The 72,089-nt window shown below is 42.2% G+C and overlaps 1 protein-coding gene and 1 long non-coding RNA gene across 3 annotated transcripts; one reads left to right on the top strand and one right to left on the bottom strand.

Moving 5' to 3' along the window:
• Window positions 1-9,507: 9,507 nt before the first annotated feature.
• Window positions 9,508-26,336, bottom strand: LOC115205732 (neuronal pentraxin-2). Of its 2 annotated transcripts, none has more exons than XM_029772015.1 (5): window positions 25,377-26,336; window positions 21,797-22,046; window positions 16,917-17,161; window positions 12,783-12,962; window positions 9,508-12,030 (listed from the first exon to the last, which is right to left on the bottom strand). In XM_029772015.1, exons 1-5 carry the CDS (start codon window positions 25,821-25,823, stop codon window positions 11,803-11,805), a joined length of 1,350 nt encoding a protein of 449 aa, XP_029627875.1. In that variant the 5' UTR covers window positions 25,824-26,336; the 3' UTR covers window positions 9,508-11,802. The 2 variants fall into 2 exon arrangements, with proteins under 2 accessions (XP_029627875.1, XP_029627866.1); XM_029772006.1 differs by having other exon boundaries at window positions 21,797-22,049.
• Window positions 26,337-31,870: 5,534 nt separating this feature from the next.
• Window positions 31,871-34,318, top strand: LOC115205742 (uncharacterized). The gene is made up of 2 exons (XR_003880669.1): window positions 31,871-33,061; window positions 33,955-34,318. It is a non-coding gene; the product is annotated as an uncharacterized LOC115205742 (long non-coding RNA).
• Window positions 34,319-72,089: the final 37,771 nt, after the last annotated feature.

Here is a 72,089-nt window from a genome sequence, read left to right on the forward strand (position 1 = left end):
GTCACCGATTGAAACGCTATTAGCGCGCACCACCGCTAACTAACTAGCCATTTCACATCGGTTACATCTCTAAAGCTGCCAGAAAGTGGAATGGGGTGTCTAGAAGCTAGAAGATAGAAGATGTTTTTCAGTCTCTTGGTTCCAGCTTTGATGCACCTGTACTGACCTCGCCTTGTGGGTTATAGCGGGGTGAACAGGCAGTGGCTCGGGTGGTTGCTGTCCTTGATGATCCTTTTGGCCTTTCTGTGACATCGGGTGGTGTAGGTGTCCTGGAGGGCAGGTAGTTTACACCCGGTGATGCGTTGAGCAGACCTCACTACCCTCTGGAGAGCCTTCCGGTTATGGGCGGAGCAGCTGCCATACCAGGCGATGATACAGCCCGACAGGATACTCTCGATAGTAACTAGGCAGGTCAGTTAAGAACAAATTCGTATTTACAATGACGGCCTACCAAAAGGCAAAAGGTCTCCTGCGGTAGATGGGGGCTGGGATAATATATATATATATATATATATATATATATATTTGATGGTCGAATGGTAAAGAACATCTAGCCGCTCGAGAGCACCATTACCTGCCAATATATAAATTATGTCTCCGTAATCTAGCATGGGTAGGATGGTCATCTGAATCAGGGTTAGTTTGGCAGCTGGGGTGAAAGAGGAGCAATTACGATAGAGGAAACCAAGTCTAGATTTAACTTTAGCCTGCAGCTTTGATATGTGCTGAGAGAAGGACAATGTACCGTCTAGCCATACTCCCAAGCTCTAAACCCTCAAGAGGTAGCAATCACACCTGTGGGGTGAGGGGAATTATTCTCACCAAACCACCTGACCTTTGTTTTGTAGGTGTTCAGAACAAGGTTAAGGGTAGAGAAAGCTTGTTGGACACTAAGAAAGCTTTGTTGTAGAGCATTTAACACAAAATCCTGGGAGTGGTCAGCTGAGTATAAGACTATATAATCTGCATATAAATGGAGGAGAGAGCTTCCTGCTGCCTGAACTATGCTGTTGATGTATATTGAGAAGAGCGTGGGGCCTAGGATTGAGTCTTGGGGTACTCCCTTGGTGACAGGCAGTGGCTGAGACAGCAGATTTTCTGACTTTAAACACTGCACTCTTTGAGAGAGGTAGTTAGCAAACCAGGCCAAAGAACATGCTTCACCGTAGGGATGGTGCCAGCTTTCCTCCAGACGTGATGCTTGGCATTCAGGCCAAAGAGTTCAATTTTGGTTTCATCAAACCAGGGAATCTTGTTTCTCATGGTCTGAAAGTCATTTTGGTGCCTTTTGGCAAACTCCAAGCAGGCTGTCATGTGCCTTTTACTGAGGAGTGGCTTCCGTCTGGCCACTCTACCATAAAGGCCTGATTGGTGGAGTGCTGCAGAGATGGTTGTCCTTCTGATAGATCTCCAGAGTTCCTCTCCACAGAGGTGCAGCTGTAGGTTGATCTTGGGCACATCACAGTACCTGTGTGTCTCTGGCTCTCTGCCATCTATCCGCTCACTACCGTGCATTAATATGATCTGTCTCACCTTGATGAAAACGCAAGTTGACATTTATTGGGATGGAATCTTGTCCTGGAGGCAGAGCTGACTGAGCGGTTTCTGCTAAATGGACCAGCCGCAAGTCAAAATTGGCTATATCGTAAAGAATTATTAAAACTAAAATTAGCTTTTTGGTCTTAATTTAAGGTTAGGATCAGGCATTAGGGTTAGTAGTGTATGCTAACCCTAATGAGCTGCCTCCAGCACATTAGTCATCTCAATAAATGCCAACCTGCGATGAAAACCTGCAGTGATGTCACATCACAAGGATCAAATGCTCTGTATTTTATCATGTATTATTCCCAGGTATCCCCAGTGATATCATACATGGTTTTTATGTATATGGTTATAATAGTAGTTGAGGCCTTTCTTTCCAACCAGAAATAATGTGGTCATCATGAGTAATTATCTTTCTGACCCAAACTAACCACGCCTACAGAATTAAATAAAACATTGTATTATACAGTACCAGTCAAAAGTTCAGACACATCTACTCATTCCAGGGTTTCTTTATTTTTACTATTTTCTACATTGTGGTTAAGAGAATGCCAAGAGTGTGCAAAGCTGTCATCAAGGCAAAGGGTGGCTACTTTGAAGAATCTCAAATATATTTAGATTTGTTTAACACTTTATTGGTTCTGTCATAATTACAGCCGTGTTGAAGAGACCAAACTGCAGCAGGTGAAATGTAGATACTCATCTTTTTAATATATAAGAGCAAAGTATCCACTGGAAAAACAGCAAAAAACAACTAACAGGCTAACATGATCAGGAGTCACAAGACTAACACAGAAACAGACATACTAGACAACACATACAGACTTCTGCCACGTCCTGACCAAAATACTACACCACTACTCCCTCTGCTGGTCAGGACGTGACAGTACCCCCCCCCCCCAAAAGGTGCAGACCCCGGGATGCACCTTAAAAGAAAACACAAAAATCCCCAATACCACAACAAAAAAGAATACCTCCTAAACAAAAAAAGGGAGGGAAGGGAGGGTGGCTGCCATCAACGACGGCACTGTGCTACACCCTCCCTCCCCAACCCACCTATCCTGGAGGTGGCTCTGGCCTCCAGGTTGTAGGCAGACTCATTGGGGTCCGGGTTGTAGACAGACCCAATTTGTTGTGGCTCGTGGGCAGGTTCCCTCATTTCCACGCTGTAGGCAGACTCATTTACAACACAGTTAGTAAATTTCAGTTCTGAGTCGTAGGTAGACTCCCTCGCTTCCGGGTCGCAGGCAGACCCCTTCGCTTCCGGGTCGCAGGCAGACTCACCCGGTTCCGGACTAGACACTGTTGCCGGATCCTCTAGACTGCACACTGGTGCCGGATCCTCTGGACTGCACACTGGTGCCGGATACTCTGGACTGCACACTGGTGCCGGATACTCTGGACTGCACACTGGTGCCGGATACTCTGGACTGCACACTGGTGCCGGGCTCTTGAGACTGGGCCGATGCACTGGAAGCCTGGTGCGTGGGGCTGGTAGAGGTGGTACCAGGCTGAAGACACGCACCCTAGGGCTAGTGCGAGGAGCGGGAACAGGCTGAATAGAACTAGGCCGACTCATGGGAAGCTTGGTCCGGGTTGCTGGTACTGGTCGTGCCATACTGGAGGTACTCACTTCCGGGATAGCACGAGAGGCGGGAACCGGAAAGACTGGGCCATGGAGGCGCACAGGTGGCCTTGACCGCACCGCCTGCACAACCCGTCCTGGCTGGATGGAACTAGCAGCCCTGCACGAGCGGGTTGCTGGTACAGGGCGAACTGGGCTGTGCAGGGGCCTGATGGTTGCCGTGCATAGAGCGGGAGTAGGGTAGCCTGGTCCTAGGAGGCGTACCGGCGACCAGATGCGCTGCGCAGGCATCCTCCTACCAGGCTGGATGCCCACTCTAGCACGGCATCTGCGAGGGGCTGGAATGGCGCGCACCAGACCGTGCGTGCGTATGGGTGAGATAGTGCGCGCCTCAGCAAAACACGGCACCCTCCACTCCATACGCTCCTCCACATAATCACGGGTAGCTGGCTTATGGCTCTTCCTTGGCCTAGACAAACTACCCGTGTGCCCCCCCAAAAAAAAATCTTGGGGGTGCCTCTCTGGCTTCCTCGCCATTCGTGTACCCCGGTAGCGTTCCCGGTCCTCACCAGCCTTTCTCCACGGGCCCTCTCCGGCCAGAATCTGGTCCCAAGTCCATTTCTCACGAGTGTCCATGTCGAAGTCTATTTCCTCAGAATAGTCCATATATTCAGCGTCCTGCTCCTTTTTCCGCTGCTTGGTCTTGTTGTGGTGGGTGGTTCTGTCATAATTACAGCCGTGTTGAAGAGACCAACCTGCAGCAGGTGAAATGTAGATACTCATCTTTTTAATATATAAGCGCAAAGTATCCACTGGGAAAAACAATAAACAAAAACAACATGCTAACATGCTACGTCCATACCAAAGACTAGCAGTGTTAGCACAACCACCCACAAACCCAAGTGACAAACATACTCCTAAATATATGACTCCCAATCAGGAACAACGATCCCCAGCTGTTCCTGATCAGGAGTCACAAGACTAACACAGAAACAGACATACTAGACAACACATACAGACTTCTTCTGCGACGTCCTGACCAAAATATTACACCACTACTTCCTCTGCTGGTCAGGACGTGACAGTTACTAAATTATTCTATATGTGTTATTTCATAGTTTGATATCTTCACTATTTTACAATGTAGAAAATAGTAAAAATAAAAAATAAACCTTAAATGAGTAGGTGTGTCCAAACTTTCGAATGGTACTGTATATTATAGAATCTCTATGACCATGTCTATCCATCCCCCACCCCTTCTATAAGCTTCATTCTGGTCTTTTGCTCCGGGAAAACTCAAATTTATGGCTTGATACTGAGTGAGATGGGTCCAGGGCTCTGACTGACCAGGGAGCTCAGGAAATTCACATTCATAAACAGTTGAGCAGGCTCTATAAATAAACACTTAAATGGCTTCACGGTCGGGGGCAGAGCTGTTTCCTGATGAAAGTCAGATGATCTGTAAATGTCACAGCAGAGAGAGGGCTTAACCGTCCTACGGCAAGTGTGTGTGTATGCCCTTGTGTGTATGCCCTTTGTGTGTGTGTGTGTGTGTGTAAAAGGTGTATCCCAAGCTGACCCCAGGTCAGTGTATTGGTAATCTCCTCCAGGCTCTGGGCAATAAGCACGGTGGGTGGGTGAGTAAAATGGGTGTACAGAACAGTCCAGTCCAGTATTTAGTGATATAGATCCAGTGATCTAGTTAATGCCCTTATCCGTAGCCTACCAGGCGGATGTATCATCCTCAGCCTCCCAGGGAGATGTATCATCCTCAGCCTACCAGGCAGATGTAGTATCCGCAGCCTACCAGATGGATGTAGTATCCTCAGCCTCCCAGGGGGATGTAGCATTCTCAGCCTACCAGGCGGATGTAGTATCCTCAGTCTACCAGGCGGATATAGTATCCTCAGCCTACCAGGGGGATGTAGTATCCTCAGCCTCCCAGGGGGATGTAGTATCCTCAGCCTCCCAGGGGGATGTAGCATCCTCAGCCTACCAGGGGGATGTAGTACCCGCAGCCTCCCAGGGGGATGTAGCATCCTCAGCCTACCAGGGGGATGTAGTACCCACAGCCTCCCAGGGGGATGTAGTATCCTCATCCTCCCAGGGGGATGCAGTATCCTCATCCTCCCAGGGGGTTGTAGTATCCTCAGCCTCCCAGGGGGATGTAGTATCCTCAGCCTACCAGGGGGATGCAGTATCCTCATCCTCCCAGGGGGATGTAGTATCCTCAGCCTCTGAGGGGGATGCAGTATCTTTAGCCTCCCAGGCAGATGTAGTATCCACAGCCTACCAGGCGTATGTAGTATCCTCAGCCTCCCAGGGGGATGTAGTATCCTCGGGCTACCAGGCAGATGTAGTATCCTCCTCGGCCTACTAGGCAGATGTAGGATCTTCAGCCTACCAGGCAGATGTAGTATCCTCAGCCTTCCAGGCAGATGTAGTATCCTCAGCCTCCCAGGAGGATGTAGTATCCTCAGCCTACCAGGCTAATGTACTATCCTCAGCCTACCTGGCAGATGTAGTATCCTCGGGCTCCAAGGCAGATGTACTGTAGATCCAATAGTTTCCACAGAGAGCTAGAGGATCACACCGCGCTTCTCCATCACTAATGTACTGTATTATACTGTATAGGCTTATATCTCCAGATTAACGTTTGTTGCCTTTGAGTTGATTGCCTCAGTGCTGTGACCCTTGGCTGTCAACATTACATCATAATGCAACAAAACATGTATTCAAATTTGTTGCAATGGCAGCGTAAAAAATAAATGTCACACATTTGAGTATTGCCTATAATATTGGTTGCGTGGTTGTGGTCAGACAACACAGGGATGTTTTTAGAGGTGCTATCTAAGATAAGATCGTACTTTATTTATCCCCCAAAGGGGACATTTGTTTCCCCCAGCAAATACAGAAACATATAAATACAAACTAGATATACAACAAAAGACACACAGACACTAAAATATGTTATTAAGATGTTCAGAAATATGTAAATGACATGTGAATTAGATTTGTGTGCAACAACATTTCAACCTTTTTCTCTTTCTCTGTAAGAAACCACTCATCCTGGCTGTAAAATCCTCCTCATATTGTCTGTCTTTGTTCCAGGTAATTATGATCAAAGTGGTGCAGTATCAAAATCCAATCAAATATCAAGAAATACTATTTCCGATATCATATGGACCAATGGTTAGTGATTAAAATGGCAGCGTTTTAAAATTGCTGAAATACAAATAAAATCTTCCAATGAGGCCACAACATGTTCATTGTTGGGCTGTGTCTGTATTGTTGGCTTGGGCTACAGCTGACACATTTATGAAGTGTTGATGAATGTGCATTGCCTCTAAACTTATCAAAGTAAGTGTCCAACATGTTCTCATTATAAATGTTCAAAATTATGACATTTAACTGTTGTAGTTGCTTATATGTAATCCAAGCTGACATGTTATTTATACAGTATGTCACTGTAACAATGTGGTATTACTGATTTTATTTCTAAATTGAGACATCTACACAAGTTAAATCTATCATTACACAATACTATATTTTGAATTACATTGTTGAGGCACATTCATTTGAGTGTTTTAAAGAGTAACATTGATGTATTTCTGGTTTCATGCCTTCTGCTTCACTTTTTTCTTTTGAACACACAAACTAACTAAATATGAACAGCTCAGATAAAAGAGGAGGAGGGGCTTAGAAAATAGGCTCATTTAAAAACAAAATGGCAGCCAGATGGAGAGAAGACAAGGGCAAAAATCTGAAGAGTTCTTTATGAATCCTCATTTCATGAGAGCTGTTGAGGCCAAATGGGATGTGTGGGTCTGCCTAATAGTCGGAGAGATCCAAGTAGCCTAAAAAACACACCCAAACCCAGCTGTATAGTCTGCAATGCAATGCCTTGGAGAGATCATGCTGCTGTTCAATGCCTTTATCCTACAGACTCTAATAATCACCAGGGCCAAAGGAGCTTCCCTGTGGTCTGAAACTAAGTTTTATCTCCCGGTCACGAAGCAAAGCCCTCGTCTAGTCTGCACTCTCTTCGTCTCCTGAGAGGACCGTCTGAGAGCTCTTTAATTCTTTAATTGAGCCCTTTAATTCTCCATTCTTCACTTAGCAGTGATGGGATGCGTTACCACCAATGATCAAATATGCCCGACACCGATTGGCTTTAATTACAGGGTTTAGACTTGGATGCATCCAGCTTCACACACTCCAACACAACCTTGGGCTCCGTTGAAAATGCATAGCGTGAACACCCAACATCATTGGTGTGTGTGTGACTCTGTGTCTGTGTGTGTTGTATGTGAATGTGTAGGAGCAGAATACAAAGCTTTAATAAACTATCTGCCAAATAATTGTGAGCCTCGGGTGCCAATGTCATCCGCAGAGCAATATACGTAGCCTACGCTCCATCCATTGTGCTAGGGATGTGGAGTGGGGCAACTGGCCTACTGGGTAATAACATTGAGTTAAACCCTTTCAAGTGATGCACTTTTAGCCTGAAGTAGGTATCATTACATCTGCATCTACGCTAGCACTTATTTAATTAAATTCCTTGCAATTCCTTCCTTTAATTCTGTACTATCGTGACTTGTGCTGAAACTCCCTAAGTCTATTCCTATGCGGGAAAGAGTCAGTAGCTGATGCATAGTGTTTAAACGCAATAATAGCAGTAGCACGTCCCCACTCTCTCAAAGATCCAGATGAATCATTTCACTGTTGGGTACAAAGATGTATATATCTCCCTCTACACTACTGAGATATATTAGCTACATGCCAATCTGAATTACATTTGCGTAGGTTTTTGTAGGTAGTGCTGTCACAAAACCCAGAATGCGTCACAAAACCCAGTTTTAAACTCACCAATAGAGTATGCCTCTAGCAACAGTTGGGAAAGAAGGAAGAAACCTGGAAAGAATCTTTTGAGATGGAAAAATAGCTCTTTCTCCACTGGCCGGCCAGTCATATAGTAGACAAGTAAAATGTCACCGTATATGACATATCGCTGCCTACAATAGTAAAACGTCATTATTTTGACACATTCTTATGAGACCATATTGGAAATCTAAGTTCAGAGTAGAATTAACCCCCTTAATTCTGAAGCAGAGTGTGCTCTCCCTCCATCTCCACAGCACTTGTCAAAAAGCTACAGTTTACTGAACCACTATTTCCATCCTCTTGTTTACAGTCAGTAATTGGGCTTGATTTACAATGCATTCACAATGTGACCCCCTGGGGTGCCGCGGCAACACATGAATTAAGCATTAGTGCCAACCGTGACAGCTCAAGCAGAGAACAGGGAGCGAGGAGAGCTCTCGAACGCAACACAACGTGCCCTACATTACCGCTGCTGCTTCCCATAATCCACTGAGGCCGATTTTTCATTTCCACCTGGAAGGCTGCCAGCCAGAGGATTTCTCCGCTGTTGATAACGAGAGAGAGAGAGAGAGAGAGAGAGAGAGAGAGAGAGAGAGAGAGAGAGAGAGAGAGAGAGAGAGAGAGAGAGAGAGAGAGAGAGAGAGAGAGAGAGAGAGAGAGAGAGAGAGAGAGAGAGAGAGAGAGAGAGAGAGAGAGAGAGAGAGAGAGAGAGAGAGGAGAGAGAGAGAGAGAGAGAGAGAGAGAGAGAGAGAGAGAGAGAGAGAGAGAGAGAGAGAGAGAGGAGAGAGAGAGAGAGAGAGAGAGAGAGAGAGAGAGAGAGAGAGAGAGAGAGAGAGAGAGAGAGAGAGAGAGAGAGAGAGAGAGAGAGAGAGAGAGAGAGAGAGAGAGAGAGAGAGAGAGAGAGAGAGAGAGAGAGAGAGAGAGAGAGAGAGAGAGAGAGAGAGAGAGAGAGAGAGAGAGAGAGAGAGAGAGAGAGAGAGAGAGAGAGAGAGAGAGAGAGAGAGAGAGAGAGAGAGAGAGAGAGAGAGAGAGAGAGAGAAAACAATATGACACCTCTCCTGACTTTGTGTCGGTAGTCGACAAATAAGACCGGTGTTACGAAGTATACAATCACATTCTGTCAGTTTACAAGCCTTATAAAACATGTGTTTGGTTATGATGAATCTGTATTGATAGAAGGGGAGGCAGTATGAGTAGCCACTGAGCCTAGGTAATCTGAACAGGAGAGAGGTACTGTTTTACTGGACGTTATCCTGTTTATCCTCACATGGGACTGTATATACTCCTACTACAGTGAAATAGCCGACACGTGAGTATACAGTATTTAGTATAGTTTGATTACAAGGATGGTTTTTAAATATGTTGCATTATCTTTAATGTCTTTCAATAGTACAAGGGAGGTCCATTCTCCCCTTTCTCCCTGCACCAGCCTCCACTGCACTCCGCAGCTGACCCATGACTCTATTCAACACTTGAACTCTTTCTGATGTCACGATTGTTCGTATTTGGATTTTGAATATTTTATTAGGTGCAAGAGGACATCCAACCACACTGCATGGAGACACAGAACATAAATGGTAGATGAAGATGAGGTTAAAGCAACAGCTGAATCCTTTCTTCTTTCTCATTTATCTTTTCACAATTCCAAGGTTGCATTGTAGGACAAAAATACAACTGATATTTGCTGAACTGAAAGATGGAATCCACAGTAGGGGAAAGCAGCGTTACTGGACATCCCACCACCGTTGTTATTGTTTTGTCACACGGCATTGTAAAAAAAAAAGGTAGTGCAATGATGTCCGAGGTGAAAAACAGGGTTTGTTGTTTGCAGTAACTTCTCTGTTGTTGTAATATCCCAAACGGACGTGGCTGTTTCACCATAAAGGATTCCAACTTTATGAGTTGAATCATCCGCAAATAAAAAGCACATTCGGTGCTGAAAAAAAAGGCCATTGAACATTTTGAAAGAAGGTGTCCTTTTTCCACTAACATTCTGAGTGAAATAGTGATTCAGTGCAGGTAAACAAATTAACTCATGAGCAGAAATGCTAATAAAATACAAGAAATTAAATCTTCTCTACAGAAATAAAACCTTCAGATACATTAATATAACACATAAAAGGACATTCATATGTAGAATAACTTTTAAATGTTCTAAAATGATAGGTGTGTACCCCTTTAAAACATTACTGCATTATACATTCTCAAAGGCCATCAGAAATGTTCTGAATCCTGCTGTTCTGTTTTTACAAACATATATCTTTCCAAGATGTCCCAAAGGAAAGGAAGAGACACACGTCCATTTGTTTCCTAACAACAGGTTAGTCCTTTGCACTCTCCATAACCAGATAAGGGTTGAATTGACAGGCATTGTGGTATTGTGTTGCAGCCAAACAAATGTGAACAGTGTTGAAGATGCAAACTTGACACACATGTATCCACTACACCACATTTAAAATCACTGCAGTTTAAATGGACTGGAATGAAGCACAACATGAATTCAGAACGTGGTTCTTTTTTCTTATCCCTAAGGAAATGAAAGACATTTTCTACAAACAGAAACATAGCAGGGTGTTCCAGTGCTTTTTGTCTTGTTCCAACCAGAAACATTCAGATCTCTTCTCATCTTTAGTTTCACAGTCTTCATTTTCATAGCGTCTCTCTGGCTTATAGCAAAATGCCTCTATATTATACAATGCAACGGGATAGTAAAATAGCTCACATTAATCTTGTCATTCATTTGACAAACATGATATTTACTAACACAGATTATGGATAAAATCCTTCCTTGAAGGCCATCCAGTCCGATCCCATTCCAACCCACGCTCCCCCAGTGTGGAGCACAGAGCGCTGAATTCCCGGCTTCCCGCCAGTCCTCGGCAGCTTTCCGACTTTGCTTTTAACCTGCCTGGGCTGGCTGCTGCACAAAGCTGCTTGGGATGGCAGCTGCTCAAGGGGAGGAGAGGTATTAGAGTAGATTTACAAGAATGTGAATGTCCTCGTCACTAATCTCTAGGGCCTTTTACACAACGAGAGCGTGCACACACGCACACACACACAAACTGCTATTACAGTAAAACACACCCACCTGTGCATGTACATATGCACACACATACAGTACGCATGCATTAACTTTTGCACTCAATGCTCTCAGTGACAGGTCAAAACACATGCACACGTTTAAAATGACTCCAAATGAAGTCAATGGTCTATTCCACTGTTGCCTTTATATTCTACACTCATCAATAGCCCTCTCTGGAACATGGGGGTTCTTTCTACTGCAAAGGAACACAAGCTCAAATAATGTGCCGTAGAAGTTTGCCATGCAACTCAGAAATGGCTGTCCACACAACACAATAAAAGCTTCTATGGGTTATATATTAGCTCACATTCACTGAATACAGTACAGTGCTCGATTATCAGTGTTTGAAATGCCTTAGAGAGGATCTGTGAAAAGGATATTTAGGTAAAGGAGTAAAAGACAGAATACAGAGCATAGAGTCCTCAGTCTCAAGTGGGTTCTCTGTAAAATCCTCTAGTTAGAATCACGTTGGAATGGGCATGAACTTGTGAGCCATGTACTTAAGCATGGAAAATCACACCAAAACACATTGGGAAAACAAGAAGTTGACCCATTTACTAGATCTAGGTCTGTAAACAAAGGCAATACCCGTTGAGCCCTTTTTCCTTCTTGAGGGGTGTTTCTGAAGCAGCACAGAGAGCACGGAACCAGAACCACCGCTCAAGCCTTCGGAACCCAGTGTCATAACAACGTTACACATCCAACTCCTTTACGGTTCGAACATACGGTCCTCGCAGATCTCCAATGCTGCCTTGGATGCTCCTCCCATTACTTCTACGTTGGTGTCAATCCAGGGAACAATGTTCCCGGGCATGTAGGAGGAGCAGTTGGCCATTCCCATGATGTCCACAGGCCGGAGGACCCGGTCCCACATGTTGAACTGGCTCAGCTCGCCAACGAAGGCCTGGGTGGCGTCGAAACGACCGCCCACCATGTCCTGTAGAGGGAGAGGGACTGTGTTTAAAATCCCATCAGTATACACAAACGTCATAGCATGGGTTATTCATCGTTTCTGCATTCAACAAGAATTCAAAGACATCAACAATTTTGCCAAAGCCGGAACAGAACGATAATTCAAATAAATTGTATAGTACGTCTGATAGATGAGACAGATCTATTGCTCTGCTATTGGTTTCCTCTGTGCGTCATTTCACTCTGCAATTGCAATTTTATCCATGAAAGACAGACTACATGCACTGTAGCTTTCCACATAGACTAGCACCACACGTGCTGAACAAAGTAGTCCAACCAATGTGACCCAACAGCTACGTAGTGTCACATTAATGGGTCCCTATGGGAACGATCTTAATAGCGTCAGTGTTCTGTACTACATCGCCGTAGAGATAGTAAGGTACTGTCATGGAGATATCTGTTGGAGTGTCACACTAATAATGCTCCCAAAGGTGCGCTGTCACTGGTTAAGGCAGGCAGAGAGGTGAGGTAATGGTAAAGGGGTGTTGATAGCGTGACAAGAGCCTTGCCTCCCCCTTCTCACCTGTTCATCTCTCCCTCTCCAGGGGGAACACACACCCTCCCCCTCTCCCTCTCCCTCTCCATCTCTGGTGGGAGTACATCAGAGCCTGGTTGATCCTCACCTGTTCATCTCTCCCTCTCCAGGGGGAACACACACCCTCCCCCTCTCCCTCTCCATCTCTGGTGGGAGTACATCAGAGCCTCGCTGAGCCTCACCTGTTCCTGTCCCAGGATGATCACCCCTCCAGGTTTAATTGGGTGCCAGGGGGCCAGGTTCTCCCCGGTGCCCAGTCTCTCCCCGTCCTGGTACGCCTCCCAGAAGCCGTCCCGCGTCGTCCAGGTGATGCAAATGTGGTGCCAGCGGCCGTCGCTCACCGACAGGGGCAACTGGGCCACCTGGGTAAGAAGGGTGAGATGGGCAGTACAACGTTAGATGGGATTCACTTTGAATTGTAAGCCGCTCTGGATAAGAGTGTCTGCTAAGTGACTCAAATGTAAATGTAGAATACTTATAGGGGCAAAGAGGGTAAGAGGGGCAAGGAGGGTAATTCATGATAGAGGGGCTATACTAACTGGTGCAAAAGGGGCAAGAGAATACCTGTGTTTATTCTGTTGAGCCTTTAGTCTTTGTGTGGTGAATCTTAATTTCCACTTAAGTCCAATTTTCACTTAGTCATGCATGGATGTCTATGGGAAACTTAGAAAAACATTCACTCAAGTGAAGGATAGGAGCTTATTGTAGACTTTACTATCAGGCAGAATATCCCAGGGCAGATAGGGCAATAGAGCTCAAGTTGAACCGTACAATCTGCCGTAAGAAGCAAGAGAGCACAAGTGCTATATATCACTGGGGCAGATGGCACAATGAAGCTTTGACTGAGTCACACAACACAGGGCCAAATGGAGCAAGACAACACCAGCACTTTACAAATAGTTTATAAAGAGTAAAGTGACATAGGGACAATATACTGTCGAAATTGCAGTCATATGGAATTGCACTTCGAAAACAAGACCAGAAAGAAATAGTACAGGTTACGAAAGGTTACAACATCAGCGCTTTGCCCAGACTTTACAATGACATCATGGTCCACAGAGGATTCAGCATAGGGGAGAATGGAAGTGGAAGTCATTAGCTTTATATAGAGGTTCTATATGAGCCATAGAGACCATAGAGACCATGAAATGCAGAGGCTACTGCCAACAATTTCCTGTCTGCTCTTAATCCCTCCCATGAGAAACTAGACAGTTGACCTCCAAAGGTGTTCCAGCATATCAAATTTACACTAAAGCCAATCAGCCAGAGCATTGATACTGTGGACCTAATTACTGCCCTCTAGTAATATCCCTGAGCCTTAGTCAACCTGAGGACGTTAGGTCTGATATCATACCCGGAGCCAGGAGGTTCTCCCTGACCGTGTGGCCTGGAAACAAACACAGGAACTGTTGTTTACATAGGACCCGGCCCGGCAGATTAAACAGTTGCAGAATGTCTTTTAGTCCACACCAATATTTCAATAAACATTCTCTAATCAAAGCTCTGACAAAGGCTGCGAGGCCCAAACATTTGCAAAAAATAAACAACAAGTGATGAGGGAGTTTATTTTCTATGAACGATTACTCAACATTTCCTAGAATGCACCTGCAAGCAATCCTTAAAGGTGTGAGGGCATTTCACGTTTTAGATCCGACACTGTCAGGTGCAGAAAGAAATTCAATAAAACCACCCCATCCGGGCATTGACTAAACCCAAACCAACCACTACATCAAAAGATATTTTAACTACACTCTTGTCCAATAGGCAGCCAACTGCTGCGAAAGTGTTGATAAAATAAGTTCCCTGTGGATATATTGTGGCATTAGGAAAGCTTTAAAGGACTGATTCAATATTATTTTACATAATCTATATTTTGGATGAAAATGTAATCTTATAGAAGGGTCCAGACCCTTTTTTTTTGTGATTTTACTCTGTGATTTTACTCTGTGATTTTACCTAGTGATTTTACCTAGTGATTTCACTTGGTGATTTCACTCGGTGATTTCACTCGGTGATTTTACTCGGTGATTTTACTCGGTGATTTTACCTAGTGTTTTACTTGGTGATTTTATTCGGTGATTTTACTCTGTGATTTTACTCTGTGATTTTACTCTGTGATTTTACTCTGTGATTTTACTCTGTGATTTTACTTGGTGATTTTACTTGGTGATTTTACTCGGTGATTTTACTTAGTGATTTTACTTAGGGATTTTACTTGGTGATTTTACTTGGTGATTTTACTCGGTGATTTTACTCGGTGATTTTACTTAGTGATTTTACTTAGTGATTTTACTTAGGGATTTTACTTAGGGATTTTACTTGGTGATTTTACTCGGTGATTTTACTTGGTGATTTTACTCGGTGATTTTACTTAGGGATTTTACTTAGGGATTTTATTTGGTGATTTTACTTGGTTTTAAGAAACATATCGTACCCGGAATAGACTTTATCATTGCTCGTTCTGCAGTATGGGGGCTCTGGAAAAACAACGGCTCCAAAAACACCCAAGTAAGTCCTTTTAGAAACGGCAAACCTCTCAATATAGTGGTGTAGGTCTTTAGATGTTGTACACATTAAATTATGCATTTCCAAACTTTATCCACAAAGTTATTCCATTTTGTGCAACTCGAGCGGTTTCCGTTACCAGCTGTGCTACACAGAGAAGTATGTTTCTCAAAACCAAGTGAAATTGCTACAGTATCTGGGCCCTTCTAAAACATGCCATTTACATCCAAACTAGAGATACGGTTCTATAATAGTGAACGAATCCTTTAACTCCTTACAGAAACCAAAATAATGAAATGCAACAGGAATGTGGAATGGATTTGATCCAGGGCAGATTTTCTCTCTATCTTTAATGAATCTCATTTTGGAGCACTAGAGCATTTGCACCAGATGAATGGTGTACCATTGACAAAAGAACATGGGGTAACATTCTAACCTTAAACTGTTGATTATATTACCAGGAATCACCATGCAGACCTGGGTGGTGTTAGTTAGGTTTTAAAACATTTTGATACGAAAATTAGTGTTATATTCATGATTTCCTCCTCTCTCACACTCACTAACACTTTCATTGGTTCCTCTGTTCTCTGGTGCTGTATTGGTTCCTCTATTCTGTGGTTCTGTATTGGTTGCACTGTTCTCCGGTGCTGTATTGGTTCCTCTGTTCTCTGGTGCTGTATTGGTTCCTCTGTTCTCTGGTGCTGTATTGGTTCCTCTGTTCTCTGGTGCTGTATTGGTTCCTCTGTTCTCTGGTGCTGTATTGGTTGCTTTGTTCTCTGGTGCTGTATTGGTTGCTTTGTTCTCTGGTGCTGTATTGGTTGCTTTGTTCTCTGGTGCTGTATTGGTTCCTCTGTTCTCTGGTGCTGTATTGGTTGCTTTGTTCTCTGGTGCTGTATTGGTTCCTCTAATCTCTGGTGCTGTATTGGTTCCTCTATTCTCTGGTGCTGTATTGGTTCCTCTATTCTCTGGTGCTGTATTGGTTCCTCTAATCTCTGGTGCTGTATTGGTTCCCTCTTCTATCTTCCTGTATACTCTGCTCCTGCTCCCCCCTCCCCCCTCCCTTCTCTCTCTTTCTTAATTTCTAGTGTTTGTCTGACATACACACATGCATAATGCATGGTGAAACCAGAACTGTGGGGAAAACTGGCTCTGCCAATAAACCAGATGCCCAACACAAACCCAAATCTAACCCCACAACTGAAAAAAAACACCCTACTTCACTTCAGCCAAACTCAATTCCCTCGGAGCCCCTAGGTTCAGTTATCCAGCAGTAACGCACAGAACAAATAACTATTAGTGTTGTCTATTCAAACACCGCGATTGCCATGGTTGTATTCCTTTGAAGACAGAAACCGATGAAATATTAATTGTAGCATCTTTTTGAGCACATTGGAAATTGTCTTCCTTCAAAAAGCATTGGTTAACAAGGGGGAAAGTGTCTGATTTTCAGTATTAAATGTAAATATTGAAGCGACCTTAAGCCAACCTAGGACCCTCGACAAGAGGTGTGGGCCTCTTGGTGTAACGGCCATGGTGTTGCGGTGATAGTCGCTGGACCCAGGTTCAAGAAACTGTTGGATCTACCCCTGAAAACAGACTGGAAGGACTACAACATGACTCCATTTCAGTTCCTTTTCTGTGCTGGCTTGATCGTTCTGTCTATTCAATCGTCACAGTTTGTTTTTGTAATAGAACATGCACAATGATACATGCTCAACTGTAACCAAGTTCTTTAGCGTAAATTAGTCTTTTGTCGCCATAGCCCAGGAGTTGTTTTTGTAATGGACAATCAATAAAAGACTAGGACTTACTTTGTCGTTGACCAATAGCTCTATGGGGTTGTTGCCCCACTCGATGAGCACGATTTCATTGGCCTGTCCTGGCACCCCGTAGGAGAAGGGGGTTCCTATACCAGGGCTGGCGCTGGACTTCAGCCACATACACACTGTGAAGGCATACATCTCAGGGAGACTCTTCTTGATGCGTCCGTACAGGTAGTTGGTGCGCAGGGGGAGAGACACCTTGAAATCCTCGGGTGACTTAAATGCGTTGTTACCTGAAGACAAACAGAGGTGTGAAAATGATTAGATAATGATTAGATAGAGGTAGTATCCATCACTTTCATCGGTTATGACCTGCACTGTTCACAAACACCACCGTGTCTGAGTCTGCCCACATAGGGGGCTCTTATTGAACCATTGGTTACTATGGAAAGCAAGCCGATGATAGTAGTAACCCAACAGTGCATCGTCCAAAGTAGACAGACAGCCTTCCACTGTTAGTACTGTCTACTACCACCAGCTTCTAATACTGTCTACTACCACCGCCTACTACCACCGCCTACTACCACCGCCTACTACCACCACCTACTACCACTGTCGACTACCACCGCCTGCTACCACCGCCTGCTACCACCGCCTACTACCACCACCTACTACCACCGCCTGCTACCACCGTCTACTACCACCGTCTACTACCACCGCCTACTACCACCGTCTACTACCACCGTCTACTACCACCGTCTACTACCACGTCTACTACCACGTCTACTACCACGTCTACTACCACCGTCTACTACCACCGTCTACTACCACCGCCTACTACCACCGTCTACTACCACCGTCTACTACCACCGTCTACTACCACCGTCTACTACCACCGTCTACTACCACCGCCTACTACCACCGCCTACTACCACCGCCTACTACCACCGTCTACTACCACCGTCTACTACCACCGTCTACTACCACCGTCTACTACAACTGCTTACTACCACCGTCTACTACCACTGCCTACTACCACTGCCTACTACAATTGCTTACTACCACTGTCTACTACCACTGTCTACTACCACTGTCTACTACCACTGTCTACTACCACTGTCTACTACCACTGTCTACTACCACTGTCTACTACCACTGTCTACTACCACTGTCTACTACCACTGTCTACTACCACTGCCTACTACAATTGCTTACTACCACTGTCTACTACAACTGTCTACTACCACTGTCTACTACCACTGTCTACTACCACTGTCTACTACAACTGTCTACTACCACTGCCTACTACCACTGCCTACTACCACTGTCTACTACCACTGCCTACTACCACTGCCTACTACAACTGCTTACTACCACTGTCTACTACCACTGTCTACTACCACTGTCTACTACCACTGTCTACTACCACTGCCTACTACCACTGCCTACTACCACTGTCTACTACAACTGTCTACTACCACTGTCTACTATCACTGTCTACTATCACTGTCTACTATCACTGTCTACTATCACTGTCTACTACCACTGTCTACTAGCACTGTCTACTAGCACTGTCTACTAGCACTGTCTACTAGCACTGTCTACTAGCACTGTCTACTAGCACTGTCTACTAGCACTGTCTACTAGCACTGTCTACTAGCACTGTCTACTAGCACTGTCTACTAGCACTGTCTACTAGCACTGTCTACTAGCACTGTCTACTAGCACTGTCTACTAGCACTGTCTACTAGCACTGTCTACTAGCACTGTCTACTAGCACTGTCTACTAGCACTGTCTACTACCACTGTCTACTACCACTGTCTACTACCACTGTCTACTATCACTGTCTACTACCACTGTCTACTACCACTGTCTACTACCACTGTCTATTACCACTGTCTACTACCACTGTCTACTATCACTGTCTACTACCACTGTCTACTAGCACTGCCCTCTATAAAGCTAATGAGCAAGAATGGGTAGTGGGCCGCTGACTTTGACGATGTTGGACTGTCGTAAATTGGCTGTAAGGGTTCGATGTTGGACTGTCGTAAATTGGCTGTAAGGGTTCGATGTTGGACTGTCGTAAATTGGCTGTAAGGGTTCAATGTTGGACTGTCGTAAATTGGCTGTAAGGGTTCGATGTTGGACTGTCGTAAATTGGCTGTAAGGGTTCGATGTAGGACTGCGTAAATTGGCTGTAAGGGTTCAATGTTGGACTGTCGTAAATTGGCTGTAAGGGTTCGATGTTGGACTGTCGTAAATTGGCTGTAAGGGTTCAATGTTGGACTGTCGTAAATTGGCTGTAAGGGTTCGATGTTGGACTGTCGTAAATTGGCTGTAAGGGTTCGATGTTAGTGATGGTCATGGTGATGGTGATGATGACAGTGGCGGTCAGTGCCGTTTTAAGATGAGGGAGGACAAATTTTTTTTTTAATTGGCCTTAGTTATGTTACAGCATATTAGATGACTGTCATTCATATTCCATTCACCCAGTTCAATGTAACATCCATAGGTTTAAGCTACTAAATTATGCTCAAATTTTTCCTGTACCCATCATGAGGTTGCTACAACCTAGCCTATGAATTAAAGTTTACAACATACAGTAGGTGCACACAGGTCGAGAGAAAGATTTGAGGTGACAGACAGTGACACATGGACAGACGGTGACACATTCAATACAGCCTTGCACAATCTTGCCTGTATCTAGCTGATCTAGGGTGTAATCATTAGTCTAACAGTTGCAAACGAGAGTTTCTATTGGACAAATTCAGGTATGTTTACCCCCGTTTTGTTCCATTTGCTTTATTTGGCAGAATGTTAACTTTCATAGCCATATACAAACATCTCGTTGTATTCCTTCTCACATCTACGTGCTCTCCTCCTCTCACCTATTCCCTTCGCTTGTGGACTTCAATGCACAACACATCAACTGTCTGTGATCAGGCCAAAAAATCTTTCCAAGCCAAACATTCATATCATAACCACTACACACAGCCTACTTCGTTGTCACCATATTAGCTAATGTAACGTCAGAGTCAATATAGCTAATGTAAATAACGTGTTAGTAAACCTGCTACAATCATGTAGTACAGTGGACAGTTAGTAAGCAGGTTAGCAGTTACACTGGCGGGCCCCGGCGGCAATAAATTAGTAAAACCAAAAGTTTACCTTGACTTGGAAGAGTTCCAGTGTTGGATAGTCATACCCAGCTAGCTAACATACTGTAGCATCCCTCTGAGTCAGGTGTTTGAGTAGGCTAAACTAGCTAGCTGCATTTGCAAGTATAAAAAATGATGAAATATAGCTCTCTCTTTCTCTCTCTCTCTCTCTCTCTGTCTCTCTCGCTCCTCCTTCATTTTTTAAGAAATTAATTAGCCTAGGTAAAAAAAATGTGTCACCAATACATAAAATGTATACACGCATGACCATAAGTCACTTTGGACAAAAGCAGCTGCTAAATGGCATACATTATGATGATGATTGAGCATTAATACAAATGTAGATGGGCACTGGTTGGTGGAAGTATAACAGCTTGTATTGTTTCCAGTCTTAATTGAAACATTGATGAGGTGTCAGTAAGACAGCATATTGTTTACACATCTGTTACAATGAGAGTGAGAGAGAATCAGAGACAGTCTGTCTTTCTGGAAGCAGTAAGATGAGAGTGAGAGCAAAAGAGAGAGAAACACAGAGAAGAATGCAAGAAAATAATGAATTAGAGGGAGAGAGGGGCAGAATCAAAATGAGAAGACTCGGGTGCATGGAGAGAGCCTGATCAATGACAGGCATCGGATGGTCAGACGGTCTCTGCCTCCCCACCCAAATCTCAGCATCAGTCTCTGCTGCTATAGTAACAGCTATTGGGGATCCCGAATAAACAAAATAATGTATGTGTGTTGTAGTATCCAAAATAAGGAGGAAGAGGCAGTCACAGTCAGAACGTGAGTGGTTGGGTCTGTAGTCAAAGGAGGATCGAGAGGGATGATGAGGTCCCTGAATTTCTCTCCAGCTATTTTCTGATCTCCAACAGAGAGAGAAAATAAGCAAGGAGAGGCAGAGAGAGAGAGAGAGAGAGAGAGAATGGGTGTGAGAATCAAAGAAAGAGAAACAGCAAGAGAAGGCCACAGAGAGAGGATGCAGGGGGAAGTGAGTTTAGGGGACCTGCTAAAATAGAGGGAGAAAGGGAGTGAGGGTGGGAACGAGGAGAGTGAGGGTGGGAACGAGGGGAGTGAGGGTGCTAACGAGGGGAGTGAGGGTGGGAACGAGGGGAGTGAGGGTGGGAACGAGGGGAGTGAGGGTGGGAACGAGGGGAGTGAGGGTGCTAACGAGGGGAGTGAGGGTGGGAACGAGGGGAGTGAGGGTGGGAACGAGGGGAGTGAGGGTGGGAACGAGGGGAGTGAGGGTGGGAACGAGGGGAGTGAGGGTGGGAACGAGGGGAGTGAGGGTGAGAACGAGGGGAGTGAGGGTGGGAACGAGGGGAGTGAGGGTGGGAACGAGGGGAGTGAGGGTGGGAACGAGGGGAGTGAGGGTGAGAACGAGGGGAGTGAGGGTGGGAACGAGGGGAGTGAGGGTGAGAACGAGGGGAGTGAGGGTGGGAACGAGGGGAGTGAGGGTGGGAACGAGGGGAGTGAGGGTGGGAACGAGGGGAGTGAGGGTGGGAACGAGGGGAGTGAGGGGGAATAAACCCTCTACTCTCCAGCTCTGTGATCATCTAACCTGGGTAAATAAAGCTGGAGACTGAGAAAGAGTAAAAGAGAAAGATAAAATGAGGAAAAAAAGAGGGTGAGAACGAGAACTACAGCTCTCTTTACTTCTCTCCAGCTCTGTGATCCTCTGGCCTGGGTAAATAAAGATGGCGACTGAGAAAGAGTGAGGATGAGAAATAGTAAGATTGAGGGAGGGTCAGTGAGAACATATCCCTTACTTCTCTCCAGCTCTGTGATCCTCTCCAGCAGTGAGGTGAGGGTGCTCTCGGTACGCTGACGGTGGGCGGCTGTCTCGTTGTACAGCTGGCTCTTCTCTTCTTCCAGCTCGGCCACCTTCCTCAGAAGCTGGCCCTCTAGGGCCCCCAAACGGTGCTTCAGCAGCTCCCGCAGCTCCGCCGGTAGGGGCCCCACTGCATTCCCACCTGCTGCTGCTGCTGCTGCTGCTGACGTGTTGGCACGCAACTGCTGCTGCTGTGGTGGAGGGAGGAGAGAGAGAGTTAATCCCCGATCCGGACGTTCTGTCATTCAGTCACAGGTTGTGTACTGCTGTGTTCAGAGTGGAGGTAGGATCAAGGAACAGGGACAATATATATGTTGGGGAGGTCCTTTCAAGGACCCGTTGGAGTAATAATTAAGTGCATCACCCCAAACACAAAAACAAACACACACAAGCACACTTGAAAATCATTCATTTGAATTTGTCCTGCTTATTTATGAGGGGTCTAACCCCAGAGGATGAAATTTGCCTTGTGCATAAGATTATGAGAGTTATAAAAAAAAATGATGGAATGACCTATATCACTGATTTTTTTTTGTCATGTATTAAGCATATATGTGGAGAGAGAGAGGAAGAAAGAGAGAAGGAAAGAGAGAAATATATATATACACAGTTGAAGTTGGAAGTTCACATAAACTTAGGTTGGAGTCATTAAATTCGTTTTTCAACCACTCCGCAAATTTCTTGTTAACAAACTATAGTTTTGGCAAGTCAGTTAGGACATCTACTTTGTGCATGACACAAGTCATTTTTCCAACAATTGTTTACAGACAGATTATTTCATTTATAATTCACTGTATCACAATTCCAGTGGGTCAGAGTTTTACATACACTAAGTTGACTGTGCCTTTAAACAGCTTGGAAAATTCCAGAAAATGATGTCATGGCTTTAGAAGCTTCTGATAGGCTAATTGACATCATTTGAGTCAATTGGAGGTGTACCTGTGGATGTATTTCAAGGCCTACCTTCAAACTCAGTGCCTCTTTGCTTGACATCATGGGAAAATCAAAAGAAATCAGCCAAGACCTCAGAAAAAAATTGTAGACCTCCACAAGTCTGGTTCATCCTTGGGAGCAATTTCGAAACGCGTGAAGGTACCACGTTCATCTGTACAAACAATAGTACACAAGTATAAACACAATGGGACAACGCAGCCGTCATACCGCTCAGGAAGGAGACGCGTTCTGTCTCCTAGAGATGAACGTATTTTGGTGCGAAAAGTGCAATTCAATCACAGAACAACAGCAAAGGACCTTGTGAAGATGCTGGAGGAAACAGGTACAAAAGTATCTATATCCACAGTAAAACAAGGCCTATATCGACATAATCTGAAAGGCCGCTCTGCAAGGAAGCCACTGCTCCAAAACCGCCATAAAAAAGCCAGACTACGGTTTGCAACTGCACATGGGGACAAAGATCGTACTTTTTGGAGAAATGTTGTCTGGTCTGTTGAAACAAAAATAGAACTGTTTGGCCATAATGACCAATGTTATATTTGGTGGAAAAAGGGGGAGGCTTGCAAGCTGAAGAACACCATCCCAACCGTGAAGCACGGGGGTGGCAGCATCATGTTGTTGGGGTGCTGTGCTGCAGAAGGGACTGGTGCACTTCACAAAATAGATGGCATCATGAGGAAAGAAAATTATGTGGATATATTGAAGCAACATCTCAAGACATCAGTCAGGAAGTTAAAGCTTGGTCGCAAATGGGTCTTCCAAATGGCCAATGACCCCAAGCATACTTCCAAAGTTGTGGCAAAATGGCTTAAGGACAACAAAGTCAAGGTATTGGAGGGGCCATCACAAAGCCCTGACCTCAATACTATAGAAAATGTGTGGGCAGAACTGAAAAAGTGTGTGCAAGCAAGGACGCCTACAAACCTGATTCAGTTACACCAGCTCTGTCAGGAGGAATGGGCCAAAATTCACCCAATTTTGGGGGAAGCTTGTGAAAGGCTACCCAAAACGTTTTACCCAAGTTTAACAATTTAAAGGCAATGTTAGCAAATACTAATTGAGTGTATGTAAACTTCTGACCCACTGGGAATGTGATGAAAGAAATAAAAGCTAAAATAAATAATTCTCTATTATTATTCTGACATTTTGCATTCTTAAAATAAAGTGGTGATCCTAACTGGGCATTTTTACTAGGATTAAATGTCACAATGAATTGTGAAAAACTGAGTTTAAATGTATTTGGCTAAGGTGTATGTAAACGTCCGACTATATACTGTATTTGTTTTAACTGAATATATATATATATATATTCAGTTAAAACAATTACAGTAAAGTGCAATAGGAAATAAATAGGTTTTACATCTCTCTCTCTCTCTCTCTCTCTCTCTCTCTCTCTCTCTCTATATCTATATCTATATATATATATATGAGAGAGAGAGATGTAAACCTATTTATTTCCTATTGCACTTTAATGTAATTGTTTTATCAGTTTTATTCCACACTGTGCAATCATGTATTATATCTACTAACGACATAAAGGATTGGTGCTTATAAATAAAGGCTACATCAGCCGCAAACGGATTGCACAGTTACAATAACATACATGACCTCAATATTATCAGAGATACGGGCTGCGTCTCAAATAGCATCCTTTCCCTTGTAGTGCGCTATAAAGGTAACAGGGTGCCATTTGGGATGCAACCAGAGATATGATCATCATGAAGCCACGTGAAACCAGCACACTTATTCACTGGCACCAAAAAGAACTGCTATCTGTGTGATTGTGATTATGCCAGGGGCTGCCACTCCCACATAACTTTGATTGTGACGACAATATAATAGGTTCATGAGATTAATCACCTTAACTAACCAAGCTGTGGGCATCATAGAATTAGAATTGGATTCTATGGTGGGCATACCACAATAGGCCTTTTTTTTCTTTGTCTGTTTGCTGCGTAGATAGGACCTCCTCCGTGATACAGTGGATACAAAGCCAGGGGAAATGTTTGTATGATTTGTGACATAAATTGCACAAGCAGTTGGAAAAATGACAAGACTGCGTGTGGTGCCGCATGGAAAAATGAATATGAATTATTGAAAATACACATCTCTGCTCGACTTCTCCACGGATGGTGCCTGACACTTTTAACACCAATTTATGTGTGCTGATTGTCTATTCATATCAGCTGCTTTGATTCATCAAGGATAAGCAGCATGCTTCTGCCATACTACACTACATTACCCTTTGGTGTTAAGGAAGAGTAAGTGGGTAGTGTCTTTCGTGTAGGCTACATTCAGTATCAGACATGTCTGATGTGGTGGGTGCTACACATTTGTGGTGAAAAGGTAAAAGGGCTGAGTAACCTCCATACACAATGTAAGAGCGATATGAAAAGCATGATCATTCTAATTTACTGTAGCTATAACCACAAACATCCATATTCATATAGGGGTATATTCATATATTAACCTCCATACAAAAATGCTACAGTGTATAATAATAAAAAATACATTTGACATGAATGATATAATTTACTGTAGCCACTACAGCCTCCTTATCTCACCTCCAGATTCTCCAACCGACCCTTGAGCCCCTGCATGGTCTTTCCCAGCTGGTCTATAGTTTCCGTGGGGTCCCTGGGAAGGTCTCCCATTGTGTTCTTACTGTAGTCCTTCCGCCTGGAGCTCTGGCCCCTGGACCTGCCCGCAGAGTCCTCCGCGGCCGCCTCGCAGCGGGCCAGTTTGGAGTTCAGCTCCTTTATAGTGCCCTGCTGACTCACGATAGTCTCCTTCTGCTGGAGGATGGTCTCTCGGAGTTGGAGGATGGTGTTCCGTAGCTCGTCCTCCACGGGGCTGGTGCTCTGCACGCGGTTACCGTTGGGGTCGAACGAGCAGCTAGGGTCGGCGTCCGCCGGGATGGCGGAGCAGAAGAAGCGGCTACCTGTCGCATCCTGAGCGCGCACCGTGCGTCCACTCACTAGGTATAAAAGTCCAACTAAGAAAGGCAGCATGCCGGATACGAGCACAGATTCCTTGTATGTTTGGAAAACTCCTCCTCACGAAATTAATGTTCTTCGTTGAATCACATCGATAGGTTAAATAGCCTAGGCTAAACTCTTGTATTCAACACCAAAACGCACAGTAACATAAATCAGATGGTAGACATAGTTCTGGACTTCGGAACTGACACGAGATCATTTACTAAAGTCAACAGAACTTCAAAACAATTTAGATTAATTGTCTGAGAGCTGCAATCAAATACTATCATAAGCCATCCAACAACATAATGATAAATGCCCTAGTCGCAAATGGCATAGAGCAATCCGTGTTCCATCTCCAAACCTAAATAAATTAATAACAAGGCAATTCTAATTTTACCGAAAGAAAGTTACTATCCCGGTAAAAGGTGTAGAATTGATTCTAGTCACGAAGTTGTTGCAGGTTGTTGCTGCTCGGAAAGGTTTCTCTCCACACAGTCCATGGTGCTGAAAAGACAGCGACCTAGCTTCAACAGATTAATATGGGGCGCGCGCGCGGGCCGGGCGCTCCCGCTCATCATCATCTGTTTAGGCTCGCTGAGATTCGGACCACGTCATCATCGGATCCCAGCACAGACGAGTCATGCTTTGCCTTGTGAGTTCTGTTCGATCTGTTTGTAAAAAAAATGCCTGGAGTTTCAGAAGTGAACACCATCCCGTGCATGCCAAAGTGTTTTTGGATGAGGTCTCTAATATCGTGAGTGCAAGGTGAGAGCCTTTATCTAGTCTAAAGTAGTCAACAGTGAGTTCGGTTTGGAAATTAAATCAGGCTTCTTGTCAGTCCATAGCCTCTTACAGCACACATGTTGTTTATAACGATGTACTAATGCAGTGAATATGAATGTTTAATAGAATTGAGGTTCAGTACTCAGGGAGACTTATTTCCCCCACTTGAATGGCATGGTCAGACAGTGAATAGGCTATAGGTTGTAGTCATGAGTCCAGGAGGGATAGCTATATGTAGATCTAACATGTCAAATGTCACTATTTTTCTGCTGGAGCATGTAGTTAGAGCTGCCAGGTACCAGCATAGCCCCTGGAAGTAGGGGTGCCTAGGGGGCTACAGCACATTTACAAGAAAAAATGAATGAACCCCCAAACTACTTCCTGCAGCTATGTGTGCCAGTCTGTGAGCAATTTAACTAGAGGCTGTACTTATCCTGTATAGTTTGAGTGTACATTTGAGTAAAAGAAAAGTCAAACTTGTAGTTTGAGTCAGTAAAATCTGTGACCTCTGTTTCGGTTGTAGTCAACCTCTATCCTGCAGGTAAACACTTGGAGTAAATGAAGGATACAAAGTAGATTGAAAACAGGTTCTTCCCCACAGGTGTGGTTCCTGAGTTAATTAAACAAGTAACATCCCATCATCCTGTCTCAGTCACCAGATCTCAACCCAATTGAACTGTTTCTGGAGCGGTGCCTGAGACAGCATTTTCCACCACCATCAACAAAACATCAAATTACGGAATTTCACGTAGAAGAATAGTGTCTCATCCCTCCAATAGAGTTCTAGACATTCCAAGGCTGAACATGATTGGCGAGCTCATGAGCAGAGAAGAGTGAAAGGGAGAACTCTGACAGGCTACATTGTCTTACGTCAGACAATTCCACCTGCATGGATCTGTCTCATATCTCGCGAAGACTCATGGAATTGATCAAAAGTAGTTGGGCTACAATGTGCTTTCTAACACTCAACAATATTACCTAGGTGACATCCCTTAATGAACCCCATCTCATCCTCAAAACAGGCTGAGTTCATCTAAACTAGAGCAGTTCATCTGTTAATAATGTTGATGTGTTTTTGGTGAGGAAGTCTTAGTCGCACCGTTTTACATCTAGCTAAGGGGTTTTGTGTATCAAGGCGCAGTATTTCTGAAGTTTGACAATATGCACGAAAGGTAGCTTCAATTTGTCCAACATTAGCTTGCTAGCTGATCCAGTCACACTGAGCCAGTCACACTACTTAGTGCTGCACACAAAATGCTGAATGCTTCCACCAATCAGTTGAGGGATGAGCTTCGGGTAGGAGTGACGTCATCTGACGTAAGACAATGGATAGGCAACACCGACAGGATCAGCAGGGGACTGGCTGCCACTGTGACTCTGTGACAACCTTATCCAGATAAGGTAAAGAACGCTATCTGCTCTCTCTCTTCCTCTTTATCTCTCCCTCTCTCCCTCTACCTTCTCTCTGCAGTCTTTTTCTCTCTCTCTCCCTCTACCTGCTCTCTCTGTCTGTCTCTCTGTCTCTCTTTCTCTGTACCTGCCCCCCCCCCCCTCTCTCTCTCTCTATCTTTCACTCTCTGTCTTTCTGGAAGTGAAGTGAAGTTAAGTGGAGAGGAAGTTCAGCAACTCTTGGAGGACATTCTGAATGGACCACTGAGACAGAGAGGGGATGACAATGTCAACTTGGTCTCTCTGATTAAAGTAGCTCCTTGATATTAAGTGGTGGCGGTAAAACCTCTTTCCCAGAAAGCTTCACATTCATTCATTATGTAATCCCAACTTGGATGTTTTTTCTCTCTTTGATATAAATAGTTAATTTTTCTTTTGTTTTGTAAAGCCCTATGGATTTCACATGAACTTTGATAATTCAGTAATGCATATTTTGCCTATGTTATTGCCTCAAGTAAGTTTGTTACAAAACTATTCTGATAAACTGTTCTTCACTTTTTTGTGTCTCAAATGACCTACAGGTAGGATCCAACTCTGTTCTGAGGTCATACTCACACCAGATGACAGTCTGCTACAAAGTTTCCAATCAGCAAAGAGCCGTGCACATTTTCTGTGTTGGAACAATCCCCCCCTACTACTTCCTGTTGCTCACTACCTGTTGGTTAATGGTCATGACAGAGAACTAGTGACAATAGCAGCTCTGTGACTGTCTCTGGTCCAGCTGAGCTGTTATCGACAAGTAGTGACAGTAGCAGCTCTGTGACTGTCTCTGGTCCAGCTGAGCTGTTATCGACAGGTAGTGACAGGTCTCTCTCATCAACCCTCTGACACACATACGCACGCAAACAAATGCACGCCCACACACCTGCCTGCACACATGTGAACACAGGGAAGCACACACACAAATGGATACATACACACCTATATAAAAGTCTTTACAACTTTGATTATACGTTGTTGGGTTCTGAGAATATGAAAATATACTTATTCATGTCACTGATGGAGTGCTGAGGTTTAGAGGGTCTACACCAGAAGTTAATTGTTATAGGAGGAAGGTATATAGTCCCTGCCAGGATCCTATGTCCCTGCCAGGAGACCTAGGATCCCTGCCAAGTGTTTTAGTACTATATCTCTTGACACAATGATGAAAATAATCATGGCCTCTAAACCTTCAAGCTGCATACTGGACCCTATTCCAACTAAACTACTGAAAGAGCTGCTTTCTGTGCTTGGCCCTCCTATGTTGAACATAATAAACGGCTCTTTATGCACCGGATGTGTACCAAACTCACTAAAAGTGGCAGTAATAAAGCCTCTCTTGAAAAAGCCAAATCTTGACCCAGAAATTATAAAAACTATCGGCCTATATCGAATCTTCCATTCCTCACAAAAAATTTAGAAAAAGCTGTTGCGCAGCAACTCACTGCCTTCCTGAAGACAAACAATGTACACGAAACGCTTCAGTCTGGTTTTAGACCCCATCATAGCACTGAGACTGCACTTGTGAAGGTGGTAAATGACCTTTTAATGACGTCAGACCGAGGTTCTGCGTCTGTCCTCATGCTCCTAGATCTTAGTGCTGCTTTTGATACCATCGATCACCACATTCTTTTGGAGAGATTGGAAATCCAAATTGGTCTACATGGACAAGTTCTGGCCTGGTTTAAGTCTTATCTGTCAGAAAGATATCAGTTTGTCTCTGTGAATGGTTTATCCTCTGACAAATCAACTGTACATTTCGGTGTTCCTCAAGGTTCCGTTTTAGGACCACTATTGTTTTCACTATATATTTTACCTCTTGGGGATGTCATTCGAAAACATAATGTTAAATTTCACTGCTATGCGGATGACACACAGCTGTACATTTCAATGAAACATGGTGAAGCCCCAAAATTGCCCTCGCTAGAAGCCTGTGTCTCAGACATAAGGAAGTGGATGGCTAAAAACTTTGTACTCTTAAACTCGGACAAAACAGAGATGCTTGTTCTAGGTCCCAAGAAACAAAGAGAGCTTCTGTTGAATCTGACAATTAATCTGGATGGTTGTACAGTCGTCTCAAATAAAACTGTGAAGGACCTCGGCGTTACTCTGGACCCTGATCTCTCTTTTGAAGAACACATCAAGACTGTTTCAAGGACAGCTTTTTTCCATCTACGTAACATTGCAAAAATCAGAAACTTTCTGTCCAAAAATGACGCAGAAAAATGTATCCATGCCTTTGTTACTTCTAGGTTGGACTACTGCAATGCTCTACTTTCCGGCTACCCGGATAAAGCACTAAATAAACTTCAGTTAGTGCTAAATACGGCTGCTAGAATCCTGACTAGAACCAAAAGATTGGATCATATTACTCCAGTGCTAGCCTCCCTACACTGGCTTCCTGTTAAGGCAGGGGCTGATTTCAAGGTTTTACTGCTAACCTACAAAGCATTACATGGGCTTGCTCCTACCTATCTTTCCGATTTGGTCCTGCCGTACATACCTACACGTACGCTACGGTCACAAGACGCGGGCCTCCTAATTGTTCCTAGAATTTCTAAGCAAACAGCTGGAGGCAGGGCTTTTTCCTATAGAGCTCCATTTTTATGGAATAGTCTGCCTACCCATGTGAGAGACGCAGACTCAGTCTCAACCTTTAAGTCTTTACTGAAGACACATCTCTTCAGTAGGTCCTTTGATTAAGTGTAGTCTGGCCCAGGGGTGTGAAGGTGAACGGAAAGGCTGGAGCAACGAACCGCCCTTGCTGTCTCTGCCTGGCCGGTTTCCCCTCTTTCCACTGGGATTCTCTGCCTCTACCCCTATTACGGGGGCTGAGTCACTGGCTTACTGGTGTTCTTCCATGCCGTCCCTGGGAGGGGTGCGTCACTTGAGTGGGTTGAGTCACTGACGTGGTCTTCCTGTCTGGGTTGGCTCCCCCCCTTGGGTATACTTGGCCTTGTCCCGGGATGGTATGTTGGTGGTTGGAGATATCCCTCCAGTGGTGTGGAGGCTGTGCTTTGGCAAAGTGGGTGGGGTTATATCCTACCTGTTTGGCCCTGTCCGGGAGTTTCATCGGATGGGGCCACAGTGTCTCCTGACCCCTCCTGTCTCAGCCTCCAGTATTTATGCTGCAGTAGTTTATGTGTCGGGGGCTAGGGTCAGTCTGTCACATCTGGAGTATTTCTCTTGTCTTTTCCGGTGTCCTGTGTGAATTTAAATATGCTCTCTCTAATTCTCTCTTTCTCTTTCTTTCTTTCTCTCTCTCAGAGGCCCTGAGCCCTAGGACCATGCCTCAGGACTACCTGGCTTGATGACTCCTTGCTGTCCCCAGTTCACCTGGCCGTGCTGCTGCTCCAGTTCCAACTGTTCTGCCTGCAGCTATGGAACCCTGACCTGTTCACCGGACGTGCTACCTGTCCCAGACCTGTTGTCCCAGACAGCAGGAGCGGTAGAGATACTCTCAAAGATCGGCTATGAAAAAGCCAACTGACACTTACTCTTGTGTTACTGACTTGTTGCACCCTCGACAACTACTATGATTATTATTATTTGACAATGCTGGTCATTTATGAACATTTGAACATCTAGGCTATGTGCTGTTATAATCTCCACCCGGCACAGCCAGAAGAGGACTGGCCACCCCTCATAGCCTGGTTCCTCTCTAGGTTTCTTCCTAGGTTTTGGCCTTTCTAGGGAGTTTTTCCTAGCCACCGTGTTTCTACACCTGCATTGCTTGCTGTTTGGGGTTTTAGGCTGGGTTTCTGTACAGCACTTTGAGATATCAGCTGATGTAAGAAGGGCTATTTAAATACATTTGATTTGATTTGATTTGTGCAATTAAGCTTGGAATGTGCTGAGTGCAGGGAAGCGATTGCATGTGGCAGGCATTGATAAGGGGAGAGAGCCATCGATTAGTGATGGAGGGGGGTTGAGGTCAGGTTAGGTCACCTTAAGAGAGAAATACAATTTTATGGCCCGTATCACTAGTATCACTGTCTAGCAGTAAAGAACGATGTTTGTACAGATGGGTAGGAGGAGACTCAGACAATGAGGAACGGTTAAATATCAGTGTTTGTGTGAAAATGTTTTTGTCTAATGCAGCTGTATTGACCCTCTTGTTAAGCTTGCATAATGTCTGTTGAGTTTTTACTCTGAGAATTAGAACCTAACAGCGTGAATGAATAATCTATCTTCGATGTCAAGCTTTCACTTTCTCAGAAACAACAGGATTAATGTGAAAACAACACGACAGAACACACACCTTCCTTACACACCGCCCAGAAGTGGGAAACTAACCGAATACAGGTTAAAGCACAAGTTGCTCTTTTACATAAACTACAGAGGGGACCAGATGACACAAACACACTGGGTTTGGGAATTACTTGAGCACGTGTGCATCAGTCATGGCATTTTTATACTGCCATCACATTGGGTGTACTGTAGTTAGTAAGACAGCATCACTGAGAGATAGTCAGATTGATTTTTCAAAAGGCTGCAGTGGTCTTTGATGTTGAATATGGCATGGAACCGAGGCAGCAGCAGCGATACCGTTAACTCTACCTTTTCCGAATAACAGGGAAAAATAACACCATATCCTTGTTTACTGATAAGACTGGAGAAGTATCAGGGGTGCCGTGTGTATACAGCGTTCACCTTCAAATACCAGTCTGGACGTTGCGTGCTTTCAGAGTTCAAAAAGGAAACACCACGTGCACAATTAACCATTTATTAGAAAAGATTACATTAGTCTTGGAGTTAGACTCTGCTCCTTCAGGGTAGCTTACTGACAGAGTGAAGCGTCATATAAATATGATAAAATAACTACAGGCAGTGAGTACGATATGCTATACCAAATCCCCTGAAGGAAGAAACCCAGAACCTAAACAGGTGGGGGATGGGGTGGTGGTGGGATATCAGAAACCACAAGCATAGCGAGTAACAGCTAGTTACTGCAGCAATGGAAATGGCAGCAAGAGACACCAGCACATGCGTGTGCTTGACATCCGGCATGGAGGAAGGATGTGTAATCTGGGCAACTTCAATACACCCCATGTACTGTAAGTAGCACGTAAGAGTGGTAATCCAATTGGTGCAATATCCGCTGATGAGATCAGCTGACGCCACCACACTCGACTTTCCCATCTGAACTGGCTCTTTTTAAATAATTTTAAAAAATGTTTTTTTTTTATTGAATATCCAAAACGTACAATATACTTGCAGTGAAGCCACTCAACAACTACACCATACCAGTCATCCAACAGACTCCCATTCAGAGCGACACACAGAAGCATCCAAGGTCAATGCCCTGCTCACTGGCACGTCAACAGATCTCCCACAAGGCCAAAAATGGAGACCCGAACCCTCAAAGAATCCCCCCACAGTTCCCCAATAGCTGCCCCTCAACCATCCGAAACCCCTCCCACAGTCCCCCCCAAGAAAAAAAAAATATATAATTCTTCCATTCCCCACTCCCAAGAACCCCCCCAATGCACCAACTGTCATGTCCTGACCAGTAAAGGGGTTATTTGTTATTGTAGTTTGGTCAGGACGTGGTAGGGGTGTGTTTGTTTAGAGTGTTTCGGGGTTTGTTGGGCTATGTTCTGTTTTAAGAGGGGTGTTTGTTTAGAGTGTTTCAGGGTTTGTTGGGCAATGTTCTGTTTTGAGAGGGGTGTTTGTTTAGAGTGTTTTGGGGTTTGTTGGGCTATGTTCTATGTTAGTATATTTCTATGTTTATCAGTATGTTTAGTTCTATGTTTAGTTAATGGGGTTGACCTTCAATTGGAAGCAGCTGCTCCTCGTTGCTTCTAATTGAAGGTCCTATTTAAGAGGGGTGTGTTTTCTATGGGATTTTGTGGGTAGTTGTTCATGGTTTAGTGTTTGTTGCACCTGACAGGACTGTTTTGTTCTTTTTTTGTATACGTATTTGTTTCTCCTTCTTCAAAATAAAAAGAAGATGAGTACACATATTCCCGCTGCATTTTGGGCCAATCCTTACGACAACAGTGACACCAACAACCAAGAAAATGAACTCTAGAGAAAAAGAAAAGACAAAGGAAAACAGAAAACAACAATGCAAAATAACGAAGGACATCAAGTACAACGAACATCATAACAGCAAGGCCAACTGTATGTTTGAGGGCATATCTGCCACTATTTACATGTGTGTGTGTCCGTGTATGTGTGTATTTCAATGAGAGTGTGTGTATATGCATGTGTACAAACACCTGCCTCAGACAAACCGGCATTAACTGTAAAAACACTGCCCCCTCAGTGTCATTCCAACTTACTTTTAATTATATTTTATTTTGACTTTATTTTTGATACTTTTATCTTTGACCATCATTCTATCTCCTGCCCAGCAACTCCACTCCCACTTGTCTCCAATTCCACATCCCAAACCTCAGCTTCCCTCAGCCCATCCCACCTATCTCTGCTGGCCACCCTCTTTGGATTTCTATGCAACATATATCTTTCAACTATGCTGTGATGTTTAATGTAGAATTTCAATCTATCTAATCAAATAGAATCCACAGATTGCGAGTTGAAGATAAATACTTTTACTAAGAGTATTAGTATATTAGTAAATGACTCTCCAGATCTCCTAACAGTATGATTTCTAGGGTCCATTTCACATCAATGTTATGCATTTTCAGCCATTCCTGAATCTGAAACAGAAACAGGCTACCTGAGGGCAATACCAAAATAAACGGTCTATTGATTCTGTATCCTCACAATAAAATCTGCAGAGCTTCAATGATTTTATGCCCCAAATATTCAACATTTTGTTGGTGGCAAGAATTCAATATGATAATTTTTGCTGAAAAGCACAAAGTTTTGCAATGTTTTATATATTTCTTTCAGTTAAGAACAAATTATTATTTTCATTGATGGCCTAGGAACAGTGGGTTAACTGCCTTGTTCAGGGGCAGAATGACAGATTTTTACCTTGTCAGCTCGGGGTTTCAATCTTGCAACCTTTCGGTTACTAGTCCAACGCTTTAACCACTAGGCTACCTGCCGCCCCAAATATATCAACTCATACACCCTGTACCATGGAATCGGTACATCAAAAATCTCTTCCCAACTATTTTGCAATCTGTATGGCACAGTTGGCAACATTCTGGTCCTCAAATGAAACTGGTATACTTTCCTATTTATGCTACTTTTGTTCCTCCGCCAGATTTGATCCTTTATATTGGGCAGACAGACCAGTTCCCTACCTCCTCCCGCTGCCACCTGCCTCCTCCATTTTTGGGGTAATGCTGTAATCAATTGGTTGTATTCTTTGATTGAGCAGACCTTCCCATACAATTCTGATAACGCCATGAAAGACATAACTCTACCGTTCCAATTTACAATATTATTTAACAACAAAATACCTTTTTCAAACATCTTTCCCATAAATACAGGAATTTTATCAACCAGCACATTTGATTTCAGCCATAATAGTTGCTGTAATATTTGTTCTATCTTTTCAGGGGGATGAAATTGAAATTGTAGCCAGCTTTGCAATGCTTGTTTGAAAAAGAGAGATACTTTGAAAAAAGGAAATAATTTTCAATTTATCGAAAATGAGACATGGCAATCTGCACAATGGCAAAAAGGCAATTTTTAAACAATGGATGAGCTTTTCTTAGTAATCTACTTGAGAACCATTTAGGGTTCAAATAAAACTTTTGAATAAGTGAAGCTTTTAGAGAGACGTTTAGTGGTTTTATATTTAATAATCTCAACCCACCCAATTCATATTCAATATATAGATAGGCACGCTTTATTTTGTCTGGTTTAGCGTCCCAGATAAAGCAAATATTTTTTGCTCATATGATTTGAAAAATGAATCGTGAGGAGTAGGCACACATTGTAAAGAATAAAACTGCGAAGGACCTCGGCGTTACTCTGGACCCTGATCTCTCTTTTCATGAAAATATCAAGTCTGTTTCAAGGACAGCTTTATCTACGTAACATTGCAAAAATCAGGGACTTTCTGTCCAAAAATGATGCAGAAAAATGTATCCATGCTTTTGTCACTTCTAGGTTAGACTACTGCAATGCTCTACTTTCTGGCTACCCGAATAAAGCACTAAATAAACTTCAGTTAGTGCTAAAAACGTCTGCTAGAATCTTGACTATAACCTACAAAGCATTACATGGGCTTGCTCCTACCTATATTTCCAATTTGGACCTGCCGTACATACCTACACGTATGCTACGGTCACAAGACGCAGGCCTCATAACTGTCCCTAGAATTTCTAAGCAAACAGCTGGAGGCAGGGCTTTCTCCTATAGAGCTCCATTTTTATGGAATGGTCTGCCTACCCATGTGAGAGATGCGGATTCGGTCTCAACCTTTAGGTCTTTATTGAAGACTCATCTCTTCAATAGGTCCTATGATTGAGTGTAGTCTGGCCCAGGAGTGTGAAGGTGAACGGAAAGGCACTGGAGCAATGAACCGCCCTTGCTGTCTCTGTTCTCCTCTCTCCACTGAGATTATCTGCCTCTAACCCTATTACAGAGCCTAAGTCACTGGCTTACTGGTGCTCTTCCATGCCGTCCCTAGGAGGGGTGTGTCACTTGAGTGGGTTGAGTTACTGAAGTGATCTTCCTGTCTGGGTTGGCGCCCCCCCTTGGGTTGTGCCGTGGCGAAGATCTTTGTGGGCTATACTTGGCCTTGTCTCAGGATGATAAGTTGGTGGTTGAAGTTATCCCTCTAGTGGTGTGGGGGCTGTGCTTTGGCAAAGTGGGTGGGGTTATATCCTGCCTGTTTGGCCCTGTCCAGGGGTATCGTCGGATGGGGCCACAGTGTCTCCCGACCCCTCCTGTCTCAGCCTCCAGTATTTATGCTGCAGTAGTTTATGTGTTGGGGGGCTAGGGCCAGTCTGTTATATCTGGAATATTTCTCCTGTCTTATCCGGTGTTCTGTGTGAATTTAAGTATGCTTTCTCTAATTCTCTCTCTCTCTCTCTCTCTCTCTCTCTCTCTCTCTATCTCTCTCTCTCTATCTCTCTCTCGGAGGACCTGAGCCCTAGGACCATGCCTCAGGACTACCTGGCATGATGACTCCTTGCTGTCCACCTGGCCGTGCTGCTGCTCCAGTTTCAACTGTTCTGCCTGCGGCTATGGAACCCTGACCTGTTCCAGACCTGCTGTTTTAAACTCTCTAGAGACAGCAGGAGCGGTAGAGATACTCTGAATGATCGGCTATGAAAAGCCAACTGACATTTATTCCTGAGGTGCTGACCTGTTGCACCTTCGACAACCACTGTGATTATTATTATTTGACCCTGCTGGTCATCTATGAACATTTGTTATAATCTCCACCCGGCACAACCAGAAGAGGACTGGCCGCCCCTTATAGCCTGGTTCCTCTCTAGGTTTCTTCCTAGGTTTTGGCCTTTCTAGGGAGTTTTTCCTAGCCACCGTGTTTCTACACCTGCATTGCTTGCTGTTTGGGGTTTTAGGCTGGGTTTCTGTACAGCACTTTGAGATATCAGCTGATGTAAGAAGGGCTTCATAAATACATTTGATTTGATAAGAAGTTATTGTATTTTCTGTACATTGCAAGATAAGAAGACATTGTATTTTCTGCATATTGCAAGATAAGAAGAGAATGTTTTTTCTGCATATTGCAAGATAAGAACACATTGTATTTTCTGCATATTTCAAGATAAGAAGAGAATGTATTTTCTGCATATTGCAAGATGAGAAGAGAATGTATTTTCTGCATATTGCAAGATAAAAAGAGAATGTATTTTCTGCATATTGCAAGATAAGAATACATTGTATTGTCTGTAAGCTAGTCACCCAGCTGAACCACGTCCTACTTTTCTCTATCAAGATGCAGCACACTGAGTATCCAGGGTCCACTTTATTTTCCAATATGGGGCAACAATAGCATAGAGGTTAGAGAGGCGGACCGGGAACTGCTCTGCTGCTGACCCTGTGCATCTCAGTGTGTGTGTGTGTGTGTGTGTGTGTGTGTGTTGGGAAAGGCAGAACACACATTTCCGTTCCAACCAATGGATAATAAAGTTGTATTTTATTTGTTGCAATATGAAACTCTTGATGGTAATTGCAAACAAACAATATATTCCACAGCTTGTGATTACATAATACCATGCTGCTCCTGAGTGGTATGGATAATGGCAGCCCACACACCACCCGGCCGGCCATCAGGCCCTGGCATGGCCTCAGAGGGGTGTGTGTGTGTGTGCACATTTTATTAGTTGTATATTTGTATTTTTTATTTAACCTTTATTTAACTAGGCAAATTGACTAAGAACAAATTCTCATTTTACAATGACAGCCTACGCCAGCCAAACCCTCCCCTAACCTGGGTGACACTGTGCGCCGCCCTATGGGACTCCCAATCACGACTGGTTGTGATACAGCCCGGGATCAAACCAGGGTCTGTAGTGATGCCTCTAGCACTGAGATACAGTGCTTTAGACCGCTGCGCCACTTGGGAGTATGTACAGGATACATATGGTAAACATTGTCCAATTAAATGCCTACTTAAAGGTTCCCTCTGGACAATGCAACAACAATAAGACATAATAAAACATACGAATATGAACATAAATTAAATGGCTCAGTAGAACAGAATAAACATGCTATGTAACACTTGGCCAGTTTATTAGGTACACCCATCTGGTACTGGATCGGACCCCCTTTTGCCTCCAAAGCAGCCTGAATTCTTCTGAGCATGGAAACATTGTTCAATTGGTATCATGGGACCTAACATGTGCCAGGAAAACATTCCCCACACCATTACAACACCGCCACCAGCCTGTATTTGTATTTATTAAAGATCCCCATTAGTTCCTGCCAAGGCAGCGGCCAGTCTTCCTGGGGTCCAGCAACATTAAGGCAGTTATAATATTACATGACATTACACTTCATAACACTTTTCACAACACATTAAGTGTGTGCCCTCAGACCACTGCTCTACTACCAGATATCTACAATACAAAACCCATGTGTGTAGAGTGTATGTCTTGTGGCGTTGTGGGGTATGCATGGGTGTCCGAGTTCAGTGCTAGTAGTTTAAACAGACAGCTCGGTGCATTCAACATGTCAACACTTCTTACAAAAACATGTAGTGCTGAAGTCAATCTCTCCTTTACTTTGAGCCATGAGAGGTTGATATGCATATTATTCATGTCTTTGTGGCACCTGACCACACGACTGGACAGTAGTCCAGGGGCGACAAAACTAGGGCCTGTAGGACCTGCGCTGTTGATAGTGCTGTTTAAAAGGCAGAGCAGCGCTTTATAATGGACAGACTTCTCCCAATCTTAGCTAATGTTGCATCAACATGTTTTGACCATGACAGTTTACAATCCAGGGTTACTCCAAGCAGTTTAATCACCTCAACTTGCTCAATCTACACATTATTCATTACAAGGTTAAGTTGAGGTTTAGAGTTTAGTGAATGATTTGTCCCAAATACAATGCTTTTAGTTTTTGAAATATTTAGGACTAACTTATTTCTTGCCACCCATTCTGAAACTGACTGCAGCTCTTTGTTAATAAGGCTAGGCATCCCGCTAGCGGGACAACTTCCGGTGAAACTGGAGGCCGCACAATTCAAATAAATAATAATACAAATGATTGATATTAAACATTTAGGTACATACAAGTGTCTTATTTCGGTTAAAAGCTTAAATTCTTGTTAATCTAACTGCACTGTCCGATTTACAGTAGGCTTTACAGCGAAAGCATGCCATGCAATTGTTTGAGGACGGTGCCCCACATCAAAATATTTTTCCACCGGCACAGGTTTCATAAATTCACAAATAGCGATTAAATATTCACTTACTTTTTGAAAATCTTCCTCTGATTTGTCATCCAAAGGGTCCCAGCTATAACATGTTGTGTCGTTTTGTTAGATAAAATCATTTTTTATATCCCATAAAGTCTGTTGAGTAATCCACTCGTTCAACTTGTCAAGATAGGAATCCAAAAATGTTCCCCCTAAACTTTGTTTCAACAAGTCAAAATATGTTTCTCTTAAATCCTCAGATACCCTGAAATGTAATTAAACTATAATATTTCATACGGAAAGAAGTGTGTTCAATAGGAAAGCAATATTAGCAGGTGCGTGTGCTCTTCATCGCATGCGCATACACGGATTTCCAAGTCTGTGTCCCTATAGATTAACTCATATTTCTTACTTTTTTTTGAAGAAACAAGCCTGAAACCTTGAACAAAGACTACTGACACCCAGTGGAAGCCATTGGAAATGCATACTGGGAGATAGATTTAATTGTTTCCCTATACGTTCCATTGGAAGAGCATGGTCTCTCTCTCAAAAAAAGAAAATCTGGTTGGTTTTTCTTTGGATTTTCTCCTATCATATCTATTGTGTTCTACAAACTTCAGAGTGTTTTCTTTCCAATGGTACCAATAATATGCATATCCTGGCTTCAGGGCCTGAGCAACAGGCAGTTTACTTTGGGCACGTCAGTCAGGCGGAAATTGAAAGAAATAGACCCTAGCCATTAAGTGTTGCAGTGATTTCACTTGCTGTAGTTGCTGACATGTATAGTGTTGAGTCATCGGCATACATAGACACTTTACTCAACGCCAGTGGCAGGTCATTAGTAAAGACTGAAAAAAGTAAGGGGCCTAGACAGCTGCCCTGCCGAATGCCTGATATTACCCGGATTATGTTGGAGAGGCTTCCATTAAAGAACACCGTCTGTGTACTGTTAGACAGGTAACTCTTTATATAGCAGGGGGTGTAAAGCCCTTACACATACATTTTTCCAGCAGCAGACTATGATCGATAATGTCTAAAGCCACACTGAAGTCTAACAAAACAGCTCCCACAAACCTTTTATCATCAATTTCTCTCCGCCAATCATCAGTCATTTCTGTAAGTGCATGTTGAATGCTCTTCCCCGTAAGTGTGCTGAAAGTCTGTTTTCTAATTGTTTACTATCATTGTATCTGGTCAAACACCATTTTTCTAAAAGTTTACAAAGGGTTTTGGTAACAGGTTGATTGGTCTGTTATTTCTAGTAGGCTATTATCCTCAGTCATTTTCCATCCGTTGTCAGACCCAGGTGGCTTGTCATTGTTGATAGACAACAATAATTTCTTCACCTCTTCCACACTCACTTTACAGAATTCAAAATAACAATGCTTGTATTTCATAATTTGGTCAGTTATGCTTGGATGTGTAGGGTCGGCGTTTGTTGCTGGCATGTCATGCTTAAGTTTGCTAATCTTGCCAATGAAAACATCATTAACGTAGTTGGCAACATCATTGGGTTTTGTGATGAATGAGCTGTCTGATTCAATGAATGATAGAGCTGAGTTTGATTTTGTGCCAAAATGTAATTTAAGGTGCTCCAAAGCTTTTTACTATCATTCTTTATGTCATTTATCTTTGTTTCATAGTAGTTTCTTCTTTTTATTCCGTTAAGTCACATGATTTCTCAAATTTGCAGTATGTTTGCCAAATGTTTGTGCAGCCAGACTTATTTGCCATTCATTTTGCCTCATCCCTCTCAACCATACAATTTTTCGATTCCTCATCAATCAAAGGGGATTTAACAGGTTTTACAGTCATTTCCTTAATGTGTGCATGCTTATTAGTAACTGAATTAAGCAATTTCACAAATGTGGGTGGTTGCTCCTCATTACACACCACAGACCAGATAATATTCTTTATGTCATCAACATAGTAATCACTACTAAATTTATTGTATGACTTCTAAACACAATTCCCAGAAAATAGCCTTAATTAAAGGTGCAAGTGTTTCTCCGGTGTCGTGTCTTTGGCTATGCCGGATTAAGTGATATGGCATCCTATTCTATAAAATCATTTCTCTGTAATTAATATTATCTGATTAAGCTAATCAGGTTAATAATTAACTAGGAAGTCGGGGCACCACGAAAGAATGTTTATAGAGCTGTTATTTTCCGAATAATCTCTTAAAGACCTGGTAATCTTTTACATCAATAGCAGTCAATATTTAATCGTCACCTTGTTTAGTCTCATCTGAAAGTGGTAAATTCTTGGTTATCTTCACGAACCCTGGCTAACAAGTTGAATCAGCAATACAAAATTTGGTTTAATTATTTATTTACTAAATACCTAACTAATCACACAGAATTACATATACACAGAATAAATCATACATTGATGGACCTGGTGAACGGAGCCGATATAGCAGCTGGTTACACAAAGAAAAGGGGGCTTGAGTGAAAGAGCGGGAAGACTGAGTAACAAAGGGAGAAGCTATGCTATCGTAAATACAGAATCTTATGCATTCTAAATTACCGCCCATTTGAAAAAGGAGAATGCAATAAATATTTACTCTGAGCTGCGCTTCGGTAGATTGGTCGTCGATGGAAGACCGGTTTGTCCAGCATGGTTCTCTGGTGGTAGACTGGATACTCGGTAGTACCGTCGTGTGGTAGAACAAATACTCTGTCCGTCCTCTCCTAGCCCACGTCTACAGTTGCTGCGCTAACGCGACGGCTAGGAGGTATCACTTCTTTAGTGAATAAGAGTTCAAAGTTCAAGTCCACACGTCCTTGGAACAGCTTATTATTTGAGCCCTTTTAACGTAGGACTGTCGCCCTAACGTCCCCAGAACAGAAAGTTACATTTTCGTCAAGGGCTTTATATAGGAGGGGAGAGAAGGGCGTGTTTCATAGTTTCTAACCAATGTCTGTTCACATGGGCAGGGCCACTGAGTTGAGCATAGTTCACTCATGAAAACCCAATTCTCTCATTTGGAAGCTAAAATTACATTTAGTCTTTTTACAAATAGTTTCATATTTAAACATTTAAATTGCACAACAATTCCATGTGAATCTGATAACTAGAATGTGTAGACTTTCCAAGATAGAATTTATGTCGTCCTATCATCAGTAATAATGTCTCAGACGCCAACTGATCTGGAATCATATTCATTTAGTACCAATGCATATTTTCAGCTGGTTGGATTACCGAAATATGATTCCGTTCCCATCTTTTGATGTCACCAGACTCTCTCTCAATGTTAACCAAGGGATTTTCAATAGTCACATCGGTAGAGTAGAGAGAGGAAAAAGGGGAAAGGTATTTATGGGGGTCATAAACCTCCCCAACTCAGGCCAACATCATGACATCAGCGATTATTCTCACATGCCAAATGAATAGATTAGCAGTCAAAGAGTTAAATCGACATTCATTGACTAGGAAACTGATCTTGCGCTTTTTAATAAAACTAGATTATGTTTGCTCATGCAACGTATTTCAATTACTTTACTACATCACATTAATCACGCAATGATAATTAGTTTGATGGCTTAGGCTAGTACGACGTTATAAATTACATGGAGATTCCATCTTAATTCACTCTAACTTTATGGAAAAATATTTATTCAATAAATCCAGCAACTCCTCTCACAATGGGAAGAAAAAATTTTAAAATTCAGGCCTTAAGGGCAGTTTTATTTCAAATGTAGTACCCACACAGATAAAATCCAATAAGCGTTTTATAGTTACATCGTTAGGGTAAGTTAACCAAAAGTGGACACACTCCATTCAGCTTCTAAAACAATTGCCCAGACTTTGTAGACAGTTTAATAATGCTTAAACCTCATCTTTATCAAATTATCCATTAAAGATACCAACTCAAAACCTACGCACGTCTACGAATGGGTGGTTTAAATTGTATCTAATTATATTCCCAGTATTACTCTATCAAATCTTTAGTAGTCGATTATACACACATACAATTTAGCATATTTTCATATATTCACAGCATCCATATAAAACATAAGAAATTCTTAGGTACTCACGACAACCATTCCATTTGCTTTTCAAGGACTCTCCACAGCTATGAACCAGCTCTCCAAACATACTCCCAGCTGAAGAAAAAAAATGAACTTTTGTTTCAATGACCATGGGATCCTCAACGGTTCTCTAATCTCCCAGAGACCACGACAAAATCAAGCCTCTCAGGAACTATAGACATTCCACTGCTTCCTAAACTATCATCCCGCTCTCAATACCACCCGGTGATCTTCTATGATGGGCAGTGAAGGAACAGAACCCCAAGATAATGTTATATCAAAGCTTATTGTCCAAATTCAATCATCTGATTAAGCATATTTCTATATGTTACTATCCAAACTTTAGATTAAGACTAATTTCCATATTCACACAACTCTCATATCACAGTCACACAATGCTATTCTCAAACATACCTACTCAATTAGTTGTTTTTCAACAATATTTTAACCTGCAAGAATATTTTCTAATTTCTATTTCATGATTAGTTCCTAGCATAATGCAACTCATACATTTGCATCTTTCAATACTTCTAAAATGGGGTACAGGTTTAAAACAATTACAGGTTTAAAACAAGTACAGGTTCACCTTACTATCTTATACTATATCACAAATGGTCTTAACTAGCTCATACAGATTGCGGATGTTTTAATATTAAATGGCCAAAACTAGTTCACACAGATTCTAGATATTTAACGCTAAACTACCAAACCCAGGGCATACCTGGCACATTTAAATTAATTGGAATCCACCACTTACTTAGAAGGTCTCACAGACACTTTTCAGAATGAGGTCCTTCATCGAATAAGGTTTCACCAGGTACCGTGCTTCACACAGAACCCACAGTCACCCTGGTCCCTCACCCCTACAAACCGCACCAATTCCCACTGTGATCAATTCAGTGTCAGGACGGCTCTAGGTTGCCTGCAACCGACCAATGATAGGTGTCTTTGAGTCAACTAACTCTCAGATCATCCTCCACTGACTCGGCCCTGTTTACGCCTCCAAGGTGCCCCCCTCACAGGAATACACACTCAGAGCCTACGTAACAGAGGCTTTTCTAAAAAACTAAGTTCAAGATGTGGTACCCACTCGGCTCGCTGCCTCTCTGATCAAAGGTGGGTCCACCTGCTCCGTTCCCAAAGTGTGGTCTCCCTGAGATCCCAAGTTTGAGGGATCCCTTGTGCACGATTTACCCAGGTCGTCAGGAGCGGTCACCAAGTGAAGATTCACATCACATTCTCGTCGCCAAATGTGGTGGTTCATTTCTTTACTATCAAATGAGGAGAGACAAACTTATCACACAAGTCAGAGTTATACTTAAACTAAATCTTTAATAGTGAGAGCTTTGCAATAGCGATGGCTGGTCGACGAATAACTGTCTCTGATGATCCGTTGAGAGCGCCGAGACTAAAGTACAAAGATCTTTAATAGCCAAGATACACCCCTTTCAACCTACATGACGAACAACAGATATATAGAATCGGTCACAAGGTTAAGATTTGTATGAAAGATACCTATAATACATAACAGACAGTATCTGCTGTGTCATCAGTTTTCATTGTATAGACCAGTGTGTGGCCCTCCGACTCCAAACTGGAGCCATCTCTCCCTGGTACGGTATAGAACAGAAACATTAACTCATGCTCTGGAATGCTCTTTAGGTTTTATCACCCAAAAGACATCGTAAATCTCCCATCCTCAGTAGAACACACACACAATAGTTAAGAATACTCTATACTTGGAAACAACCATTTGATGCAATAAAATTATTCATCTTGCAATTTTGCCACCATACCCAGCCTTTGGAACTTTGGTTTTCCTAGATATGGCTTCTATGTTATGATCACCACGTCCGATGGATTTGGATACTGTACCATTGACACCAGGCAGGATGAGGCCATCGACTCCTGCTGCTTACGCCAAATCCTGACTCTGCCATCAGCAGGACGCAACAGGAACCGGGATTTGTCAGACTAGGCAATGTTTTTCCACTCCTCTGTTGTCCAGTGTTGGTGATCGAGTGCCCACTGGGGCCGCTTCTTCATGTTTTTAGCTGATATGAATGGAACCCGGCGTGGTCGTCTGCTGCAATAGCCCATCCGTGACAAGGACCAACGAGTTGTGCATTCCGAGATGCCGCTCTGCACACCACTGTTGTATTCTGCTTTTATATACTGTGCCGTTAATCTGGACCCCTACAAATCAGCTGGGCTAGACAATCTGGACCCTCTCTTTCTAAAATGATCTGCTGCAATTGTTGCAACCCCTATTACTAGCCTGTTCAACCTCTCTTTCGTATCGTCTGAGATCCCCAAAGATTGGAAAGCTGCCACGGTCATCCCCCTCTTCAAAGGGGGAGACACTCTAGACCCAAACTGTTATAGACCTATATCTATCTTACCCTGCCTTTCTAAGGTCTTCGAAAGCCAAGTTAACAAACAGATCACCGACCATTTCGAATCACACCTGTTGTCCTGACCTCTGGCAGTCTTTATGGGGTGCCACAGGGTTCAATTCTCAGGATGACTCTTTTCTCTGTATACACATCAATGATGTCGCTCTTGCTGCTTGTGATTCTCTAATCCACCTCCACGCAGACGACATCATTCTGTATACTTCTGGCCCTTCTTTGGACACTGTGTTAACCAACCTCCAGACAAGCTTCAACGCCATACAACTCTCCTTCCGTGGCCTCCAACTGCTCTCAAATGCAAGTAAAACTAAATGCATGCTCTGCCCGCCCGTCCAGCATCACTACTCTGGACGGTTCTGACTATGTGTACAATTCTGGTCTGGTTAGACGGTAAACTCTCCTTCCAGACTCACATTAAGCATCTCCAATCCAAAATTAAATTTAGAATCGGCTCCCTATTTCGCAACAAAACATCCTTCACTCATGCTGCCAAACATACCCTCGTAAAACTGACTATCCTACCGATCCTTGACTTTGGCAATGTCATTTATAAAATAGCCTCCAACACTCTACTCAGCAAATTGGATGCAGTCTATCACAGTGCCATCCGTTTTGTCACCAAAGCCCTGTATACTACCCACCACTGCGACCTGTATGCTCTCGTTGTCTGGCCCTCACTTCATATTCGTCGCCATTCCCACTGGCTCCAGGTCATCTATACGTTTTTGCTAGGTAAAGCCCCGCCTTATCTCAGCTCACTGGTTACCATAGTAGCACCCGCCCATAACACGCACTCCAGCAGGTATATTTCACTGGTCACCCCCAAAGTCTATTCCTCATTTGGCCGCCTTTCCTTCCAGTTCTCTGCTGCAAATGACTGGAACAAATTGCAAAAATCACTGAAGCTGGAGACTCATATCTCCTTCACTAACTTTAAGCATCAGCTGTCAGAGCAGCTCACAGATCACTGCACCTGTACATAACCCATCTGTAAATAGCCCATCCAACTACCTCATCCCCATATTCTTATTTATAATTTTTTTTGCTCCTTTGCCCCCCAGTATCTCTACTTGCACATCTTCTGCACATCTATCACTCCAGTGTTTAATTGCTAAATTGTAATTACTTCGCCACTACGGCCTATTTATTGCCTTACCTCCCTTATCTTACCTCATTTGCACACACTGTATATAGATTTTTTCTACTGTATTATTGACTGTATGTTTGTTTATTCCATGTGTAACTCTGTGTTGTTGTTTGTGTCGCACTGCTTTGCTTTAACTTGGCCAGGTCGCAGTTGTAAATGAGAACTTGTTCTCAACTGGCCTGCCTGGTTAAATAAAGGGGAAATGTAATAATTTTTTTTACCTGTTTGTGGCCCGCCTGTTTTTTCCTTCGACCCCTCTCATCAACGAGCTGTTTTCGCCCACAGGGCTGCTGCTGATGGATGTTTTTTCTCACACCATTCTCAGTAAACTCTAGACACTGTTGTGCATGAAAAGCCCAGAGGGCCAGCCGTTTCTGAGATACTGGAACGCCTGGCACTAACGATCCTTCCATGCTCAAAGTCACTTAGGTTACTTGATTTGACATTCTAACGTTCAATCGAACAGTAACTGCATGTCTCGATGCCTGTCTGCCTGCTTTATATAGCAAGACATGGCCACAGGACTTAGTGTCTGTAGAGGCAAACCATTTTCGTAAAAGTGCCATATCTTATAAACTGGCCACTACATTTTAGTCATTTAGCAGACGCACTTATCCAGAGCGACTTACAGTAGTGAATGCATACATTTCATGTATTTTTTTGTTGTTGTACTGGCCCCCCGTGGGAATCGAACCCACAACCCTGGCGTTGCACACACCATGCTGGCTTTGCAAACACCATGCTCTACCAACTGAGCCACAGGAAGGCTACTAAGTGTACAAACTTGCCGTGTGTGTGTGTGTGTGGGGGTGGGTGGTTAAATGTGTGACAATTGTAGATCTCCTTTGGGCTTGTTGCATTCTTATGCAAGTTTAACATTCAAGTTAAAGCTACTTTCCATTCCATATATGTTTGTTTGGAGTTACCTTGGACTCACTGTGACTACACAGCCTTGAGCCTGTTTCACTGTAACTACTGTACAAAGGCTTGAGCCTGTTTCAGTGTAACCACTGTACACAGCCTTGAGCCTGTTTCAGGTAACTGCACAGCCTTGAGCCTTTTTCATGTAACAACACAGCCTTGAGCCTGTTTCAGGTAACTACACAGGCTTGAGCCTGTTTCAGGTAACTACACAGCCCTGAGCCCGTATCAGGTAAATACACAGCTTTGGGGCCTGTTTCACTGTAACCACTGTACACAGCCTTGAGCCTGTTTCAGGTAAATACACAGCTTTGAGAATGTTTCAGGTAACAACACAGCATTGAGCCTGTTTCAGGTAGCTACACAGCCTTGAGCCTGTTTCACGGAACTACACAGCCTTGAGCCTGTTTCAGGTAACTATACAACCTTGAGACTGTTTCAGGTAACTACACAGCCTTGAGCCTGTTTCAGGTAACTACACAGCCTTGAGCCTGTTTCAGGTAACTACACAGCCTTGAGACTGTTTCAGGTAGCTACACAGCCTTGAGCCTGTTTCAGGTAACTACACAGCCTTGAGACTGTTTCAGGTAGCTACACAGCCTTGAGACTGTTTCAGGTAACTACACAGCCTTGAGACTGTTTCAGGTAACTACACAGCCTTGAGACTGTTTCAGGTAGCTACACAGCCTTGAGCCTGTTTCAGGTAACTACACAGCCTTGAGCCTGTTTCAGGTAACTACACAGCCTTGAGACTGTTTCAGGTAACTACACAGCCTTGAGCCTGTTTCAGGTAACTACACAGCCTTGAGACTGTTTCAGGTAACTACACAGCCTTGAGCCTGTTTCAGGTAACTACACAGCCTTGAGCCTGTTTCAGGTAACTACACAGCCTTGAGACTGTTTCAGGTAACTACACAGCCTTGAGCCTGTTTCAGGTAACTACACAGCCTTGAGACTGTTTCAGGTAACTACACAGCCTTGAGACTTTCAGAATTATTCATAGCCGAGAATTGATTCGGGAGAAGATAAATGCCCAAATGAAGTGAGAGCTTCTGGTAAGGTAATTTAGAAAGGTTGCGTGTGGGTGGCAACTCTGAGAGCAACACGTGTTACATGCAGATGGAGCTGAAAAGTGTGGGGTACCTCTCAGTCTCTGAGTTGAACTGTTGCAATTATGTGGGTACACTCCGCGCTATATCCAACCTTTCTGTATCTATAGACTCTCCTAAGGGAATCTTTTAGAAAGCTGTATTGAGAAATAAGACTGGTCCATTGTCAGAATCTTTACTGCAGTACGGCAGTGGGGGCAGCAGGTGGTTAGAGCGTTGTGCCAGTAACTGAAAGGTTGCTGGATCGAATCCCCGAGCAGACAAGGTAAAGATCTGTCATTCTGCTCCTGAACAAGGCAGTTAACCCCCTGTTGCCTGGTACACCGTCATTGTAAATAAGAATTTGTTCTTAACTGACTTGCCTATTTAAATAAAGGTTTAATCAAAATAAAGAAATTAACTCCCCATGGTCACATCCAACACAATCCACATTCAGACAAAGACAGGCAATAATAGTCCTCAACAGAGTGCTGAGAAACAACACAAATCACTTTCTGGCATCAAGACTCCATCAACCCTGCTGTCTTATAATAACATGCTCTTCTTTCAGGAGAGCCAACTCTGGGTCTTCTGATTAGAATCAGGCCACAATCCATAGAAATCTAGACAGAGGACCAGAGTGACCCAGAGACGGAGCCAAGAGTCCCAGCTGCAACAGCGGCCAGCTGGGCCAGAAGCGCCCCAGATAGGAGTGACTGATAGAGAGCCTGGTCCCTGCTTCTGGATATCTGAAACTGGACACAGACCTTTAGACTCCTTCAGCCAAGAGCATGGTCACTACAGTCATCGTCACTGGATCACTGGATCCTAAACCTCTGCTCGAGAACCCCCGGCCATTTCCACTTTTTGGATCCATTCCTTAACAAGCACACCTGATTAGGTTATTTCTGATTAGGTTATTTGTTTAATCAGCTGTGGTAGTTAATGAATTTAAAAAGTGTAACTGTCCAGGGGTATTCGTAACTAGTTTTTTTTATCCATGTGGCTGAAGAATAATGTATTCAACCTTTATGCTGAGTAGAGAGTCCTGAAATACCAAACCAATGCATACTGTTCTGTTCTTTTTAAGAGTGAGTACCCTGAGGCATGGATTTGTTAGACACTCAAACACTTCCTGCCCAATTCGTGATAGGCTAATAATAAATTGTTTATACTGGCTCACCATATTTTCTGAAAAACATATATTCTGTTTTCTGAACAGCGTCATTGAGCATCACTGAGTAGTTCTGGGGAGCAGCACTCTATGAGTCAGCCCCTACTAGTACACCAGCCTATTGATTACTGTACCTGGTTCAAAGAGAAAGGGAGGAGACACTAGCAGAAACTCAAACATGACATACTAACTGAATAGTCTTTAAGAAACCTTATAAAGCCTAGTTAGATAATCTGTTATGTAATGGCTGTAGCCCAGCTCCAGACTCACAACAGGCTCCAACTGACACGTCATCATGGAGAACGGGTTCCAGCAGTCCCCTCAGTAGCCAAGCCGTGTTGTCGTATCTCACTAGGATTTGACTGTTTGACTTTGGTGTAGCCTGGTCTCAGATTTGTTCGTGCTGTCTTGCCAACTCCTTCAGATGTAGGATCTTAATTTGATCATCCTGTTGTTGCAGGAAATGTCCTGCACAGCAGGAAATACAAACTTGTAGTCTATTCAAGATTTTAAAAGGTTTCTAAATTGTGCAATTTCCATAAATTTCAGACTTGATTTGCCCTAACAAAAAATGTATCACCACCTAAAAAAAATTCCATTAATTATAATCTACACAATAATTCACATGTCCTGTTGCTATAGGATTATTTTCCTGCTGTGATAAACTTGTCAAATTAAGATCCTGCATCTGTATTGGTCAATCTGTTGGCGAGACAGCACAAACTGATCTGGGACCAGGCTAGCGTGGGTGTCATTGACACCTTCTTTTTGCCCGAGCCAGGTTTCATAACATGGGATTACATGGGGTGCTATGAGCCTTCTGTGGACCCTATCACACCAATATGCACAATATACCTACTGGACCAATGGTGTCTGGTTCCACACGTTGTCACACAATCACACACCTTGAAATGGGCTAAGGCAGTGGATGAGAAGGTGATAGAAAATCTGTTTGGACAAGATGTAGAGGTGTGTGTGTGTGTGTGTGGATTCATGTGTGTGTGTGTGTGTGTGTGTGTGTGTGTATGTGTGTGTGTGTGTGTGTATGTGTGTGTATGTGTGTGTGTACGTGTGTGTGTACGTGTGTGTATGTGTGTGTGTGTGTGTGTGTGTGTGTGTGTGTGTGTGTGTGTGTGTGTGTGTGTGTGTGTGTGTGTGTGTGTGTGTGTGTACGTGTGTACGTGTGTGTGTGTGTACGTGTGTGTGTGTGTGTGTGTGTGTACGTGTGTGTGTGTGTGTGTGTGTATGTATGTGTTAGTACTGTGACAGATTGGCCAACTCCAGTGTTTTTTTATCACCAGGATGACTGTGGCGCTACCAAAGCCTTTTTCATGGTGCTCAAAGCAACACAACGACATGTACTATAGAATAGAATAGAAGTAGATATCTATTCTAGACAGCGTGACTAGACAGGGAACATATCAGAACAATGGGTTTGGGCTAACTAGCACTGGAGCTGCAGCTTTAACTTGGCTTTACACTGTTTGCCATCCGACTGGGCACACACTGGATGAATCAACGTTGTTTCCACTTCATTTCATTCAAATTATGTTGAACCAACGTGGAATAGACTTTGAATTGACATCTGTGCCTAGTGGGATGGCTCCTGCTGTGCCATCAGGTTATAGATGAAGTCAAGTACTGTAAACCAACCGGCAGGTCCGTTTGTACATGTGTTTGTACGTTGCTGTTCCCTAAACAAATCAGAATATTTTATGTTATGTGGTACTGTGTTAAATACTGGAGTGCATATTGTATGTATGCCACTATAACGTGTATTGCCAATATTGGTTCTGGAAAAAATACAAATCACCATGCATTTCCCTCATTTCCTTTCATAGGTCAGGTGTGCTACTACAATGTACCATACTTAACTTGTTGTAGAACAGTTAGCTTTAACCTTCACAGGTATGCAATGCATGCATATCCTCATAGTGCTGTTCTTCTGGTCTATTTACAGTCGTTATCAACACTACTTCCACCTCCGCTGGGGCCCTGTTACATCTCTTCTTCCTCTTCGCTGACTCACTCTCTTTTCTCTCTTCCTTCCTTAATCACCGCCCTCTCCCTCTTTCTCCTGTGGGTACTGAGCCTGCCACAGTCTCTGTGGTCTCCTCTGGCTAGAGGAGCATTTGGCTTCCCCGGCATTAGGCAGCTGTGCCGTGTGATGCCAACTGAGCACAGCAGAGCGGGCATCCCAGAGTTCCAATGTGGTGGTACAGATCCCCCCTGCATGGCTCAGTCTGCTCCAGGAAGTCTACAGAAGGCAGTAGTGGAATAAATGAGAGCTGGGACTAAAATAGAGACATTTTTTAAAACTAGTTAACTCAGATTGTTTTTAATGCAAGGACAGAGAGGTAGACATTCATTAGACAATGGGTAGAAAAATAGAAAGGAAAAGTGTTTCCAATGAGAAATAAATGTTTTTCCAATAAAGCATGTTTAACTTGGGCCTCCCAAGTGGCGCAGCGGTCTAAGGATCTGCAGTGTTGCAGTGTCACTACAGCCTGGGGTTCAATCACAGGCTGTGTCACAACTGGCTGTGACCAGGAGTCCCATAGGGCGGAGTACAACCATCCAGGTTAGTGTAGGGTTCCATTATAAATGGAATGTACAGCAGGCCTGTTGATTTTCATGTGGTCTCTGACTCTGTGTCACAAAGCTTCTATCTTTGTGTTTTTGCAACTGTAATAGACAAAAATAGCCATCCCTATAGAAAATAACCATCCCTATAGAAAATAACCATCTCTATAGAAAATATAAAATAACAATCTCTATAGAAAATATCAATTTCTATAGAAAATAACCATCTCTATAGAAAATATAAAATAACAATCTCTATAGAAAATATCAATTTCTATAGAAAATAATCATTTCTATAGAAAATAGAAAATAACAATCTCTATAGAAAATATCAATTTCTATAGAAAATAACCATCTCTATAGAAAATATAAAATAACAATTTCTATAGAAAATATCAATTTCTATAGAAAATAACCATCTCTATAGAAAATAGAAAATAACAATCTCTATAGAAAATAACCATATCTATAGAAAATAACCATCTCTATAGAAAATAACCAAATCTATTGAAAATAACCATATCTATAGAAAATAACCATCTCTATAGAAAGTAGCCAACTCCACAGAAAATAACCATCTCTATAGAAATAACCATCTCTATAGAAAATAACCATATCTATAGAAAATAGCCAACTCCATAGAAAATAACCATCTCTATAGAAAATAACCATCTCTATAGAAAATAGCCATCTCTATAGAAAATAACCATCTCTATAGAAAGTAGCGAACTCCATAGAAAATAACCATCTCTACAGAAAATAACCATCTCTATAGAAATAACCATCTCTATAGAAAATAACCATATCTATAGAAAATAGCCAACTCCATAGAAAATAAACATCTCTATAGAAAATAACCATCTCTATAGAAAATAGCCATCTCTATAGAAAATAACCATCTCTATAGAAAGTAGCCAACTCCATAGAAAATAACCATCTCTATAGAAAATAGCCATATCTATAGAAAATAACCATCTCTATAGAAAATAACCATATCTATAGAAAATAGCCATCTCTATAGAAAATAACCATCTCTATAGAAGGTAGCCATCTCTATAGAAAATAACCATATCTATAGAAAATAACCATCTCTATAGAAAATAACCATCTCTATAGAAAATAGCCATCTCTATAGAAAATACCCATCTCTATAGAAAGTAGCCATCTCTATAGAAAATAACCATCTCTATAGAAAATAACCATCTCTATAGAAAATAACCATCTCTATAGAAAGTAGCCATCTCTGTAGAAAATAACCATCTCTATAGAAGGTAGCCATCTCTATAGAAAATAACCATCTCTATAGAAGGTAGCCATCTCTCTAGAAAATAACCATCTCTATAGAAAATAACCATCTCTATAGAAAATAACCATCTCTATAGAAAATAACCATCTCTATAGAAAATAACCATTTCTATAGAAAATAACCATCTCTATAGAAAGTAGCCAACTCCATAGAAAATAACCATCTCTATAGAAAATAGCCATATCAATAGAAAATAACCATCTCCATAGAAAATAACCATCTCTATAGAAAATAACCATCTCCATAGAAAATAACCATATCTATAGAAAATAACCATCTCTATAGAAAATAACCAACTCTATTGAAAATAACCATATCTATAGAAAATAACCATCTCTATAGAAAGTAGCCAACTCCACAGAAAATAACCATCTCTATAGAAATAACCATCTCTATAGAAAATAACCATATCTATAGAAAATAGCCAACTCCATAGAAAATAACCATCTCTATAGAAAATAACCATCTCTATAGAAAATAGCCATCTCTATAGAAAATAACCATCTCTATAGAAAGTAGCCAACTCCATAGAAAATAACCATCTCTATAGAAAATAGCCATATCTATAGAAAATAACCATCTCTATAGAAAATAACCATATCTATAGAAAATAGCCATCTCTATAGAAAATAACCATCTCTATAGAAGGTAGCCATCTCTATAGAAAATAACCATATCTATAGAAAATAACCATCTCTATAGAAAATAACCATCTCTATAGAAAATAGCCATCTCTATAGAAAATACCCATCTCTATAGAAAGTAGCCATCTCTATAGAAAATACCCATCTCTATAGAAAGTAGCCATCTCTATAGAAAATAACCATCTCTATAGAAAATAACCATCTCTATAGAAAATAACCATCTCTATAGAAAGTAGCCATCTCTGTAGAAAATAACCATCTCTATAGAAGGTAGCCATCTCTATAGAAAATAACCATCTCTATAGAAAATAACCATCTCTATAGAAGGTAGCCATCTCTATAGAAAATAACCATCTCTATAGAAAATAACCATCTCTATAGAAAGTAGCCATCTCTATAGAAAATAACCATATCTATAGAAAATAACCATCTCTATAGAAAATAACCATATCTATAGAAAATAACCATCTCCATAGAAAATAACCATCTCTATAGAAAATGACCAACTCTATAGAAAATAGCCATCTCTATAGAAAATAACCATCTCTATAGAAAATAACCATCTCTATAGAAAATAACCATCTCCATAGAAAATAACCATCTCTATAGAAAATAACCATCTCTATAGAAAATAACCATCTCTATAGAAAATAACCATCTCTATAGAAAATAACCATCTCCATAGAAAATAACCATCTCTATAGAAAATAACCATCTCTATAGAAAATAACCATCTCTATAGAAAATAACCATATCTATAGAAAATAACTATCTCTATAGAAAATAACCAACTCTATAGAAAATAACCAACTCTATAGAAAATAACCATATCTATAGAAAATAACTATCTCTATAGAAAATAACCATCTCCATAGAAAATAACCATCTCTATAGAAAATAACCAACTCTATAGAAAATAGCCATCTCTATAGAAAATAACCATCTCTATAGAAAATAACCATCTCTATAGAAAATAGCCATATCTATAGAAAATAACCATCTCTATAGAAAATAACCATATCTATAGAAAGTAGCCAACTCCATAGAAAATAACCATCTCTATAGAAAATAACCATCTCTATAGAAAATAACCATCTCTATAGAAAATAACCATATCTATAGAAAATAACCATATCTATAGAAAAGAACCATATCTATAGAAAAGAACCATATCTATAGAAAGTAGCCAACTCCATAGAAAATAACCATCTCTATAGAAAATAACCAACTCTATAGAAAATAGCCATCTCTATTGAAAATAACCATATCTATAGAAAATAACCATCTCTATAGAAAATAACCATATCTATAGAAAATAACCATCTCTATAGAAAATAACCATATCTATAGAAAGTAGCCAACTCCATAGAAAATAACAATCTCTATAGAAAATAGCCATCTCTATAGAAAATAACCATATCTATAGAAAATAACCATCTCTATAGAAAATAACCATCTCTATAGAAAATAACCATCTCTATAGAAAATAACCATATCTATAGAAAGTAGCCATCTCTATAGAAAATAACCATCTCTATAGAAAATAACCATCTCTATAGAAAATAACCATATCTATAGAAAATAACCATCTCTATAGAAAATAACCATCTCTATAGAAAATAAACATCTCTATAGAAAATAACCATATCTATAGAAAATAACCATCTCTATAGAAAATAACCATATCTATAGAAAATAACCATCTCTATAGAAAATAACCATCTCTATAGAAAATAACCATCTCTATAGAAAATAGCCATATCTATAGAAAATAACCATATCTATAGAAAATAACCATCTCTATAGAAAATAACCATATCTATAGAAAATAACCATCTCTATAGAAAATAACCATATCTGTAGAAAGTAGCCATCTCTATAGAAAATAACCATCTCTATAGAAAATAACCATCTCTATAGAAAATAACCATATCTATAGAAAATAACCATCTCTATAGAAAATAACCATCTCTATAGAAAATAAACATCTCTATAGAAAATAACCATATCTATAGAAAATAACCATCTCTATAGAAAATAACCATATCTATAGAAAATAACCATATCTATAGAAAATAAACATCTCTATAGAAAATAACCATATCTATAGAAAATAGCCAACTCTATAGAAAATAGCCAACTCTATAGAAAATAGCCAACTCTGTAGAAAATAACTATCTTTATAAATAAATTGCCATCTCTGACTTTACTGGTTCAGATAAAATTGTATTTTATTTGTCAAAGGCGCCGAATACAACAGGTGTTGACCTTACAGTGAAATGCTTACTTACAAGACCTTAACCAACAATGCAGTTTTCAGAAAAACACCCCCAAAAAACAACAAATAAAAGTAACAAATAATTAAAGAGCAGCAGTAAAATAACAATAGCGAGGCTATATACAGGGGGTACCGATACAGAGTCTATGTGCTGGGGCACCGGTTAGTCGAGGTAATTGAGGTAATATGTACATGTAGGTAGAGTTATTAAAATGACTATAGTTAGATAACAGCAGAGAGTAGCAGCAGTGGGGGGGGGGGGGGAGGGGACGCAATGCAAATAGTCTGTGAAGCCATTTGATTAGATGTTCAGGAGTCTTATGGCTTGGGGGTAGAAGCTGTTTAGAAGCCTGTTGGACCTAGACATGGCGCTCCGGTAACCGCTTGCTGTGCGGTAGCAGAGAGAACAGTCTACTACTAGGGTGGCTGGATTCTTAGGAAATTTTTAGGCCCTTCCTCTGACACCGCTTGGTATACACTCCTCATTCTGGACCGTATACACTCCTCATTCTGGACCGTATACACTCCTCATTCTGGACCGTATACACTCTTCATTCTAGACCGTATACACTCCTCATTCTGGACCGTATACACTCTTCATTCTGGACCGTATACACTCCTCATTCTGGACCGTATACACTCCTCATTCTGGACCATATACACTCTTCATTCTGGACCGTATACACTCTTCATTCTGGACCGCATCACTCCATTCATCAAGGACCACATCACTCTATTTATTCTGGACTGTACACTATATTCATTCTGGACCTCATCACTCTATTCATCAAGGACCTCATCAATCCATTCATCAAGGACCTCATCAATCCATTCATCAAGGACCGCATCACTCGATTAATTCTGGACCGCATCACTCGATTAATTCTGGACCGCATCACTCCATTCATCAAGGACCGCATCACTCCATTCTTCAAGGACCGCATCGCTATATTAATTCTGGACTGCATCACAATATTCATCAAGGACAGTATAGCTATATTAATTCTGAACAGCATCACTGCATTCATCAAGGACCGCATCACTCCATTCATCAAGGAACACATCACTCTATTCATTCTGGACCTCATCACTCTATTCATTCTGGACCTCATCACTCTATTCATTCTGGACATCATCACTCTATTCATTCTGGACCTCATCACTCTATTAATTCTGGACATCATCACTCTATTCATTCTGGATCTCATCACTCTATTCCTTCTGGACCTCATCACTCTATTAATTCTGGACCGCATCTCACTATTCATTCTGGACCGCATCACTCTATTCATTCTGGACCTCATCACTCTATTCATTCTGGACCTCATCACTCTATTCATTCTGGACTGCATCACTCTATTAATTCTGGACCGCATCACTCTATTCATTCTGGATCTCATCACTCTATTCCTTCTGGACCTCATCACTCTATTCATTCTGGACCGCATCACTCTATTCATTCTGGATCTCATCACTCTATTCCTTCTGGACCTCATCACTCTATTCATTCTGGATCTCATCACTCTATTCATTCTGGATCTCATCACTCTGTTCATTCTGGACCTCATCACTATTCATTCTGGACCTCATCACTCTATTCATTCTGGACCGCATCACTCTATTCATTCTGGACATCATCACTCTATTCATTCTGGACCGCATCACACTATTCATTCTGGACCGCATCACTCTATTCATTCTGGACCGTTCACGATATTCATTCTGGATCTCATCACTCTATTCATCAAGGAACGCATCACTCTATTCATTCTGGACCGCATCACACTATTCATTCTGGACCGTTCACGATATTCATTCTAGACCTCATCACTCTATTCATTCTGGACCGTTCACAATATTCATTCTGGACCTCATCACTCTATTCATTCTGGACCTCATCACTCTATTCATTCTGGACCTCATCACTCTATTCATTCTGGACCTCATCACTCTATTCATTCTGGACCTCATCACTCTATTCATTCTGGACATCATCACTCTATTCATTCTGGACCACATCACTGTTTTCATTCTGGACCTCATCACTCTATTCATTCTGGACCTCATCACTGTTTTCATTCTGGACCTCATCACTCTATTCATTCTGGACCTCATCACTCTATTCATTCTGGACCGCATCACTCTATTCCTTCTGGACCGCATGACTCTATTCATTCTGGACCTCATCATTCCATTCATCAAGGACCTCATCACTCTATTAATTCTGGACCGCATCACTCTATTCATTCTGGACCTCATCACTCTATTCATTCTGGACCTCATCACTCTATTCATCTTGGACCTCATCACTCTATTCATTCTGGACCTCATCACCCTATTCATTCTGGACCGCATCACTCTATTCATTCTGGACCGCATCACTCTATTCATTCTGGACCTCATCACTCTATTCATTCTGGACCTCATCACTCTATTCATTCTGGACCGCATCACACTACTCATTCTGGACCACATCACTCTATTCCTTCTGGACCGCATCACTCTATTCATTCTGGACCGCATCACTCTATTCATTCTGGACCTCATCACTCTATTCATTCTGGACCGCATCACTCTATTCATTCTGGACCTCATCACTCTATTCATTCTGGACCTCATCACTCTATTCATCTTGGACCTCATCACTCTATTCATTCTGGACCGCATCACTCTATTCATTCTGGACCTCATCACTCTTTTCATTCTGGACTCATCACTCTTTTCATTCTGGACCACATCACTCTATTCATTCTGGACCGTTCATGCTATTCATTCTCCATGAATATCATGAGTCTCACCTATGGATCATACCCACATCTCACCTCTAGGGGACATCTAAGATCAAGTCAACCAAGACTACAGTAACAGTTGCAGAGTTTTACTGCAGTAGAATATGGGAGTGATTTAGAAGGGAGAGAAACAGAGAAGGTGGACTCTGCCTCAAGTTCTCACTCTTCTTGAGTTTGTGTCGACTACCGAGGAGAATGTCAATGTGGCCGCAGTCATGCTGTCACCAGCAGATGATTGGAGAAGCTGCTCTGCTCTTGGCTACTCTCTGAAGGAGAGAGGGAGAGAGAGAGAGAGAAAGGGAGAGAGATAGACAGAGAGAGAGAGAGCGAGAGGGAGAGGGAGAGAGAGAGAGCATATCAGTGTGATCTGTGAGGCTCTCACACTGACTGTGGATAGAAAGCCTTCAGAAACTCAGTGGCTCAGCCACAGTGATATATCATTCCTTTTGTCCTCTCACACTGTATCCACATCAGATATTCTTTTATAACTGTCTCAACGGGAGATGGAGGAAGAGAGATGCTTGCTGCACGGTGAGTGCTGACCCACTCTGAATACACTCCATCTGTACACTTTATCTAGCCCTCTCTATCTCATTTTTACACACAAGCATGCATGCGCAGACATACACACATGCAGACACACACACGTACACACGCACACACACAGACCCACACGCACATATTTACACACACACACACACACACACACACACACACACACACACACACACACACACACACACACACACACACACACACACACACACACACACACACACACACACATGCACACGTGCAGACACATACTCACACGTACACACATACACACATACGTGCACACACACACACACTACCCCCCCACCCCCCCACACACACATATTCACAAAAACCCACTGACCCACTCATACACACTCATTCTGAAGTGCATAGCCATGACCGGTCCTCTGTTCTCAGTCCTTTCATGTCTGTTTTAGCTGCACCTGTTTGAACATGTTGTTTGGTAGACTGATGATGTGCCACTCACAGTGGAGTGACGTCTCACCAGGTTATTCAGGGTCAGTGACGCATGTGGCTGGTGCTGATTTCACAGGAGAATACGGCAGTATTGTACATGACCATTCAATTTGGGCATATTTTGTGAAAGGCTCATTGTGATTTGGGAGGATATGTGCTATTTCCTCTGAGAACCCACTCTACATTTGATCTGTTGTAGTTATTTTCCCTCCATCACTCTTATTCTTGATGATGTGGCTCACCCACCAGAATGAAATACTTTGTTTATCCAATCCACTACCTGGGGAGAGTGTGTGAGTTTGTGTGTGTGTGTGTTTGAGTGTATACTTGTGTGCGTTTGTGTCTGCGTGTTTGCGAGTGTGTGTGTATGTGTGCGCCCACATGTGAGTGTGCAAGTGAATCTGAAGAGATGGACTGCTATGCATATCTTCTTCAGGAGTGCTGGACGTCATTTTTCTGCTGTGAAAGACCACGCTGGTTGAGAAACAAAGGCTTGCTGTATGACAACCTAACGATGTTTGAATGATCTGATGACACTTTGGGTGTGTGTGTGTGTGTGTGTGTGTGTGTGTGTGTGTGTGTGTGTGTGTGTGTGTGTGTGTGTGTGTGTGTGTGTGTGTGTGTGTGTGTGTGTGTTCTGTCAAGTAACTTATTTTAGGCCCTGCTGTACTTATATAACCCATATAAAGGTGGTGGAAGTCAATGAATTGAAAACTGCCTTTTTTTGTTTTGAGGACAATTCAATTAGATATATGAATTTCAATTAACTTCCTTATTTGACTAAATTGGACATTTAATTGGCTGCTGAGGAGGTGTAGCTCCGCTTAACTGTGGAGGTAAAAACAAACACTTTAGAAAAAGAACCCAGGCGGTCCTCCCCAATTCAAGCTTTGTTGCATTATTAATATGTTCTCCGGGAGAGGAGAGAAATAAGAGAGAGAGATAGATAGAGAGGAGAGATACAGAAAGAAAGTAGGAGGAGGAGGAAGAGAGAGAGATGAACAGGGAGGGAGTGGATAGGGAGAGAGTGGGGGAGGTGAGAGAGAAAAGAGAGCAGGGGTGAGAGTGGAAAGAGACAGAGAGAAAAGGGATATACAAGAGGAAAGAGAGAGAGTGATTCTCCCTTCTCAGCTGAGAACCAATTTAGAACCAAAATTTCTTTGAAATATATATTTTTTCCTTTTCACTGTTGTGGGTGCAACTCATCCACTTTCTGTTACCCATACCTGCAGCCAAATGCCATTTCAGCATGCAGTGAATAATTCAGTATGTCGAGAAAACTTTCCCATCTGGCTCTCCCATCTCAGTAATGATGACCTTCATTCTCTCTCCTCTGCTCTGTGATGATCATCTAATGCATTAATCAAAAGATGACACACAATCAACATTGTTTTATACGTAATCACTGGGCACACGTCAGTTCAACGTCTAGTTGTGATTTATATTTGATTGAAGCTAACGTAAAATGAACAAACATTTTAACTATGTCATTGGATTTAGGTTCAAAGGGGAAGAAATACAAACGTTCCTGAAATTCCTTTACATTGACGGCTTTTTCGAAATTCTAAAAGTTTTCCACGTTGATTCAACATAATCAGATTGAAAAACATAGATTGTTTTGGTGAAATGACGAGGAAACAACTTTGATTCAACCAGTTTCTGCCTATTGGGTATTTTACATTGGAATAGGTTGTAGGATACAGACACACCAACAAGTGCTGTACTTTTATAGTTGTGCTTAGATGCTCATCATGAAATGATATGGACTGTGGGTCTGAAAATTACACATGGGGACACGTTGAAAAATCTATTTATAATAAATGCTGGGAAGACTGCAGTTTCAAAGCCCAGTGCATCTGCATTGCACACATAGTAGGCTTCATAAGGGTCATTTTCTTGGTTTAGGGAAACTCCTGATCCTAATTATATATTGCAGTAAGACCCTGGAGCATTTCCTGATCAGGTCACTTCTAGTTATTTACTAGTTATACAATCAATAGACTCTGAAAGATGGTATATAAAATATGTTTATTACGCTCTAGCTATCTATTAAAGATGTCTATTGTAGATGTCTATTGTAGCTGTATATTGTAGATGCATATTGTAGATGTCAATTATAGATGCATGTTGTAGATGTGTATTATTGATGTGTATTGTAGCTGTATATTGAAGATGCATATTGATTATGTCTATTGTAGCTGTCTATTGTAACTGTCTATTGTAGATGTCTGTTATAGCTGTGTATTGTAGCTGTCTATTGTAGATGTAAAGTGTACATGTCATTATAAATGTCTATTGTAGAAGTCAATTGTAGATGTATGTCGTAGATATCTATTATTGATGTTTATTGTACATGTCTGTTGTAGATGTCTATTGTAGCGTATATTTTAGATGTCTATTGTAGATGTCTAATGTAGCTGTCTATTGTAGATGTCTATTGTAGATGTCTAATGTAGCTGTCTATTTTAGCTGTCTATTGTAGAAGTCTATTGTAGATGTCTATTGTAGATGTCTATTGTAGATGTCTATTGTAGCTGTATATTGTAAATGTCAATTGTAGATGTCTATTATAGATGTCTATTGTAGATGTATATTGTAGATGTATGTTGTAGATATCTATTATTGATGTTTATTGTACATGTCTGTTGTAGATGTCTATTGTAGATGTCTATTGTAGATGTCTATTATAGGTGTATATTGTAGATGTCTACTCTAGATGTATATTGCATCTGTGTATTGTAGATGTATATTGTAGATGTATATTATAGATGTGTATTGTAGAAGTCTATTGTTGATGTCTGTTGTAGATGTCTATTGTAGCTGTCTATTGTAGTTGTATATTGTATCTGTATATTGCCGATGTCTATTGTAGCTGTATATTGTAAATGTCAATTGTAGATGTCTATTATAGATGTCTATTGTAGATGTCTATTGTAGATGTATGTTGTAGATATCTATTATTGATGTTTATTGTACATGCCTGTTGTAGATGTCTATTGTAGCGTATATTGTAGATGTCTATTGTAGATGTCTATTGCAAATGTCTATTGTACCTGTTTATTGTAGATGTCCATTGTAGTTGTTTTTTGTACATGTCTGTTGTAGATGTCTATTATAGATGTCTATTGTAGATGTCTATTATATATGTCAATTGTTGATGTCCATTGTAGCTGTATATTGTAGATGTTTACCGTATATGTCTATTATAGATGTCTATTTTAGATGTATATTGTAGATGTCCATTGTAGCTGTCTATTGTAGATGTATATTGTAGATGTTTACCATATATGTCTATTGTAGATATCTATTTTAGATGCATATTGTAGATGTCCATTGTAGCTGTCTATTGTAGATGTATATTGTAGATGTTTACCGTATATGTCTATTGTAGATATCTATTTTAGATGTATATTGTAGATGTCTAATGCAGCTGTCTATTATAGATGTATATTGTTGTCACGTCCTGACCATAGTAATATGTTATTTTCTATGGTAGAGTAGGTCAGGGCGTGACAGGGGGTGTTTTGTGTTTTTCTATGTTTTGTATTTCTATGTTTAGGTTCTAGTTTTCTAGTTTTATGTTTTTTTGGGGGGGATGATCTCCAATTAGAGGCAGCTGGTCCTCGTTTTCTCTAATTGGAGATCATATTTAAGTAGGGTTTTTTTCCACCTGTGTTTGTGGGTAGTTGTCTTCTGTTTAATTTATGTACCTGACAGAACTGTGCGCTTTTGGTTTCTCTTTGTTATTTTTTCTTTAGTGTTCTGAGTTTAAATAAATATTCATCATGAGTAATCAACACACTGCGCTTTGGTCCCCTCTCTACGACAGCCGCTACAATTCTAGATGTTTACTGTATATGTCTATTTTAGATGTATATTGTAGATGTCCTTATAGATGTCTATTGTAGCTGTATATTGTTGATGTAATTATAATTGTCTATTGTAGATGTCATTATAACTGTCTATTGTAGCTGTCTGTTGTAGATGTCTGTTTGCACTAGATCCTGGAGGAGTTTTCTATCAGCTTTCTACACATCATCATCTCTTCAAAATGACCCGCTCCTCTACCTTTTCCCCGGTTCTTTCGTAATCATAATTGGTTGCTCCTCCAGCCAACCTCAAATGCAGGTTAACTTCCTCCCCCACACTCTCTTACAATAACCCACAACACAGGTAACTTCTTATACTGCCAATGCCTTTCTTATTTCCTCCGAGTGCCATCCTACGACAACCTGAAGTTGAGACTCAATGAATACAGCTTTAAAGTCAGGGACCTTAGTCTCCTCCATCATAATGATCTTTTGAACTTCGGTACAGTGTTCATATTAGGACAGCCTCAGTCCTACAGAGCGTTGCTCGGAGCACAGTCATAGGCTACCCAAGAGAATACATAACTCATGTCACTACGCACTCTCGTGCCATGTCAATACTTTGGCTCTGTGTCACAGTATGATGACAGTGAGGGAAGCTTAACTACGTAATACCACAGATGTAATACCATGTTGCAGACTAGACATCCGATGGAAGCCTTTCTATAGGCTACGAGCCAGGGCTCGGGGAACAAATTACAGACAGATCAGCTTTTCTCCACTGACTGCTCAGGTCACAAAAAAATTAACTCGGTTTTAATGATTTGATAAATCCATTTTATGTACCATGGGGATTTTCACAGCACTTCGTAACACTTTATTTGGCACTCTTGCAAAAGGAAAATACAACTTAGGAGTCAAATCCCCAAATAGAATAACCAGGACATTCTATGATCTCTCCCTTATAAAGCACCAGGGTGTTGTGAGATGAGGGAGTTGTCAGACAGGTCAGTAGAGCTGCTGTCACTCTCCACCTCCTCCACACCCTCTCTCTCTCTCTCTCTCTCTCTCTCTCTCTCCATCCCTCACTAGTCCCCCTCAGTCTCAGCTCCCATGGTTAGGTGGTTGGTTTCCCCCTCTCTGAACATTTGGTTGGGTATAAAGAGGAGCAGTGCTCCAGTGAGTTGGCAAAGCCATAAAACATTTATGCGTTTTTGTGTTGCGCTCAAGGGGACGGCTATCAAAGGCGCTCTTCTGGAGGCAGCAAAACAGCTTCCTCTTCGTAGAACAAAGAGCATTGGTTTAGGATGCAGCCGAATAAGAAGAGCTGACGCAACATCCAGGATGCCGGTATTGTGATGAAGATGGAGAAAGCTAAGGTGATTGAGTCACTGATGTGTGGTCATGGCCCTGCTTAGCCTGGTTTAACCAGACTGCTGTGCTCACCATTGTTTCACTTTGTGAGTCCATGGTCAGTCTGGTTAACCAGGCTAGGCTAGGCCATGCTATCTTGGCACAGAGGTTAGGTCTATTGTAAGCCTGGAGTCTAACAAGTCTAAGACGTTGACTAGACAAAAAAATATGGTCCATCATTGACAACCTCCATCTTGAGAGGGAGAGTGGCTGATGACTTCCCAGGTCTGTGTATTGGAGTGAGTAAGTACAGTAAACTAGACAAAATAAGCCCTGCGGACAGGTGGCCGCCCTATCACGTCTGACCACAGAACAGTGGACCTCATTTTGTGATCATTTCCTGATGATTATACATATTGAATCTCCATCGTACGTCACCATTGAATCTTGAACCCGTTGAACCAATTCAGTAGAATATTACATCATCTCACTTCACTAACCCTTCACATCTACACGTACAACGCACCTGAACAAGACATGACACTAGAATGATGTATTCCATGTTTTATTACATTCAATGCAGACTTATATAATTCCATGTGGACCTGTCGAACCCATCACCACAATGTAGAAGATATCGCTTCTTGAGGGAAATCGCTCAAGATATTGAATAACCCTCTACAAAACCACAATGGTGTAAAGTACTTAATTAAGTCGTTTTTGGGGGTATCTGTACTTTACTTTACTATTTATATTTTTGACTACTTTTACTTTTACTTCACTACATTCCTGAAGAAAATATAGTACTTTGTACTCCAAACATTTTCCTTTAACACCCAAAAGTACTCGTTACATTTTGAATGCTTAGCAGGACAGGAAAATAGTCAAATTCACACACTTATCAACCGAACATCCCTGTCAATCCCTTCTGCCTCTGATCTGGCGGACTCACTAAACACACATGCTTCATTTGTAAATGATGTCTGAATGTTGGAGTGTGCCCGTGGCTATCCTGTTTGCCTAATATAAGGAATTTGAAATGATTGCTTAATATAAGGAATTTGAAATTATTTATACTTTTACTTTTAATACTTAAGTATAATTTAAACCAAATACTTTTAGACTTTTACTCAAGTTGAATTTTACTGGGTGACGTGTACTTTTACTTGAGTCATTTTCTATTAAGGTATCTTTACCTTTACTCAAGTATGACAGTTGGGTCCTTTTTCCACCACTGTAAAACCAGACAGTACACATACTTAGAAAAGAATGAGTTATATTTTGCTACATGTAGGCTACTGTCTGTAATTTGTCTCAATATATTTCATGATGTGTAGCCTAACATGTGCGCAATGATATGCCAAATCTGGGATTTAGTGCATTTTTATTGGGTAAGCATTAGAATAAGCCACCTCAATATTTGCAGCCGTAAGTGGTAATATCTCTCTAGGAGCTGATCCATCGTCAGTACTGTGAAATAATTATAATGTTGGGGAAAGATTTGAATGTAGAAAGCTGATCCAAGAGAAGCGCTCCCTTTCTTTCGATCCCACCTGTATCGACACATGCTCCAGCAATGCACTTAGTGTGGCGTTTTGGTGTCTTCAGCCGTTGTAGGAAAGATACATCATAAAAACACTCATAAGCCTCAGTTCCATGGCTATCAGGAAACCAGGCCATTTCTCTCTTTCTCTCCCTGCAAACTCTTCAGCCTTGTCTTCAAGGCTTCAGCATGTATTTTTCATCATGTGTGTGGGACTGCTGGAGGAGAGAAATGCAAGGATATTACTAATGATCACGTACATGCCTGGAGGGTTGGCCATTTCATGGCTACTCAAAGAGTCTGATTAGACATTCCTTTTATGCATTTAAAGCAAATGAGAGAGGGAGACGGAGCTGTGTTATTTGTCCCTCCCTCCCTTCCTCTCCACTCTGCTCCGACGCAGGTCTACATCTGTATGACTGTATGGTAACTCCAGTGTTTCTGTCTCCCCCAGGCGACATCGACAAATAAAGTGTTGTTTATTATTCTTCCTTTAACAGGAAGTCGGGCGGTGAAGGAAACAAACTGGATGGCTTGGTAGTTCTATTGATGTTCCACCACGTGCTTCCATAAAAGCTCATTAGGCTTAAACTATATGCGCTGTGAGCTTTAGTAATGATGATATGCCATCCTTCTTTTTAATAAGGAAAAGGCATTCATCTTTGTGGAATATTCTCTGCCTCTACTGGTTTCTCCTTAGGGAATCCCCCCACTTGTTCAATTCCTCTCTGACTCCATCTCATGTCTGTTGTAAGACTACATAAGAGAAGAGCAACACAGATGGTAATACAACGCAGAAGCTTTTCTCAACACTGAGACATTTTAGAAAGCGTGTTTCTAGTGAGTTATGCTGGCTACCTCCACCCAAAATCAGACAAAAAAAACCATCAAACCTTTCAATTGCACAAAACCAGAGGCAGAGAGTGATTTTAAAGGCGTGGATGAAAAATCTGTCAGAAAATATATGTATTTTCTACAGTCCTTTGATCCTCGACTTAAGTGAAATCTTATTTTTTGATTAAAGAGAAAGTTAATTTCCCAGAGTGCTTTGCCTGGTGGGTGAGGAGGAGGAAGCAGGGTTGTCTTCTCAGTTAGTCAGGTTGGGTCTGGCAAACACATCACATTTCATCTGGACCTCTCCAGAAAGGGAGACTGAGGGATGCAGTTCTGTATAGGCTATGCTTCCTTTTGCATGTCCATGAATGGAGACCAGTGGTGGCTGGTGACATAAAAAGTTGAGGAGAAAAATGGATGTAAATTATTACGTCTAAGCTTCCCTTTGCAATGTGTGTGAATGGAGACGTTTGGCAAAGTGAATGTGTTTTCAGAATGCAAAACAACAGAAACAAATGCAGTCGCTGGGTCCACAGAGATCAACCCAGCAGACCTGAATGTCATATCCATGCTGTGTCTTGTTGTAACATCCGCTCCTGGATAATACATTCACACAACATGGATGCTTCAATCTCTGCACAAGCAGCAATTTTCTTGAAGAACTAGTAACCGAGTTACTAGTTCACATCCCTAGGGAGTCCCACACTACATCCGCTTCGCTCTTAGGCAAGGATTTGAAGCCGTATTGTGGAAAACCAAGTGTTGAAAAACTGCAATGAATAAACAACAAGGCCACTTCAGGTACAAAGCAAAAATAATATTTTGGGTTCCTGTTACAAAAAGACATATACCCCTCCTCTCACAAGGCCCAATATAGCAAGTGGGCTAACATTTCAGCAGCATCACACCGGCAGGTAGCCTATCATCATTGAGCTGAAAGAGAGGGAGAAATCAGTATTCATCTATCTATCAACCATGTTAGCAGTCTTCTGTTGGTTTTCCAAAGTGCTTGCTGATAAATCGAACAGCTTACCACTGAAGGCTGTGAAAAAGACACTCAGGGTTTAAACCGGCTGAGAAGTACGTACCTCTCTCTCTCTCTCTCTCTCTCTCTCTCTCTCTCTCTCTCTCTCTCTCTCTCTCCCTCTCTCTCTCTCTCTCTCTCTCTCTCTCTCTCTCTCTCTCTCTCTCTCTCTCTCTCTCTCTCTCTCTCTCTCTCTCTCTCTCTCTCTCTCTCTCTCTCTCTCTCTCTCTCTCTCTCTCTCTCCCCTCTCTCTCTCTCTCTCTCTCTCTCTCTCTCTCTCTCTCGGAGGAGGAGGACGGTCTTTCAGTTCAATTCAAAAGGCCTTTATTGGCATGGGAAACGTATGTTTACGTTGCCAAAGCAAATGGAACAGACAATAAACCAAAGGAAAATAAACAAGGGAAACATTAGTAAACATTACACTAACAAATGTTTTGAAAGAATATAGACATTTCAAATGTTATGTTATTGGCTATGTACAGTGTTGTAACAATGTGCAAGCAGTTGAAGTATGAAAGGGAGAATAAATAAACAGATACATATTGGTGATATTTACAATGTTGTTTGTGCTCCACTGGTTGCCCTTTTGTCATGGCAACGGGCCACACATCTTGCTGCTGTGATGCCACACTGCGGTATTTCACCTAACAGATATGAGAGTTCGTCAATGTTTTATTAATTTTCAAATTCTTTGTGGATCTGTGTAATCTGTGGGAAATATGTGTGTCTAATGTGGTCATATATTTGGCAGAAGGTCAGGAAGTGTAGCTCACTTTGTGGGCAGTGTGCCTCTCTCAATAGCAAGGCTATTCTCACTGAGTCTGTACATAGTCAAGGATTTTCTTAATTTAGGGTTGGGTCAAAATGTGTTTCTGTCCTGGAGCTCTGTGGGGTCAGTTTGTGTTTGTGAACAGAGCCCCAGAACCAGCTGGCTGAGGGGACTCTTATCTAGGTTCATATATCTGTAGGTGAGGGCTTTGTGGTGGAATGTGTGGACATTGCTTCCTTTTAGGAGGTTGTAGAATTGAACATCTCTTTTCTGGATGTTGATAACTAGTGGGTGTAGTCCTCATTCTGCTCTGTATACATTGTTTGGGGTTTTGCATTGTTCACAAAGTACACTGCTCCAAAAAATAAAGGGAACACTAAAATAACACATCCTAGATCTGAATGAATGAAATAATCTTATTAAATACTTTTTTCTTTACATAGTTGAATGTGCTGACAACAAAATCACACAGAAATATTCAATGGAAATCCAATTTATCAACCCATGGAGGTCTGGATTTGGAGTCACACTCAAAATTAAAGTGGAAAACCACACTACATGCTGATCCAACTTTGATGTAATGTCCTTAAAACAAGTCAAAATGAGGCTCAGTAGTGTGTGGGGCCTCCACGTGCCCTGTATGACCTCCCTACAATGCCTGGGCATGCTCCTGATGAGGTGGCGGATGGTCTCCTGAGGGATCTCCTCCCAGACCTGGACTAAAGCATCCGCCAACTCCTGGACAGTCTGTGGTGCAACGTGGCGTTGGTGGATGAAGCGAGACATGATGTCCCAGATGTGCTCAATTGGATTCAGGTCTGGGGAACGGCCGGGCCAGTCCATAGCATCAATGCCTTCCTCTTGCATGAGGTCTAGCATTGTCTTGCATTAGGAGGAACCCAGGGCCAACCGCACCAGCATATCATCTCACAAGGGGTCTGAGGATCTCATCTCGGTACCTAATGGCAGTCAGGCTACCTCAGGCGAGCACATGGAGGGCTTTGCGGCCCCCCAAAGAAATGCCACCCCACACCATGACTGACCCACCGCCAAACCGGTCATGCTGGAGGATGTTGCAGGCAGCAGAACGTTCTCCACGGCGTCTCCAGACTCTGTCACGTCTGTCACATGTGCTCAGTGTGAACCTGCTTTCATCTGTGAAGAGCACAGGGCGCCAGTGGCGAATTTGCCAATCTTGGTGTTCTCTGGCTAATGCCAAACGTCCTGCACGGTGTTGGGCTGTAAGCACAACCCCCACCTGTGGATGTCGGGCCCTCATACCACCCTCATGGAGTCTGTTTCTGACCGTTTGAGCAGACACATGCACATTTGTGGCCTGCTGGAGGTCATTTTGCAGGGCTCTGGCAGTGCTCCTCCTGCTCCTCCTTGCACAAAGACGGAGGTAGCGGTCCTGCTGCTGGGTTGTTGCCCTCCTACGGCCTCCTCCACGTCTCCTGATGTACTGGCCTGTCTCCTGGTAGCGCCTCCATGCTCTGGACACTACGCTGACAGACACAGCAAACCTTCTTGCCACAGCTCGCATTGATGTGCCATCCTGGATGAGCTGCACTACCTGAGCCACTTGTATGGGTTGTAGACT

The sequence above is a fragment of the Salmo trutta genome, chromosome 1 (assembly GCF_901001165.1).
Source record: "Salmo trutta chromosome 1, fSalTru1.1, whole genome shotgun sequence".
Taxonomy (NCBI): Eukaryota; Metazoa; Chordata; class Actinopteri; order Salmoniformes; family Salmonidae; genus Salmo; species Salmo trutta.

Excerpts from the sequence above, each read along its gene's own strand:
- LOC115205732 (XM_029772006.1), bottom strand. The coding sequence starts at position 25,823 with ATGCTGCCTTTCTTAGTTGGACTTTTATACCTAGTGAGTGGACGCACG. Across the intron at positions 22,050-25,376 it reads GTCGGTTGGAGAATCTGGAG|CAGCAGCAGTTGCGTGCCAA; the intron begins GTGAGATAAGGA and ends CCTCCACCACAG. Across the intron at positions 17,162-21,796 it reads GATCACAGAGCTGGAGAGAA|GTAACAACGCATTTAAGTCA; the intron begins GTAAGGGATATG and ends GTTTGTCTTCAG.